The sequence below is a fragment of the Amblyomma americanum genome, chromosome 7 (genome assembly GCF_052857255.1).
Source record: "Amblyomma americanum isolate KBUSLIRL-KWMA chromosome 7, ASM5285725v1, whole genome shotgun sequence".
Lineage (NCBI taxonomy): Eukaryota > Metazoa > Arthropoda > Arachnida > Ixodida > Ixodidae > Amblyomma > Amblyomma americanum.
This window is the reverse complement of record NC_135503.1, coordinates 131,673,214-131,745,302: the sequence shown is the minus strand read 5'-3', so window position 1 is coordinate 131,745,302 and position 72,089 is coordinate 131,673,214. Positions and strand designations below refer to the sequence as shown.

Sequence of the window (72,089 nt, the reverse complement as noted above, 5' to 3'; positions counted from 1 at the left end):
TCTGTCCCTCATGCACTCTCTCTGACAAAGACTCACAAGTGCGTGCGCCGAAGAAGGCGAACCGTGACTGCCATTTCGGACGAGGTTCGTGCTAGGAAGGCCAAGCAGCACCGAGCGTAGGATGCGGCAGCGTTAAGCAGCCGCGCCTCCGAGTGAGATTTGCGACCAATAGCAGCCATCGCCGAAGCTTTCAACTAGGACGTAGCCCAGTTTAGCACATAATTTTTGCAACCGAACCATGGTGCGCAGTTTCAAGGACCAACTTGAAAGCTTCAATGCCACTGACGATGTTCTTGAAAGTGGAGACTTTTCCATCCCTAACTTTGCTGAAGAAGGCGCCAGCGAAATCCTCATATCAGCCTTATCTCCTTCTTCAAGGAATATCCTGTGCCGTGCTTTACGACGATCGTCACCGGTGCCAAGACTGTATTCGATCAAACCAGGCTTTCGTAATTCTCATTGACAGTGGTTTCACTTCAAGAAGGAAGAGGAACGGCAGGGAGGTTAACCGGAAGAATAAAGCGGTGAGCAATTGTCTTTATGAACTATGCCTTCGCCGATAAAAACGACAAGGAGTAAAAAACGTTTCTGCTCATCGATGAAGTGGGCTGCGCGTGTGGACTTCCACACGCAGTAACAGTGCAGTACATCTCAATAACACATCTAAAGAAAAAGAAAAATCAAGAATTTATGCTTTCCTGAACGTCTCTATGTGGGCGGTCAGACCGTGCTGACGACAGCTCCCTTCTGCACAAGTTGCGACCATCTTAGAAATCCGTTCTGCCATCTCGCGCCTTTTAGGGCCCACAAAATGTCAGGAAATTTTTCGAAATTTCAATATTAGATCAAATAGCGGAAAACGCTGATATCAAAAAAGAATCTAGATAAAAGTAGAGCATTCCTTCCTTCGTTGTGCTTTCCTATTTTTCAGTGGACAACAGTGAAGACGGTCCATGGAACCACTCGTACCCATCGTGTCACTGCAGGTATCATTCTCAATGTGCCTCCCTAAATTAACAAATTACCCACTAATAAGAACAGCGGTTCCTCTACTTTCCCGAGGTCGCTGTCTTTAGGGAACACGTGACCTGGGACACGCTCAGATCACATCCTGGTTCGCAATGTAGATACAAGCGGGAGATGAAAACCGACCTGAACGGGGACCATAGTTGTCATCAATCACGAAGGAAGCCTCTCGCATAGCTGCCGCTGTTCAAAATGCATGTTTATGTCCCCTTGAGCCACAGCCGAGAGTTTTCCACAACAGCTCCACAAAATCAGCTCTTCGCGGGAGTTCTTGAAAAGATCCCTGTGATACGATGGATTACTCGGGAGAGGGAGCAGACCAAACACAAGCGCTACCTTCCGGTCACATATGTGCATACGCGCATATACAGGGCCAAATACAGAGATGGTGGAGCTGCCGCTCTGGCTGTGCTTATGGTGCTCTGCTGCCGACCCAAAAGACGCGTGTTCGATCCCGGCCGCGGCGGTCGAATTCCAATGAAGGCACGTTAAGGAACCCCAGGTTGTTGAAGTTTCTCGCAGCCCATCACTACGGCGTCTCTTATATCCTGATTTGCTTTGAGACGTCAGACCTCGTAAAACCAGACCGAATGAGACGGGAGAAGCAGTCGCCCTTCCTTGGTCTTTTTATTCGCGGTATGAACGCTGAAGACGATAGCCCATCAGCCCCAACGAACGCACTGGTTCTTGTAGGCAGCAGATGGAAGGTAAAGGCATCGGAGCGCGGGCATATAGACCGTTTGTACTGGGGCCTAGTGGCGGCAAGCAAAGTTGGGTACACTTTCGCGAGCTTTATGAAAGGGAATGCCCGAGCGTGAGGCATATAGCCTCGTCCTGAACCGAAATGGCGAAGCACGAGGGCAGAGCGGTGCTGTTCCCTCTGTTTCGCACACCCCGCGCACAACGAGCGCCATTTCCGTCGGCGGCTATAAAAGTGTGCGGCGTCATGCTGCTGGCAACTGATACCACTGCTCGCTCGGCGAAATTCGGGAGCATGGCTCATAGCCCGCAAAGAGAGCGTTTTTATTCACGCTGACGGCGCACTGGGCCGGTCTGGGAGCAAGAGGGTTTCATCGCGTGGCGCCCCAACCGCCGAGCGGCATGCTTCGCAACACGTTGTTGCAACGATCGTGACCCGGCGAAGGAGTGAGTGTAACAGCTCTATCTTAACTTCCACAATTTTCTTCTTTCTTAGCTTTCCTCTGAAAAAACGGAGGTTGGCAATGCACTGACCACTTTCGCCAATAATTGTGGAAGACGTTTCTTCAGGTCAGCGTTGAGGCGCTTTTATTTATGGTACAGCGATTTTATTCCCATTTAAAATCTCATATGAATTTGTATGCAACCTGTATGAATCCATATGTGCTGTATACCTGTTGATATGTAAAAAAACAACATATATGAATATATGTCTGCTATACATACCAGATCACGTGTTACAGTATATCTTGTGTGAAATCATTCTGTATGGCACTTTGCATACAGTCCCACCTACAGGACATTGGACTTTTCACTTCCTAAGTTTAGAGCATTTCCGCGTTCTTCTTAGTTTTTTTTAATTCCACTGAAATGAGTGCGCATTTCTGTCCTTATTTTCTGGTACCCTTCTCCCCCCAAACACCTTTTAGGCTGGTTCACATACAAGCGACTAAACGAATGTGCGGCGCGTCGCAGCGAAACTTTCAAACTCGTTGGAACCTCGCCGCTCATCGCCACGATGACACAAAACAGTTTTTTCCGCCGTGGTGGCAGGATTCGCAAGCATTTTCGCTTGTATGTGAAACAGGCTGTTCCCAGCGCAGAGTAGCACATCGCCGCTGCTTCAACGGCGGAATATTTTTATGCACTTAACTAACGAGTTTTCTCTTTATTCCGTGTTGGCAGCGAAATCTTGACTTTGTTCCCTCTTTATGTAATGCCCTCGGGCGTTCGAGGGTACATGCACTTGAAAAAAAAACGAAGATTTTAATTCTAAAAGTACCATTTTTGGTATCTTCTTGCATTATTTTGTGTAAGTCTTCCTCTTCAATGTCCAACAGTACTAGGGTCAAATATAGACACGAAATTACCAGAACCTGCGATATAAACATGCCAAGTGGCCGAAAAATGAGCGGAACTGAGCTACTCGTTGAATAAATTCGAACGCATTTTCCTGCTTTTATCATTTTCATGCACCCTCAGTGCTTGTGCACGACATTCTTGCACTTATGCTTGTTACATCCCAATGAAATTTGGTGTAGATATGCTTCACTACAAGCGAAATGCAGCTCTGCTAAATTAATTGCAATTTATAGTTGCGGATAGGATTCAACTTTTAAACAATCATTGTAAAATGATTGAAATTTTTTTACGTATATGTAAAATCACTGTAAAAAGATTTTAAACAGACATTCTGAACAGTATGACGTTTTTTAATTCGGAAATTGCATGCCTGCCACACTTTTTTTCTCACAGCATAAGATGAATCATAGTCGGTATAATGGGATATATTTCAATGGTGTTGTATATTTATACCGGTGAGGAATAGACGCAACAAAGCATCGCTATATTTTATCTCTACGACCTGCAAAAATTGAACCAAGCAAAATAGGCGAGTAGGAAAACCGTATTTAGAAACAACTGACAAAGGTCTCTCTCGTGCGAAATTTTCAGCCACTTGGAACAAATATTTACAATTTTTTTTTCTGAAGCGCGTCCTCTTAAGGGAACAATAAATCAAATATATGCCAACGTTGCGTCTTGTACGAATTCGTTGCATGCTGAGTAAGAGTTCATACATGCGACAGTTGTATCGGGTATAAACTAGAATATGGCAAACATCAACTGATATGAGACACCCGAAAGCACACATCAGCTCATATGTGTTTGGTATAAAACACATATCGGCTCAAGAGTGGCTCGTATAAACTCGTGCGTGTTTCGTTCGGGCTGGAGTATGCTTCATTCATGCTTGCACAGAGCTGACTTTCTGTAAAAAAATAAAGAAAGGCTTCAAAGCTCCTGTGACTTGTAAAACACACAACGTTCTTGATACCACGTGCCCATCCACTTGAAGGCTACAGCGCGGCAAACAAACTATCGCAGGGACGGTTGCGCTGTGATCACTGCATACGAACAGCAAAAACTGCCTACATAAAGTTGGAGCTTATTTTAATTACAAATTGGAGTTTCGCTTCAGTACACAGCGGTAGTGCAGCTTGGTTGGGTTTATTAGGTTTTAACGTCCCAAAATGACTCAGGCTATGAGAGACGCCGTAGTGGAGGGCTCCGGAAATTTCGACCACCTGGGATTCTTTAACGGGAGCTCCATCGCCGCGACCGGTGTCGGGTGATACCGTGCTTCATAGCATGGATTACGAAAGATCTTAAATCGCTCTGAGAGCAAGACATATATATGCCTCAGTTCCGTGTTTTGGCAACGTTCCTGCTCGATGGCCTGAACTAATGGAGCGCGCTGTCGCGGGAACAGAAGCGCTCCACAAAACTTGCGCCCTCACATTCCCGCTGGCCCTGAAACGCGGTTGCCTGGCAATAAGGTCCACTTTAGCTCAGAATCCCTGTCTCCGGTCGGCGAAGTGACGCTGTACAGACCGCGACTCTTCTGAAAGCCGCCTACCGTGTAACTCCGTTCTTTCTCTCGGAAATAAAGCGGAGCCAGAAGTTAGGTGAAATCCGTTTTTGCCTCACAATGAACCGATGCGCGAGCTTGTGTCAAAGTGCACCCCGCACCTACGGATGAGCAACCCACAGCATCACAAGGCGACCGGCACTACGAGATATACTGTCACGTGCAGTTGACAGTGACGCCGACAGCAGGCTGACCTGACACTGAAACGAACACCTATCTGGCTGACTTGGGCCCACATAAACGGACCGTTTCCCATAGCAACAGGCGTGCTGAGCTGTCGTCGAGGGACTGAATCACGGTTGCTCTCGACTGCGCTCACTTTCAAGCTGAGGAAGAACTTTATTGATAAAGCACGTAAAACACCCAGGACAGTCTGGAGCAACTTAGACCTAGCTCCTCGTGGCTGCGATCATTTGAAATAAACCCGGTCGAATCTTCGCTCACAGTGATAAAGCCGCGCCCCTTCGGCTTTTAGCCTAAACAAACATTACAAACCTTCGCAACAACCTTCCACCCAAATTTTTAACATATCGAGCGGTAACCCCGTTACAACACGGAACCGGGTTTCGCTTACTATCGACACGACTCGTACGTACGTGCAGGGCTTCGCCACTCGGCGTAAGTAAAACCGTGCAGCCTGATGGAAGCTAGGAGACGCACCAGCCCAGTTACGTGAGGAACGTCGAGGAGCGGGCGCGTATGTGTGAGCTATGCCTTGCTCACCTATTCAGCAGCAGGCGATCCGTGGCCGGAGCTTCCTTCGCGAGGTAGTGAAGCACCACAAGTTCTGCCGGCAGACAGACGCGCAAGTTCTCGCCACTACGCCAGCGGTACTTGTAAATATCACGCATCGCTGGCTGCCAACTGAGCTAGTGGGGTTTTCGGGCTTGTCTCTTTCGCGCATTCAACAGCTCTGAAGAGCAAACCCCATCGCGGTCGCCACCGGTGAGCTGGGAGTTATTTACTGAGCGCGAAAGTACAGCTAGGTGCAACCTGAAAGGGAACACACTAGACAGCTCCAGCATAGCGCGATCTTAAGTCACTGGAACTAGAAAGGAACCGCATTCGTTTTCTCTCGCCGCCGCGCCGGCGGGCCAGTGTGCGCGCGCTCCCGATTTGTTCGCCGCGGTGACGTGGTCATTCCCCACCCTAAATGGTCCGCTCGCTTCTTTCTCGCGGCTGGCGGCACACAGCTCGTCCGGAGCATTACGTAGCACTTCCTCTTATGGGCCGAGATAGACGTGCACAGCGTTTCTAGCGGTGTAGTGACACTTGTGCAGTTCATGCCTGCGTAGAGACTGCGAGAATGCCTGGTTGCTGCGCCTTTGGGTGCAGCAATCGGCGAGAAATGTACAAAACGCTGTTTGCCATTCCCGGCGGAAAACAAAAGACTACAAGCGACGAGCTATATTACTCCGCAGCATTAGGCGGGAGAAATTTGTTCCAACGAAAAATACTCGCCTCTGTGAGGTAAGCGCTTATCTTATATTTGCAACTATTGTTTATGCGGCTATTTACGTTGCCCGATATGTGATTGCCACAGAAAGTGAACAAGTGCATAAATAGTTCCGAGTCAGCTGTTTTGTGTTTGGCATGAAACAGAAGCTTTTTGGCACACAGTAATTAGCACGCCATGAAAACTGACTGGGAGTATCATTTTTGCTCACACCGCAACAAGAACGGGACACGAGACGAAAGACTAACACAAACAAGCGCTGACTAAACTAGTTCTTTCAATCATTCATTTTCTGTATATATACGCCTTTCGCTCTTCAATAAAAAACAAGCTGATAGTCAGCGCTTGTTTGTGTTAGTCTCGTTTCGTGTCCCGTTGTAGGTGCACTGTGAGCAAAAATGATATACTTACCAACTCTCCCAAATTTCCTTCTTGCTGACTGAGAACTTCAGCTACAGACACTTTCTCACGTTCATGATTTTTCTCGTTCCTTATTGACATGCATGCTCTTTCATCCACACTTCTGCAAAGTAACATGCGCCCAGCTGTGAACTGTCTGTGAGGGCTCGTCGGGCATTTTTTCCCTATATCACGAGATGAGTGTCGCATGCAGGTTCTTAAATCTCCTCAAGGCTACTTCTGAATAAATGTTTGTGCTATTAGTTTCACGAAAAAGCTGCCCATAAGAAGTGAGTGTTTCTGGAACACTTCACCGACATATAATTCAATCTGATCGCGCCACTCCCAAATTTGGCCCACCCATCTCCGAAATATGACTTCGGCCGGTTTGGACCAAAATGAATCTCCAGCCTAATTCGACTATGGCGAAGGCGACGTTGACCTCCAAAATTTTCCCGGGCCACTCCTAAATTCGGCCTACCCACCCTCTAAATATCACTTCAGCCGATTTGCAGAGAAATTGATGTCCAATCTAATTCGACTGCGGAGAATACGATGGTGACCCATAAATTTGGCGTAGGCCGATTAAAACAATCGCGAACATTGCATAGGAAGGCACAAACGCTTTCACACTATCGCACTTAAGGAGACTTAAGTGCTCTGAAATTTTTCAGGATCACGTCTCTGCTGATGAGTTTGAAAAGGTACGAGTGGATGGAAAGAAGAAACTAAAATGGAATGCCATTCCTACTATTTTTGCTTACACTCAGCCAAAAATAAAAGCAAGAAAGGCACCGTTTCCTCACCAGTCAGTTCCTCCCGCATCTACTGCTGAATCATGTGCAAGTCCGGTAACGCCCCTGTTTGAAGACTGCGTGGGTGGGCATAATTATATTATACACGTCTTTTATGCTCTCAATGACAAAAATAACCTTTATAAAATGCATTGCCTTTTGTGGGTGCCAGTGCCGAAGCTCAAAAGTCGACTGACAACCAGAAAGATGAACACCTTATAGGCCATGAGCAACAGATGCCAAGTATCGAGACTGAAACTTAGCCACAGACTACAGCGATTTGTTCGCCAAGCAAAGATTGGTTCCGATTTCTGTCTTCATTGGTAGTGCATAGCCCAATGCAATGCTCGACATTCGCTGAGTTCTTGTCTGCCAAGTTCCAGAGGGATGTGCGTGTGAGGACAACTCTTATGACGACGAAGAAAACGCGAATGACCGCGTGAGCGATATTTTTAATTTTTGAGATGAAGCAACAAGCAACATTGATTTCAGCACAGTTGCTGTCTTCAAGCGCCGTCTTGATCTAGAGGAAAAAAGACGAAAAAAAGCGGAATCAGAGCATTACAACTTAAGAAAAGCTTTTGGTGGACTTCTGGCTCCAGATCAGCTGCGTATGATGGAAAAGGGCACAATGCGAGGATGAACTTGGTCCAAAGATACCATTCGCAATGCACTGAAAATGCGTTTGTCCTGTAGTACGTTCCTGGGGCTGAGATGCTTCAGAAATTGTATACCGGCTTCTACTCTTAGCCGGTATACAATTCCTGAAGCATCTCAGCCCCAGGAAAGTACTACAGCCCCTTCCGCGGTACTTACCTCGGGTACTTCGAGTGATGATGGTATCATCTATGATTTCGAGATGATGGAGCCTGATGCGCGTGTTCTCAAGCGCAGCGGGTCCCCCTTGTCTCATTCGTCTTCTCCACGTACCCAGCCCAAATCAAAGAAGCAACAGCTTGGCACCAAGCCCAAGGATACCATTTTGGGGCAGGCAGTTGCTGCTACTAGGACTTCACAACCATAGCGTCGTTGCGAGTTCTACAGTGGAACTGTCGCTCTATTCTTTCAGCTTCCATAGATTTACTCTGCATTTCTAGCCAGCTTAACCCGGATGTCATAATTCTGCAAGAAACCTGGCTTTCAACCGACAAACATTTACATTGTAAAAATTACCGTTAATTTCGCCTAGATCACCAGCCAAGAGGAGGTGGTTTACTAACTTTAGTCTCTTCTTAAAAACTTTGCCACATTGCGAAGGTATCTTTTTAACAAATGTCTCCTGACTGTGAGATTTTGGCATTATACTTTGTACTTCCTGGGTGCTCTCCATTTTCTATAGCGAATTGTTATTTCCACTCTGGAGTACAGGCTATTAGACCTCTGGACTTGTTGCTCACTAACTGTAAAATCCCAGTTCTTGTGGCTGGCGACTTCAATTCTCACCATGTGTCGTGGGGTTTCAGGTCTAATCTATGCGGCAAGCGCCTTTGGGATTCGGTTTCTGATCACAACCTTATGTGCTTAAATTCAGGATCGGCCACTTATCTTCGCTCACACACTCAATCTGTTTTAGATCTCACGTTCGTTAGTCCTGGAATTGGCGTAATAAATTGGTCGAATGTTGATAGCGGCACATAAAGTGACCATATACCTATTCATTTTGATATCGTATGTCGTGTAACCCGGCGTCTTCTCAGTTGGGGGACATATAAATTATGATTTCAGACGGCGTTGCGCTCTGCCCCTGCGTCAGTGTCTAACATCGCCGAGGCCCACCAGTCAGCAAGCATATGTCTGGCTATAGAGGAAAGCCGTAAAATGTCGGAGTTCCTTGTGACGCCAACAAAAGGGAATTCTTCTAACTGGGGGAATGCGGACTGTGCAATAGATTACAGGCGGAGGAAGGCAGCATGGAAAAAGCTTCTTCATAGCCAATGCCAAAATAACTGGAGTGATTATAAATTTATTGCAGCCACCTTTAAATACACAGTTTCTTGTGCGGAGGAAAAATATAACTCAGAACATTTCGATTATCTCTCGAAGTCGAGCAACCGATGCGCACTATTCGGCTTTCTGTGGTCTACAAAACTGCTCACGTCTTCTAGTAATTTACAGTCATTAGTTATGTCACCTGAAGAAGCTATCCAGGCGGTTGAATTAATTGCCACGGGCATGCAAAAGCGGTTCTCGTCTCTACTGCCTTTGTGACCAATGTTGCTTGCGTCAGTGGTGCCGAATAATAATGCCTCAGAAGTTAATCCATCGCAGCTTTCCCAAGTTGTACAGAGATTACCAGCGGCTGCTCCTTGCCCTGATGGTGTCACTACAAAGATGCTCAAGATTCTCTATGAGGAGTCTCACGACTCCTTACTGCACCTCATAACTGCTCTATCGAACACGCTTGGATACCTCCTGAGTGGAAGCCGGCCTTTACTGAAAATCAGGGTGGTTTGTACATATTACTTCTCTCCTTATCCTCTCTTCCTGTCCCCTCACCTCTTTCATTTCATTTCTACAGTCTGCCTGCTATCCTTTATTTTCGCTACCCCAGCTCAGGTGCTTCAGTATCGATGGCAGATGCCGGGGCTAGCAAAAATCTTTTCCTTCCTTTGTACTATTATTTTTAATAAAACCACTACCACCACCACCACCTGTGGTGCCCGTGGTTATGACTACTTGCGCAATGAGGGTTGGCCTATTCCTACCGGACGAACACTGAAAGCACACATCGAAGGTGTAAAAATGGACCCTAGAAAGAGAAACAGTCTCATACATTTTAAACATTAACAACAATTTTTCATACTGCAGGCATCCTTGACGAAGCCATTCTTCGGGGACTTTCCGATTCACTATCGTTTTATTCACTACCTGCATTAACTTTAGCTTGGATTTTGGTCCTAGCTTCTTTATTAACATAATCGGAATACCATCTGGTCCTGTTGATGTGCCACTAGGAAACTTCCTCTCTGCCCTTTCCCACTCTTTGCTCAAGTGAAGCTATTGCAGTAACCGGTCTGTCCTCCGTCGATAAATTATGTGCAACATTTCTTTCTTAAAATTTTTCTGTCATCCTTCTTCCTATGTGTTTTATCTCTTCATCCCCTTTTAGTCGAATACCCTGATCTGTAACAATAAACCTTTGTTCTAGCCTAGTCTTATTATTCATTGCATTCCATTGCATTGTTTTCCTCGTGGCAACGACACCTGGTGAAGCAGTTTTCTAGCTTTTAGTCAGTTCTTATATTTTGTCAGGTTTGCATAGTTTTTCTCGTTAGAACAAGAGGGGGCGCTGGGAGCAGTCGAAGTGAGCGGTCCTGTGTCGCATGGGCTCCGCGAATTTTCGAAGCCCAAACGCAGCAATTTCATCCGGCCACCGAAATTTTGGGCAGAATTGGAAGCACCAGGCGTCAGGACCACGAAAACACCGATTTCATCCAGGTAGGCCCGTTTTTTGGACTTTTATCGAGATTCGAAGTCAGGATCTCGTGGCCGGGAGCTAGGCCTAACGGTCAGGCCTAACCACTCCCGCACCCGAGCGGGTGCTCCACCGGACCGAAGGCCCTCGGAACGGAGTAAATGGCGACTCGGGCACCCGACAACCCCTCGGCATGCAACGCAGTGCCTGATCCGGCCCAGGATTAGGAAAATCTTCAAGAAATGGAGGCTGCACCCACGACCACGTGCTCCGGCACGCAGGCGGATAACGGCCCCATGAGAGCGGACGAAGAAGAGGTCATGCAACAGGACGCCGGGGACGGCGAAAGCAGCCTGACACAGGCCGAAGAACTAAATTGGGAAGTTTTTCATTCCAGACGAAGCAAGAAAGGAAAAAGGCGCGCCGGCAAGACAGCGCTGCACCAAAGCCAGGAGACCCCTTTTCCGGAACGAACAAAGACACGATGGCGCCCACCAATGAGAGCACTGGTGGGATGACGCCACCAGGCGGCAATAAAAAGAGCTTACAAAATGGGAGACAGCCGAGGCAAATGCGGCCCCTGCTCCTCAAGGACGACGCGAAGATCATCATTATGCCACGTGGCGGCCTGAAGGTGCAATATATGAGCCCTTACCAAGCCACACGTGCAATCGTGGAAGCATGCGGCGGAAAGATCAAGGAAGAGGTCTTTCTGGTCAGGCTCCGACGAGGCTCGAACAAAATATTCGCGAGCACCTCCATCATTGAGACAGCGGACGTGATACGGAAGATCAGAAGCTTCCCGTAAGAAGGCACAACCTACCAAGTACAGGCCTACGTGGCCATGCCCAGCGACGTCACGCGGGCGGTCATCCACGGCTTACCTCCGGGCCTAACGGTAAAGGAACTGGAGTTCAAGCTGAGGCTGAGAACACAGGACAACGAGATCCTGGCAGCGAGAATGCTGGGGAAATCCACGACTGCCCTTCTCACTTTCGACGGACCCAACATTCCCAAGTGGGCATATTCAGCGCCGGTGAATACAAGACATACTCCTACTGACCTACGAGACAGTGCTGCTTCGTGTGCGGCATGCAGGGACATCGCTCGGACGTATGCCCAACGCCAAACGCGAGAACCTGCAGACGCTGCGGAGCAGGAAATCCAGGACACCAATGCCAGCCCAAATGCATGGTGTGTGGCGGCGAACATCTGACCGCAACCAGGGACTGCAAGCAGCGACTCAAGACTGCTGCGCAGCTGAGGGGGCGCCAATTATATGGTGCGCCAGAGCAGCAACAGCAGCAGAGGAAGAGCCGCTGTCGCAGCCGAAGACGCTGGCCAAGATGGTTCAGCTCGGATGGCAACGGGAGCGACAGCCAGTCCCGCAGCCGGGGCAACAGCCAGGCCGGTCAAGGATCCCGGTCACGGAGCCAGAGCCGGAGCCGGAAGCGCAGCTGGGGCGGACCCAGTGACGAGTCTTTCCTACCTCTGGGAGGGCGAAACAACAAGGAAAGGCTGCCAAAACAACAGCAGCAGCAGCAAAGCAAGGACGGAATCAAGGTGAGCTTGAGAGCGGGCCCTCCAAAATCACTTTTTCCGCAATCTGAGCAAACTAGCAACGAAAAAAAAGATGAAGAAATCAAAAAGCTCAGGAAAGAACTAGAACTCAGCAGAGAGGAAAACAGACAACTAAAGGAAAAGATAAGAGTGCTCATTAGTGAGATACAGGTTCTTAGGGCAGCCAGTCCCCCACGGGCACCACCACCACCACGGAGCCCAACACCCCCACCACCAATAGTAGGCAATAGCTTCGAAGAACCGATGAAAAGTTTTATGCAGAGCATGCAGACACAAATGCAAGCCATGCAGACGCAAATTCAAGGCGTGCAGGGTATACAGGCACAGCAACAACAAGAAAATTAATACTTCCGCAGCTTTATCGAAAACCAAAACACGCATTAAATCTCCAACGAAGCCAGGGACCGGTTTTTTAATGAAAGAAGATTCGGAACCGAAAACAAAAGTAACAACAACAGCACATCAGCATGGCAGGACACAACACACTAAGCATCTGGCAGTAAAATTGCAGGGGCTGCCGGCATAAGCAGGGACTCTTGCAACAGTTTTTCCACACACAGGGAACACCACCAGACATAATAATGTTACAGGAAACCAACACAATACCAACACTAAAAGGATATCAATGTCAGGAAAGCGGACGCACAGCGACCCTAATTATCAAAACCCTAGTTACCATAGCACGTGATGAAATTGCAGACACGGGAATTGAGCACGTAATTACGGAAACCATACCAAAAGGAAAGACAAATTGAAAAGCACCTTCATAGTAAACATATATAGTCCACCCAAGCAGAAAAGTGGCAATTTTAGCAAACTTTTCGATGAAGCGGGAAACCTGGGAAAGTCAAACACACTCCTCATAACCTGGGATTTCAATGCGAGATACCCTGGCTGGGGCTACCAGAAAGGCGAGAAAAGGGGCAACTAATATGCGTTGCAGCAGAAACTACAAACTGCATCCTGCTAACGGACGAAAATCAGCCAACGCGACTAGGCAACAGCGTTAGTTCGACACCTTTTCAGACCTAACCTTTGTTGGGGGAGCGCGGCAGGCCGAGTTGGAGAACCTGCTGGAAACCTAGGAAGCGACAACTACGTGCTAAAAGTAACGCTGGAGGCAGAAAACATAGAAAGGAAGATAGCAACAGCCCACATCACGGACTGGGACGCCTTCCTAAACAATAGCAGACAACTACAGGACGAAATTACCTCAATATAGGAGTGGAGCACGCCACTCAGACAAATACAGGAGGAACATACGCAGGATTTTGACAGAACAGAAGCTACACCGGAAGTGGACCCACGGCTACTCAAGCTATAGGAGGCAAGACGCGGACTCACGAAAAGGTGGAAGCGGCAGAAACTAAACAGGAAGCTGCAAAAGAAGATCGTGCAGATTACACAAAAAGTGGAAGAGTACACGACACAGCTGGCCAGGCAAGGGTTGGAGCAATTCAGCAGCTCGCTGAACGGCACGCTCAGCACTGCCAAAACATGGCGCATACTCAAGGCCCTTATAGACCCAACCAAGACAAAAGCAGAAAGCGGCAAAGCCATACAAAGATTATTTCACCAATTCGATGGAACGGACGAAGAGATCCTCGCGGCGGTCAAAGAGAAGTGCCACGGCACTGACAAGCTACAGGGATATAAAGAAGACTTTAAGGGGAAGGAAAACCCGCACCTCGACAGATCGATAACGAAGGAAGAAGTATACGTAGCGATCAAGGCCGTGACTAAAAGCATGGCAGTCGGAGCAGACAAGATTATAAACTCCCTAATTCGCAACCTCAGCGAAGAAGCGGTAGTCCAACTCACGGACTACCTCAACTCGCAGTGGCTGGCGGGAACGGTGCCCAAAGCATGGAAACACGCGGAGGTGGTAATGGTACCCAAACCCAGCAAGAAGCTACAAATAGAGAACCTGCGGCCCATCTCACTGACGTCGTGCTTAGGCAAGCTCTACTAAAGGGTATTCACGAGTAGAATACAACAGTACCTCGAAGACGAAGATCTGTACTCATACAGCATGTTCGGCTTCAGAACAAACCTGTCGGCGCAGGATATCCTCCTACAAATCAAGGAGAAGGAAATCGACACCATCCCCAAGACAGGAGAGAACATCATAATGGCGCTAGACATCAAGGGCGCGTTTGATAACGCCAGCCACAGCGCCATCATGGAGGAACTAACCGTCACCCACCGCGGCAAAAGAGTACACGACTACGTGAGGGCATTCCTGTCGAACCGCACGGCAACGGTGGGACTGGGAGACCTGCCGAGCGATGTCTTTGAAACGCCAAGCAAAGGCACCGTGCCGGGATCCGCAATCTCACCGGTCCTATTCAACATATCCATGATCGGACCAGCCCGCGAGCTGAGCCGAATCGAGGGAATCCAGCATGCTATGTATGCGGATGATATCACGATTTGGATCAACCACGGATCGCTAGGCCAGAAAGAAGAACTAATCCAGCAAGCGGCGACATACGTCGAAGGATATGTCAGAGAGAGGGGACTCGCTTGCTCTACCAAGAAATCGGAGGTCCTGCGCGTCGGCAAAAAGCCATCCAAGGAGAAGATCGAAATACGGATAGAAGGGCAAGTTCTCTCAGAACGCAGCATGATAAGGGTCCTAGGAATGTGGATCTAATGCGGCAGAAGGTGCAGCCACACCCTAAGCCTCCTCCAACAATCAACGCAGCAAGTCAGCAGAATGATTACCAGGGTATCGCAGAGAAGGCACGGCATGAAGGAAAGCGACACGATCAAGCTGGTCAAGAGCCTTGTGGTCAGCCGCATCACATACTCGCTTCACTAACACAACATGACACAACATGAAAAAGAACAAGCAGACACACTCATAAGAAAGGCATTCAGGACGGCGCTGAACCTGCCAAGGGATGCGTCGAACGAAAAACTGGTAAAGCTGAGAATTCACAACACCTTCGAAGATCTGAAAGAAGCGCAACTCGGTGCACAGCTGTATAGGCTCGGGCAGTCGACCGCCGGTCGAGCGCTCCTCCTAAGGTTGGGATACATCAGTAACAAAACAGAGGACAGGGAAGCGAGCATCCCCGATTACAATCGCCAAACCATCAGGGTGTGCCCCCTACCTAGGAACATGTATCCAAACTTGCACGCGGCAAGGCGAGACGCAAGGGCAGAATATGTAGAAAAGCACCTCGCGAATGACAAAGGCGTCGTATATACGGATGCGCCTCTACATCCGTGCAAGAGAAACTCTAAAGAACACAGAGTTGCGACAGTGGTGGTTAACCACAAAGGAGACATGATCACCTGCGCGACACTGAGAGGCTGTAGGGTATCCGAGGGGGAAGAAGCCGCCGCAGCTCTAGCGGTAGCGGAAGGGTACCGTAGGAACGAGTCGCTCACAATTCTCACGGACTCAAAAACGGCATGCAGACACTACACCGCAGGTAAAGTCAGCAAAGGGGCGCTGCGCATTATCCTCCAAGCAGGGCCCCTGAGCACACAAATACAAGATAAGATTTTCTGGGTACCGGGACACGCCGGAGTGAAGGGGAACCAGAGGGCCGATGATCTAGCTCGCGAGCTTACTAACCGAGCGGATACATCAACGGACTCGGAACATCAACGGACTCGGATACATCAACGGACCACGACGGTGGAGCCAACGTTCGCGGAGATACTGAATTATCAGAGGCAGGAGAATAACTTATCCCCCGCCACACAAAATTTTAACACAACACGAAGCAGTCGGCTGGCGAAGACTACCGACAGGAACCTTCCACAACTTACACACACTTCACAAAATGTATCCGAACCAATACGCGGACACGTGCACGTGGTGCGGGGCAACCCCCACGTTATACCGCATCACATAGGAATGCAAGAACAACTTCGCCTTCCATAAGTTAAAACAGCCCAATGCGGAACAGTGGGAGGGCTTGCTCACCAGCAGCGAGCTGTCGGTCCAAAGAGGATTAGTGCAGCGCGCATGCGAGGTGGCACGGCTCAGTGGGGCCCTGGAACAAGGGAACCAGCCACCGGATCAACCGAGACTTCAGCCCAAGGGATGAAGACATCCGGAAGCCGCTAACACCTCTGCTTAATAGAGCAATACAAGTTTTTTCCTCCTCCTCCTCTTAGAACAAAAAAGGCTCGCAATGTGCTCACTCTAGTTATCAGTAATCACATATGAAAATTTCTTCAACCGAGCGTTCATGTGCTTTGACGTCTTGTCACTAGATGGCGCTACTGTTTACACGTGCACATGAGGGACGCTACGGCACGGCCAACTAAAAGTGTCGTGTTTGCACTATTCACAGCGTACGCAACCCAGTAAGAGATGTATACGCAAACTTACTGCGTACGCCTTAACTAAAAGTGTCTAATGCCTGGCGTGAGGCTGACCGCCTACGGAAGAATGAAGCGCGGAGAGCTAAGCGCGTACCGGAGACGCCACATGAAAAACGTCTCGCCAGGTGTCTTAACCTTCCACCAGCCGTGTCTTCTTCCAAGACTGAAAACTGAAAACTAAACATTTTGACAGATTTGCCTGTCTGGCTGGGTTTGAAGACTTATAAAAAACTGCACATCTCCAACCAAACTATTTAATTTTAACCAAACGTTTCAAAGCCGACTTGGCTCCTTCATCAGGGGTGACTCAGGGCAGTAGCTAGCGTCTTTAGGTATGGAGGGGCGGAGGAGGTCAAAGGAACGAAAGCTGTGATTCGAAAGGCGTGGGGGAGGAGGAGGAAGGGACGTTTAAGGCTGTTAGTGAGGATGTTGCACTGTGGGGAGGCGGTCAATGGCTAACGTTTTTCGTTGAGTTGAAGAGCGAAGTCCCTGGGCATATACTGGGGTGGATTTCCTTTTGTGTGGTTGATGCTGTTCGGGGTGGTTTGGATTTGCCAGGATTCCAGAAGGAGCCTTTCGTGGAAATTTGTTTCGCTTCCGAGGATGCGGGTTTCTTCGAAGTTGATTCTATGGCCTGAGTCCTCAGAATGTTCGGCTACAGGATTGCGCTCTCTTGCGAAGTTGCGGACGCAGTTTTTATGTCGCCGAATTCTTTCTTTGACATTTTAGATTTCGCCGATGTAGCTTGCGTCGCAGTCAGCGCAAAAAATTTTGTAGACATGCATTGGGCTCTTTCTCCTCGCGGCCAGTCTTTGGGACCGGCCGCGGAGAGAAAGAGAAATTCAGTGGCAGACTATGAAAGTTTCCTGGATGCAATAATTGTCTGCATAGAACCTAACGGGAACTATTATTCGAGTTGGCCTAGTTGGTTCAACTGGTCCAGTTTTATACTAATTTACTGTTGGGAATTGCAGTTGGTGCCAGTTGGAAATTTCCCAATTGGAATCGATTGTTTTGTTAACTGGATTGCTAAGTAACTCAGGAGATGAACTTCAAAACATGATCAATGAGTTAGACAGGCAGAGCAGAAAGGTGGGTCTAAAAATTAATATGCCGAAAACCAAAGTAACGTTCAACAGTCTAGCAACGAAACAGCAGTTCACAATTGGTAGCGAGGTGCTCGAAGTGGTAAGGAAGTACATCTACTTAGAGAGGGTGGTGACAACTGATCTGGATCATGACAGGGAAATAACTAAAATAAGAATGGGGTGCAGCGCATATGTCAGGTTCTCTCAGATCATGAATAGCAGGTTGCCGGTATCCCTCAAGAGAAAAGTATTCAACCGCTGCGTCTTACCGCTACTCACCTGCAATGGGGCAGAAACGTGCAGGCTAGCCAAAAGGACAACACAGCGAGCTATGGAAAGAATGATATACTAGAGGCAACGTTAAGAGTCAGGAAGTGGGCACAGTGGATCAGTGATCAAACTCTGTTTAGTGACACGCTAGTCGAAATCAATAGGAAGAAATGGACTTTGGCTGGGCATGCAAGGCAAAGGCAAGATAACTGCTGGTCCTTAAGATTAAGGGAGTGGATCCCAAGAGATGGTAAACGTAGCAGCGGCCAGGAGAAAGTTAGGTTTGCGAATTAAATTAAGAAGTTTGCATTGATACGGTGGCCGAAGCTGGCAAAGGAAAGGGTTAATTCGAGAGACATGGGAGAGGCCTTTGTCCTGCAGTGGGCGCAGTTATGCTGATGATGTCATCCACAGCTGTAGAGTTTGCGCGGCTTGCGATGAAGGCACTTTTCCACGAATACCACTTTAAAGTGGATGGTAAAATATGAGAATTGTAAGAAACAAACTTGAACGGCGAAAACTGATGCCCTCATTTTTTGTCTCTTGTTACTACAAGAATACGGAGAACAGATAGAGAGTTGCCGAATTTAATTTCTCTAATACCATCTGTTTACTGAAAGGGATACACATGCGGCAGTCTCCAAAATGACTTCTTACATATGCCGCGTTGGCAGCGATTTCAGCGCCGGTAAGTAGCGCCGACATATATTACTCTGTGTTAGGGAGGGTTTTGAATTAAAAGCCCTCAGAGAAAAGGGCAAAAAACAATTTTAAAAACACATACTTGTGTAAAAAATGACACATAAAAAGAGCATAAATTTCAATAGCTGATACGAGAAGGTTTCATAGTTTGACAGATTTTACGTTCAGTCCTCCGATTCCAAACCTTCTTGCCCTGTATCACGAGCGGCACACAAGCTTCCCTTCGGCAGCCACGATTACTATTCTAGCCGACCACCAAACTCAAGAAACTGGACACATGGGCCCCTACGCCAGGCCTTCTTGGTATTTATAGCGACACAGATCTGCATGCCTACAAGGTCGTCCACTCTTAGTGCGCACACTAGAGTGCATGGCGGCGCTCTTTACAGTCACTGTACGTGAAACAGCTGACCATCGCAGCATTGTGACGCAGAAGGATCTCAATGCGATTCTTCGCGTCATCTGCCGCTTCGCTTCGATGCACGGCCGTGCCCGACGCAGTGGCCCTCCATAGACCACGGCTATGCGCTTGCGGACTCGTGGATAACCCTATACATAGAAGTCCCTTGTGCTGGAGGGCACATATGCACAATATACAAAAAAATATTTCTTATGAAAGGCTCTTTGGGAGATTGACTGGAAACTAGTCTTCTCCAGTGAGCTCTTGCAATGCACTGAGAGAAAACACACATCCGCTGAGCTCTGCACTAAGAGGCGCTCTTCTCTAAGAGAACGAAGCATAGGTGCGACAACTTCTATTAGTCGAGTATGTTGCTCAGTGGTAGGACCAAGTTAATTGCAGAGATATGGAAGAGGTCTTTTCCCTGCAGTCGCCATAGCAAATATGATGAGATGATGATGATCGTAGTTAAGTGTCAATGCGAAGTTGGACGCAAGATAACAGTCGAAGGGAATGGAAGACATGTATTCTTTCCGCAGTCAAATGTGTCAAGGTCCCAAGATCACATGATCTGCTTCTGAGCAGCACAGCCAGGCATTTACAGCGCCTAAGAAGGTATCAAGTTTCTCAGCGTCGAGGATGTGACTTTTTTCAGCCTAGGGATTCTGATCTTCAGGAGTGTCGAAAGTTCAAAGCTAAAAGGTACAAAAACAGTTCCTGTGTCCCAGGAACTTTTCACAAAACGATTAGGCTCATAGCTGCAGTACAGCGGAAAAATGAAGCTCTGGTAACACAGCGCAAACCTTTCTTCCAAGAAGGAAGAATCCTAAAACCGGATGCTTTAGCTCGGCGCCAAAAAAGAAACAACGCAATAAGATGCGATAAATATTAAGGCACCTAGCAGTCCTGAAACGACCCTTAATCACAGAGATCATTGAGTCACTCATCTGGAAACTACAGATAAATATAAGATAAACGAAACTTGCGACACCAAATCACCGAACTTTGTACATGAATATGAATTTTTTTCACTCAGCAATTATCACAGCTCACATTTGCAAATCTCGAGTGGTAGCTGTATAGCAATATCACCTCCACATTTTTTTGTACTCTACGATAAACGCGACGCTTTGGAGGAAGTTGACTCATTCGCTTGCGAGCGTAAAAGGCACAAAAATATGAAGGCAAGGCCCCCAAGGTTTAACTATAAAAATTTCGGGCTTTGAATATGCACCCTTAAAAACTAAGCGCAAAAAACGAAAAACTGCTAACAGCATTAATTTGCGAGAAAACGCCATCAACCTAAATAAAACAGTAAAGCCTAAATAAAACAAAGGTTTTAGAAGAAAAAAATATACACAATTTGACACAACCCACCAGGACTTGGTACACAAACACCTGGAGATTTTTTTTTTCATCTCAGGGATTGCTGTACCTCACTCACATTGTGAAACTCAACCAGTGGTGACAATCTTGCCCTATTATACTTTACCATAATCACGACGCTTTGAAAGAACTTCATTTGCTTGCAAGCGCGATAAATCAACGAAAATTTGCCGTTCACTCAATGGCCTCTAGTGGGGCATCTTGCAAGCACCAAGTTTATTTGCCAGTGACAATTTTGAGGCTATTTAACCCAGTAGCAAACTCTGCAGCCCTGCTTGCAACCCACACCCTCTGAGAACTTACAAAGCACACAAACGCATCTCCCCTCATCGCCACTTGTAGATCCCCATGAGCAGCCATTCCTGAAACTGGATCAGAACGCGGCGTGTTCAGTTTTATCCTTGTGGCCACCATAGTAGTCAATGCCTAACGCACAGAACTGACTTAGAGATCAACAACCATAGCACCACATTAATCAATGCGGGTGCAGCATGCACTCTGGTGAAACTTGGCCTGCGACAAGCTGACGCTTCGAACTGTTCATGTGAGATCAGCACATAGCAGAAGTTGACAGGGTTCATGCGAGATCAGCGGAGGTCAAAGGTTGACAAGATAGCACAAATCGAGCACAATGTTTGCCTCCTATAAGGCACTGATGTGGTAAGAAAAAGAGGAATTCATTCCAGAAACTACACCCAGTGTAATGTATCTGTGCACAGCGACCTGCCACCTACCAGTCATCTGGGCTTCACAAGCGACACCAATACAGTGATCACCAGGCTGGAGCTGGTTTCTTGGTTCCTCCAAAATAGCTGACTTGGCAGTGATAGTACGACTATTACAGACCAAGACTGCATGACTAGCATAGATGCAGATATTCCACTGTACAAGCATTTTGTGTGCCATGCCGGTAGGCTATCTGCCAAAAGTAAAAAGAAAATCTTTTCTAGAAACAATATCGCGATAAATGTTCAAGATAAAAGCTCTCAGAAAAATCATGCACAGTCCGGGAGTCCAGGTTTCCGGGATTCCAGGTACAAATTGGCAATTGCTGCGTTACCACAGTGAATTGATGCGACAAGGTGAAGGCTTTGCGAGTCAGCCATTAATGCTGGCGGTTCTTGGATGGGACATTCTTGGAACCAGGAGGGCAGAACACAGTCAGAGATGCACCTAGCACCACGGCGGCATAAGAGCGCCGTCACCTCGAAAAGGGGAAGACAACGCACAAGGTTTCAAATGTTCCTTAGTTGCACAGGCTTCATGAGTTTTTCAGGCTCTTTAAAATCTTGACACGCCCAGATGCTCATGGAAGAACTTTAACAGGTGGTTCAGTAACAAAAAGTCATGAAACACTGGATGATATAACTAGGTCTTTAAGAAGAGTGTGAACGTCAGCCGTAATGAAGTGTGAGCGTGCAGCAGTGTTGCAAAATTCCTCAGCACAGCATTTGAGCATTGGTTATGCGGGGAAAAGACCGTCGTGAGTCCACGTGGAGCAACGGAGCCCATTAGTGATGCAGTCCCTCAGACACCTCGGCGACCGCTGCGCACCTTTGCAGGATCGTAGTAGTTGCCCTGGCCGGCACGCTCCACCTTGGTCCATTCGCCCAGCAGGAATGCAGCCACCGTATCTTCTTCGGCACACTCGGGAACCGCCTTTAAAGGAAGGGCCAAGCGTGCAGATTTAGGGTATTTGATACGTCAAAGCAATACCACAAACTAGTGTGAACATACTGACCACCGCTGACCAAGTTAAAGGTAGAAATTCTGAGATGTTTTGAACTGCATACAGGTCCCATCCTCACTGACAGGACCAACAGCATGTCGCCACTCGAGTGCAAGAGTATTTGACCTAATGGCTGGGAGTACAATAAACGTCGTTGCAAGCAGTGGTCGTCTTGGAACGATCAGTGAAGAAGAAATGGGCATGCTGTCTTGAAGCTTCTCAGAACGTTTGCCTTTGACTTTGCCAATGGCAGTCAATTCGTTTGCTACGAAGCTCAAAAAGAAAAACTTGACATATTCTCAACTACGCAAACTGGTTGACATGTTTTCCAACCACCCACTTTTTATTTCAATGAAATCGTAGCAAAACTACTGGCTGTGTATGCTAGTTAATAGTGTCACGACCGGATTTCATCAGCACAATGGGATGTCTCAAAGTAAGACAATGCTCTCATTACACTGTTTTGTCGTCTCATGTACCCTGTGCCATTCCGTAGCCTTTAAAAAGCATTTGATATCAAATAATTTGAATCACAGAAAACAAGCTCAGCAAGCATATACTTGGCTTATTTGCAGTAGCATTCCTCAAGTTCAAGTAAGAGAGTGCACTGCAATTAACCCACCTCCATATTAGGCAGTAATGACCCAGCACCACATCAAGCAACCCACACTAAAATTTGGGCCACAATCTGAATACGAAGGTAAACTCTTGGCAGCTGCTCGCACAAATCACAGCGGTAAACTTTTTAGTGCTCAAACTACAGGCATCAATGAATTGATCATACCCATCAATGCCAGATGCCCGAAGGCAGCAGTGGGTAATTGCGCAAAAAAAGGTGGGGGGGGGGACTTTAATGGCAAACGGGCTAGCTGTCTCAACACTGCTCAATGTCACCAAAGAGTATACGGCAAATCTAGTTCAATTAGTGACAGCACTCTGAGAAGTACGGCCGCCGTTTTGCAATGCACTCGTATCAAGCTCACCTTCTAGACAGGTAGTTAAGTGTGCTTTCAGGGAAAAAACTGGTAAAACACGAAGCTGGTATCGCTGGAAGGTTTCTAATGTAGGAATTAATCCATTGTAGGAGTAGCTTGGAACATACTAGAAGAAATACTTTTGCATCCGCACTGCAGAACTCCCATGAATAACAATTTAACTCAACTCAGCTGGATAATAAAGAGCACCCACATCCTAGTAAGCGTACACCGCATAAATGACCACATAGGCAAGGGTACACGTTGTGCAAGTTATTCAATGGAGCAAGAGTGCAGGTTGTGCAAGTTGTCTAATGGAGATTGTAAAAATACGAAGGTGAAGAAGAGAGAAACAAAGATGACTGCCTAGATAATACATCGGCTTCAACAGGAGCAACCAAAAAGATCTGAAAGAAAAGCTGCGGTATTCAGTAAAAAATCAACAGCGCAATCAGTCAGAATAATATGCATTTCTACAGCAGTTGCACCCAGTGTTTCACTAGCGCACCCATGTTTCACTTCGCGCAATAGCTACTTTTAAGTAGCGCATTTTCCGGGCTAGAGTTTGCACCTAGTCTGCAAGGAAACTTCAGCTTAAAATAAAATGTTTTTGCTTAGATAGTCTGTACCTGGTGTATAGTCCGCAGGAAGAAATTTTGGCTGAAAATAAGCTTATCATACATTTTTTCAAAAGTAGTGTACAACAGGCGCACAAACCTTTCGTTGTCAAAGAGTTAAAGTCTGCGTCTTTCATCAGACCAACTAGAAATCAGTTTTAAAACCTGTCAAAATGACTTCCTCAGGGGCTTTCAAAATAAAAACCTAAGACTGTTGGATTCTACAAATGACTCATCAAGGTCTTCATCGTCTTCAGAATCCTACATCTCTGTTACAGTCCACATCTGTACTTATATCATTGAAGTCAACTTCTTTCGCAGCTGCTCGCATTGACTTTAGTCCTTGCGCATGTTCGACTACACTGAGGTTGAATGCTGCTGTGAAGTCTCTTAAAAATTCTAGACGCCATCGTAACCGTACAAGGACTGCGCCGCCTTTGTTGTTGCTTCTAAATTTAAGAGTTCAGATCTTTATTCATTCATTTATATTAACCGAGGTTATGCGCATGTGCTCACAAATCCAAGTACTCGAAGCTAATTGTCACGTTGTGACTTAGCACGGCACAACGTTGCAGGCGCAGTCATGTGACTTTATTTTCCTATCTGACAGCCATTCTAGGCTTCTTTGGCTAAAATGATCTTAAAAAATCATCACGTATATATAGTCTGCACCCATCAATTCTCCCCATTTCGCGAAATTTCAGCTTTCAAAACATGTAAACCCCGCGGACTATAGTCTAGAAAGCATATCAAGAGCACCTAGGATATGGAAGTGGCCATTTTTGTATTTTCGTTTTTCTAAACTACAAATATGTTCATTGGATTTTATGTTCTTTCGTTCGCACTAGCCTTGCCTGAAAATGCATTCTGTACTCTGGGACAGCTTTCTGTGGCTACGCAGTGGTAGCTACGAGCCTGAGACACTTGCTTCCACAAGCCCACTGTCCGTACTCGTGTGGGCACGGCCCAAAGGCACAGGCCTGTGAACTAGTGGTGCACGCTCATAGCGTCCACTGCCACACGAAGCTGTCCCCGAGTGTAGTATGATGATATTGAAAGAAGGCATAGCGAAAAAAATTAACCTGACAAAACCACGCGAGGCCCCCTAAAGACATTGTTCACATACCCAAACCTCCGGGGCCCTCTGAGCTGGCTGGGCAGCTGCGGTCGCTGCCAGCCGGGGTGGCGGCACGTGCTTGTCATTGGATGCTGGCTCCGGCGGCACGGCCGACTGCCAGCCCGCAACTGTCGCCTCAGCTGGCGGTCCCGCTGGGGTCGAGACTCCCGACTTGGAGACGGTGTGCTCCCTCAGCTGCACAGCTGGCCATATGTGCAGGAGAAAAAAAGCTGTATTGACGAGTTCGTATGAAGGCAAGCCCGCTTCAAAGTGAGATCTGAATGATTTATTAGTAAAGCCTAACCTGAAGAAAGTCAGACACGTTCATGTTCACGACGGCTGGTTGCAACGCAGGACAGGAAAAAAATAAACCATGCAGGGCTGTGGTGGCTACTGCAAGTGGGCGCTGCCCTGTGCCCCTGCCTTACAGGACTGTTCATCACTCCGTCCATCCACCAGATAAATGATTATGGTTCACATGCGCTTCGCGGTACCTCACCTGCGCTGCTGCCATTAAGCGCAATCCGGTAAGGATGTTCTGTGCCTGCCGCGATGAATACCCTCGCTAGGTTTGTAGTGTATGGGGGGTGGCTCGATTATTATGCTGATTATTTTGAGTTAAACAGTAAATGAAAATTGTACACTGGGGAGTTGCTGATCATGCGAACAAGTCGCAAGCACCGAATGCTATTTGGGTTTTGTCCCCCACGTCTGAAACAAGGTGCTAATGCAGTATGCCACAAAGCCGATCTCAGAAATTTGTCACATTTTCACATTCCTGTACTCTGCCGCTACGGTTGTAGGCGTTGCAGGCCATATGCCCAATATTCGCGCTTTTCAAGAAACTCTCTGCCCCGTATGCCCAGTCAACTACAAGGCACCATGCTGAGTCTTTTATCCACTTTCCCAATGAAACACGAGCAAACGATATCTTCCCTGTATCTGAGCCTGGTGGCGAACTAGGCGGGTCACTTAACTTTCATGGGTCTTCAAACGGGAGGGTCATTCATCACGAATAGGTGGCGAGGGTTGAGAGAGGCAGTAAAACCGACCGAATCAAACAGTTTAGGGCCGCATCATGGGACCAAACATTGTCGGATCAATTTATCGATTTCTAAATTGCCTTACTGATTATTTATAAATTAACAGTTTTCTAGGAAAGATACATCGGCCATGAACTCGCAGTTTCTCCGAGCTTGCATTCCCACCGTGGCCGCACCGTACCACGTGACCAACCGCGTGACAAATACGTGACAGCCACGGCGCCGCGCCGCCGGCAGCTGCTCCGCACCACGTGACTAACCACGTGGTCGGTGGCGGTAGCCACTGAATCTCCCGCACACTCACTGAATAAAAAATCAAACCAGGGCCTTTGGCGTTTGAGGCGGAGGCGCTACCACTCGGCCCCGACGACTCACCTAATGATTGCACGGGATTCATATATTAACACTTACGAACAAGATACCGCCACGATTTCGCTACGTATGTCCTGGCCTAACAGAGCTAGGCCATAACCAATTTTTCTGCTGACCGATTTACAGATCCATCGACTCTTTCAGATACATAGATCGATCGAGTGATTCCTAGAGAGATTTTTCAACTGATTTATTGATTTATTAATTACGACTGTTGTACTGACTGATTCATTAACCTGTCGATCGATTCTCGCAAATGCGAAACAAGGGAATGAACGATTTTAAGTCCCTGGGCGATCACTCACCCATGATCGCACAGCTCTCAAGGGGAGCGTCACACAGAGCCCCTCCTTCGGCGCAAACTTCAGCATCCTCGAACTGCTGGGAGGCAGCCTGTGGGGAAACAGGCAACAAATAATTCCAACACAGCAGTACTACTCCTTTTGCAGCTTGGTGGTATGAGAAAATTTTTTTTGGGGTGCACAATCAAACTTTCATGTCGGAGTACACGACTGGCTGCCATTTCGCTTGTGTGGGCATATATCATAGTAGAGGCATTATCCTGTGTCCCCGGAAGCAATGACGCACCACAGCATCCTTTAGGACTACTGAACATATGTACCGACAAAACGGCAGCGAGGCTTCAGCTCGAACGGGACCTACAGGTCGCAGTACAGCTCCTCACTTCAACATGTAAGTTCCCAATATAACAATAAATAAACTGTAAGCACACAAATACAGCCACTTGGGTGAGAGAATACATCAGATTACCTCCACAAACAGTTTTCGGGGTCACCTTGTCATTTGTGTTCTAAATGAAGTTTTAGTCTCAGGCGGCCTCCACCAAGCATTGCACCTAACTTTAAGCGAAGTTTAAAAAATGGCGTAGAACGTTGAGCGTGCATCAGATCACTTGTGTATCTTCGGAAGCCGCGTTGTGTAAGTCTGCATGTTTGCATTGCACTGGGCTGAGTAAAAGACCTTGCTTAAGTCCTATAAATTACGCAAGGTCACTTAGGAGAATTAAAAATATTGAAAACCAGAACAACTCAACCAGAAACATCCTACCTATTTTGACGCAGCAAGATGACGTAAAAAGTGAACTTGTTATGCGCTGTAAAGAAAGCCGCTGCATTGCAAAGAGCCATCAATGGCAGCTCTCTCACTGTGACACATTTTGCCAGGAGTTTCAGCTCTGAGAAATCCGAGCATATGGCCCGGGGACACTTGTGGCCTTTATAAATCTGGAGAGTCCTTGACGATACTGGGAACCGAACTCGGCACCTTTCCCACACAAAGCGAATGCACAATGACCAGGCAAATATATCGCTCATGTTTTACAGCGACAGCTGTTATGTGCCCGTTCCCGGATGTCGCGTCGTAATAGATGTCGTCGTCTGGGCAACGAGTGGGTGTGTTGACATATGCACTGTGCAAGGAGGAAGGAATGTGCAGGGGGTCCGTACACATTTACCGACCGAGGAGAAGTCCATCGGCCACGCTGTGCTTCTGGAACAGCAGACTAGAGAGCAGACAAATGAAAAATGACCATGTGTGGAAACCTGTAAAAAGAGCGCCCTAGAATTACATAAGGTCGCTCTTATAATCACTACAACAAGTTATCATAAAGTACAAATACGTTAACAGCTGTCACTGAATCCGGTGTTAATCAGTGGTAATCATCATCATCATCATCATCATCATTTATTGTCCCTTAAAGGCCCCTGTCGGGGTATTACATAAGGGGGGAGCGTATACAAGGTTGATGTGGAAAAACAAAGGTCACAAAAATATAACAATGCAATATAGGAACATAAAGAGAAGCAAGGAACGCGAATAGTTAGAACGGTGCATGTAAAAAATGCCTTAGGCCACAAGCACCACACACGTCGGCGAGAGGTTAGGGAAAAAAAACATATCAACCCAGGTGATCTAACAACATCGCCTTAAACCTTGTCGCATCGTGCACATTTGTTAGTGAGTCGGGCAGAAGGTTCCATTCTTCAATTGCGGTCGGAAAGAAGGACTTGTTGAAAGCATTGGTGGAGCCATGAAGTCGTTGGACGCCATTTGAATTAAAAATGCGGCGCGATGTACGAAAGGAAGGAGATATGAGGGAACCACGGAGATAGGGGAAATTGAAGTATAACTTATGGAACAAGCAAAGGCGCGCAACTTTTCGTCTGAGAGCTAAGAAAGTGAGGTCAAGTGATGATTTAATGGAACTTACGCTGGAATGAAAGTCGTATGTTGACGATATGAAGCGTGCTGCACGGTTCTGGACGGCCTCGAGCATGTTAATTAGGTAGGACTGATGAGGACTCCAGATCGCGGATGCATACTCCAACCTACTGCGGACAAAAGTTTCATATGCCAGTTTACGTATGTTAGCGGGGGAAGAGGGAAGTGATCTTCTAATAAAACCAAGAGTACGTGAAGCGTCGGCCGTGATTTTTGTAATATGATCAACGCAAGTTAATTTGCTATTGATTGTGATGCCAAGGTAACGATAAGATTCAACTTGCAATAGGTCCTCAGAAAATAAAGAGTAAGGATAAGTTAAATTGGAGCGTTTCCGAGAAATTTGCATAAAACTGCACTTCCTAATGTTCAGTTCCATCATCCACAAAGAGCACCGATTTTCGATGAGCTTCAGATCGTTTTGGAGGGCAGCTTGATCGTCTTTAGTATTTATACGGCGGTAGATAAGGCAGTCATCTGCGAAAAGACGGATGGTGGATGAGATGTTGTGTGGGAGGTCGTTAATAAATATTAAGAAGAGAAGCGGACCCAACACAGACCCCTGTGGTACTACGGAGGAGACGGAAGTAGAATTTGAAGGAAGTCCGCCTATTACGGTGAACTGAGAGCGAGCTGTGAGAAAATTGTGAATCCAGTCGTGCTGTGACTTTCTTCATTGGTGTTTCCAATTACGCCACCCGCTATAGTACGACCCTCGGCAGATCGCGTTAAGTCTACAAGAGCAATAAAAGTCAATGGCAGTTACAAAGCAAATAATGCAGAAAGTCAGCACTGCAGGAAGAATTACTCAAGCGGCAACTTGACGAAATGAGGTAGACAGCTAGGGCGCTTCTGAACAAGCTTTGGATCCTTTTAAAAAAACTTGCAGCGCCATCAAATAAGAAGATTAGAATTTGCGTACCTAAGCGTAATCACGCAACCCAACGAGACCATACAAAAATTCTCTCTGACTTGCGCAACATGTCTCTGAACAATGTAATGTCGGCGGCATAAGTAAGCAACGCGCTACTTGCTTTTAGAAGCTTGGTTCGAACAGCTTGACATGCAAATTTTAAGACAAGTTCTGCACACCTCCGCTCGCACGAAGCTCGCGTACTGTTCTCACCAGTAAGCTAAGGCGAAAAACACTTCTAATAGGCTCCTAACAAATACGAGAAGGTATATTTGGGGGGTTCAAAATGAGCCAATTCCACATTGACATGAATGAGCGAGAATCTCGAGACATTTTGCAATAATTTATTTGGACTTTCAAAAAAGCAACGAAAATGTTACAGAGAAATGATACAGTTAAACCTCGTAATAACTAAGTTTAAGGGGTCCAGCGATCACTTCGTTATAGCCGCAGCTTCGTTATTGCCCGTGTTAACCGAGCTTCCAAGGGGAATTATCATTCGTTTGGTATATCCATTATTTGTTTATAAACCGCTTCGTTATAACAAGGTTCGACTCTATCAAAAGGGTAGTTTCGAATTAATTTCTATGACATGATTTGGCTATTATATAAAAAAGCATATCCAGCACATCGATATCTTGTTCCAAACATTTTATTTCTTGATCTCCACATCCTACACTACAAAATGAAAACTTTAGCGCAGACTAAAAAACAAGAAAGGCACCTTTCACTTCTATTGCCCATAGCGAACCTTGTTGACTAAAAGCAACCTAGCCCCAGTTTATGTAGGTTAGCAGGGCTCACTGCGAGGAACAGAAGGTAAATTTGCCTTGCACCAGATTGTTTCTTGTAGATTAAAGAAACTTGGAAAGGATGCTGTGCGCTGGCTCGATGGTTATGCCGTTCGGTTACTAAGCCGGAGGACCCAGTTCCAGTTCCGGACGCTGCGGTCGCAATTCTTTCATGAAGGCGAAGCACAAAAGGTGCTTGTGTACTCTGCGATGTTAGCGCTCAGTAATTGCCCCAGGATGCCTAAACCAATCCGAAGCCCTCCTGTATAGCGCCCCTTATAGCCCATGCGTCGCTTCAGGATGCCAAACCCCACATTGTGCAATTATTTTCCAACCTGGGCTGCACTAGGTTGGGCCGCTATCTAATAAGCACGCCAGTCTCATTATTCTCTTCTCTGTACAGGATGTTAAAAAATACTGCAGCGAAATATTGTGATTTCATGGTACCATAAAATTCTCTCGAAGGCAGCCATCCAGGGCTTGCAGCACGGAAAATCCTTTCCCATCACGAAAAAAGACACGCCCTTTAAATGATCCACATTCATCATCGCCACCACGCATTTCTTCGCACCAGCTTACTTCTGCCCCAGAGTGTGCCGCACAAGCAGAGTAGCCCGCTCAGAACTAAGTATTCATACGACAGATCCAAATCGCCAGCACAGCGGGGCGTTTTTGAAATACCTGAGATTGTAATAATGCAAGAAAGATAATATCACATTATGATTCGCTGAACATGACTGATATTTACTAGTCGGATACAACTTAAGTCTGTAGCGAGGCTCCGCCTACATTCAGGACAGACACTCAGAATTCCTCCACGACAAAAAAAAAGTAGTCCACTGGCGAAACTCTTCTTGTTACCAAAACAAGCTAATCAAAGGGAAAAAAAAAACATAAGCTCGCGAATTTTTATGTGTGGCTTGTTTAATATAGTAAAACAATAAACAGCTGTGTTGATTTACTGTTGCAAATGGCCACCGGAGTTATAAAGGACGCCGCGGGCATTGCCCAGTGTTGCCAAATGCAGCTTATAGTGCGAAACTACTATTTCACAATCCAGAAAAAGGCGTGGTTTGTCTAAACCCTTTCAGATACCTGAAGAAACAAAATATATATTGCCGCCCCTTGGTTTCGAGCCCATGGCAGTGCAAACAGATCAGCTTCACTGCCCACTGCACGAGAGCAGTACGCTATCGCCGCAACCGATCACGCCTTGTGTTAAACTGCAACACCCTCTCGCACAGTGCATTGCACGCAGTTATCTTCATCAATTTTAATCTGTGCGCAAAAGTCACAAACGGAAATTAAAGGAAACGTGCATAACTGGCTCCCCAGACACCTCAATCATGCTTTGAGCTACATGGCTGGCAGTAGTGACAGAAAGGTGTGCACTGATTGCATTGCGTTGACAGTGTTTTGGCAGAAATGTCGCTCTGAACAATAGTCAATCGGCGTTCATTGGGTTCAATGGCGTTGCAATAAAGTTTTAGGCTCTGTTGATTTTGAGGAAAGGAATAGCGCATAACTGGCTCCCTCAACATCTCAATCACGCTTTGAGATATGTGGCTGGCAGTAGTGACAAAGAGGTGTTATCCGCTTGCATTGCGTTAACAATGTTTTGTAAGAAAATTCGCGCTGAAGGAATAGGCCACCGGCGTTCATTGGGTTCAATGCCGTTGCATTAAAGACTACTCTGCAGTCGGCAGCTAACCCTCACCTAAACACATGCGCGGAGTATCGGACTCTCATGCTATCCGGAGAAGGCGCAGCTCCTCATTCTCCGCCCCACAACCAGACACTGCCCCGCAGCCCCCATAACCGTGACACTGGAAAACCGGTACATTCCAGAGATACACACTCTCCAGCTACTGGGCCGAGTTTCTGAACACCACCGGGGCATCAAGGAGCATGACCTATGTCGTCTCATTAATGCCTTCGTCCTCAGCCTCTTTTCCTTCACGCTCCTCTATCCTAAACTCCAGGGCACAGAAATCTCCACCCTAGATGCTACGATTCGAACAGCATTTAAGACAGCACAACACCTACCCCTAAATACCTCATCCAAAAAACTCCTCAAGCTAGGCCTACACAACACGATAAGTGAGTTTATCGAGGCCCACCGACATACACAATACATAAGTCTCGCGAAAATTTAACCACCACCAGCAGACACATCCTACACACCCTCGGTATCAGGATACCAGCCACGGATCCCGCACAGCTCCCGGACCCCAGCACATTAACCGCGAACTACTAATTAAACCTCTGCTTAAAAACATGCACACCTCCTACCACGAACTCTGCCGCAGAGCCCGCGCACGGGCGCTCCACAAACACTATGGCATGGAACCGGATGCCGTGTGGTTGGATGCCGCATGCACGGGCGGCGAGGACGCGGTTGTAGCCGTCACGAACCCCTCCCTACAACCGATTGCCACCCTTCCCATATCCCCCTCAGCCACTTCGGAGGAGGCTGGAGAAGCTGGTATTGCCCTAGCCGTCACGCGCACGGAGGGCCGGTATATATATATTGTCACAAAGAGGTTTCAAAATAAAAAAAAGCTAGACACAGGCCTCAAGGAATCAAGCAGTGTCCCAGCTTTAAAGAGCACGCGAGTCTCACTTTGTCCTCAAGGCGCCGCCCGGGCACACCTGGCGGCATTATTTCCCCTGCCCATCCAAAAAAGGAAGCAAAAACGTGGGCTCACTTGGAACGAACGAGGTGCCCGTTACTGCGTACAGTACGGCATCATACGCAGTACGTGCACGACCTCAGGCTGCGGTCGTCGGCGCGAACTGGGCAGAGTGCCATCGGGGAGGACTTCATACGTCACATCCGTGATGCGGCGCAGCACTGTGTAGGTTCCAAAGTAGCGGATATACCGAAGTCCATACCCACACTTTGTCGTCGGGGTGGTACTCGACGTGGCGATGTCGTTGGTTGTATCGTTCTGCATTCGTTGCCTGCTACCGGCGGATGTGCATACGTGGCAGTTAGCGGGCTTCCTCTGTGTGTCGGGTAAATTCCTCGGCGTCTGGCATGAGCGCCTGACCGTCAGGGCGGCTCGGAAGCATGGCGTCGAGCACCATTCGGACATCACGCCCGTAGACGAGCTGAAACGGCGTAAATCGAGTCATTTCCTGAATCTCCGTGTCGTAGGCAAACGTCACATATAAGAGGATCTCATCCCAAGTCTTGTGCTGTACGTCGACGTACATTGTGAGCATGTCTGCTAAGGTTTTGTTGAGGCGCTCCGTGATCCCGTGTGACTGCGGGTGGTATGCAGTAGTCTTGCGTTGGTTCGTGCGAGTCAGGTGGAACACCTTGTTCATGAGCTACGCTGGAAACGCGGTGGCCCTATCGGTGATGATGGAGGACGGGGCGCCATGTCGTAAAACGATGTGGTGTATGAAGAATCGTGCGATTTCAGAGGATGTACTGCGCGGCACCGCTTGGGTTTCCGCATAGCGCGTCAAATAATCAGTCGCAACTATAATCCACTTATTGCCAGAGACGACGAAGAAAATGGGCCCAGAAGATCAATGACGACTTGGTCAAAAGGTGTGCGAGGTGGAGCAATTGGTTAGAGCACACCTGCGTGCTTGAGTGGTGGTGACTTACGACGCTGGCACTCACGGCAACCTCTGACGTAGCGGTGGATGGTCTTTGCAAGTTTAGGCCAATAATAGCCCTGACGCACTTGAGCGAGCTGTGCCTGCAAATCCCTAGTGGCCCGAGGTCGGCTCATTATGACACGCCGAAAGAATGTCGTCGCGGAGGTCTGATGGCACGACTAGGAGGTAGGGCCGGTCACCATTGCTGGAGTTTTTTGAACAGTGCGCCATTTCGAATGCAAAAAGAGGACAAGTGGCGGGAAAAGTGTCAAGGTACGTTGGAAGCATGACTTTCCAGGTGATCCATGACAGACCGCAGGTCAGCGTCAGCACGCTGCTTTGCCACTATGTCCGAAATGCTGATCACACCTAGGAAACGATTGTCATCCTCTGCGCTGTCATCAGATTGCTCAATGGGTGCGCGTGAGAGCGTGTCGGTCGGCATCTTCGTGTTTACGTCCGGACTTATAGGCAATTGTGTAATCAAATTCCTTGAAGGCGAAAGCTCAAGCATGCTACGCGGCCTGACGGGTCCCGGAGATTAGTAAGCAGCACAAGGAATGGCAGTCTGTTACCACTTTAAAATGGCGACCAGAGATATAAGGCTGAAATTTCATCGTTCCCCAGACGACAGCTAGGCACTCCTTTTCCGAGGGGGAGTAGTTGATTTCGGTGCGCGAGAGTGTGCGACTCGCATGCGCGATCACACGTTCCTCACTTTCTTGATGTTGAACGAGGACGGCACCAAGCCCTATGTTGCTAGCGTCGGTGTGTATCTCGGTAGCAGCCTCCTCATCGATGTGAGCCAGCACAGGGGTAGTGTGCAGCCGTTGGCGTAGCTCTGTGAAACCAGCCTGCTGCTCGGCACTTCAGACGAACGGTGTATCGTCACGTGTTAAACGGGTGAGGGGTTCAGAGTTCTTGGAGAAGTCGGCGATAAAACGGCGGTAGCAGGCGCACAAAGAAAAGAAGCGCTTGGGCGTTTTCTTTGTAGTAGGACGGGTAAACTTGGCTACGGCGGCAGCTTTCTCGGGATCGGGTCGTATGCAATCAGCGCTCACAACATGGCCGAGATACTTGAGCTCTTTGTAGCCAAAGTGGCATTTATGGGGTATAAGTGTCAAATCGGCCAACCACAGGGCATCCAACCCGGTCCGCAGGCGTTCTGGGAGTTGGTCGAAGATTTCCGAGAACACCACCACGTCATCTGGGTAAACTAAACAGGTTTGCCATTTCAGGCCAGCCAGGACAGTATCCACTATGCGCTGAAACGTCGCTGGCGGAGAGCAAAGGCCCAAGGGCAACACCTTAAAATTCATATAGGGCGTCAGGTGTGATAAGGCAGTTTTTTCGCGGTCACGTTCATCAACGTCAATCTGCCAATATCAGGTCTTTGGGTGGGTCGACGAAAAATACTTGGCGAGGTGATGTCTGTCGAGCGAGTTGTCGATGCGGGGCAGCGGATAGATATCTTTTTTTCGTTATGGCGTTCAGCTTACGGTAATCCTCGCAAAAGCGCAGTGTCTCATCCTTCTCCTTAACAAGCACGACGGGCGACGACCACTGACTCTATGTCGAGGGCTGAATAATGTCGTCTGTAAGCATCTCCTTCACCTGCGTTTGGATAGCCTCGCGTTCCTTCGGGGAAATGCGGTACGGCTGCTGTTGTATGGGGCGAGCGTCATCGGAAGTGATGATCCGATGCATCGTGATCGTCGTTTGCTGCACTTTCGACGAGGATGCGAAGCGGATTTTGTACTGGAGCAGTAGGGCGCAGAGGTCGCGCTTTTGAGTTGCTGAGAGCTCGGAGCTAATATCGATGCGATCTAGGGACGTGTCCTGACGGTCCATGGCCTCGGACGCAAAGCACTCAGTAACATCGGCCATTTGGTCGGCGCACGTGACAGCAGTAGCTCGGTAAAGGTGACGAGGTTCTCTCGTAAAATTAGTAATAAGGAGTTCTGACCTACCGTTACGGAGGTGGAGAACACATCGGGCCGCGCAAATGCCATGTGCCAGCAGCAAGGAAAGGTTGTCCTCGGCGACTGCAGATCCATCACGTAGCCTATCATCGCATTCGACGCTTGCAAAAACACTGGAGCGCGGCGAGATCAAGACACTTTAGGTGGAAATAAGAAGGGCGGAGCTGCATTAATAGCACTTCTGTTGGTGCATGGTGATACAGAGGAACGATGTGCGCAAACTATTCGCAAAAATCGCGTGCGCATAAATTGTAAGAAAGTTTTGATAATCAGGTGCGCCGGCTTTTAGCAGCTGTGGCTGAGGCGCTGATTTGGAAACAAAAAATGCAGAGCGCCAAAAAAGAGGGTGTTCGAATATCAAACATAAAGGCCTGTGGTGATGCCTTACATAGATATGGTCTCCCACCAACTCAAGAGAGTGGCCAGCAGGCATGGGATCCCTCTGGCGTTTTCTGCGCCGAACAAGCTTTCTATGCTGTGTTCCCACTCGTGCGGTGATGGAAGGCATGGCTGCCAAACCAGACATGGGACAACCTTTGTCCCTTGCTCCATCGGAGTCGTGTATGCTTTCCCACTCTCGTGTGGAAAGATGTACATCGGGCAAACAGAGCGCTACATAAATTAGCGACTCAGGGAGCGTGCGCTAAATGTGAGGAACAAAAATGACAAAGGTGCACATCTTGTGTCACACATTATTAACTTCAGCAGTTGTGCACCGCGATTCGATGAGACGGCGATTCTGGGCCGGAGCAGAAACGAACACGCACGGCTGGCTCTCGAAGCATTCAATATTAAGAAAAAGGCTTAAGGATGTGTTAGGGATACTTCCTTATCAGTTTCTACCGCCGAATTGAAGTTTTTGTGCTCGCATCATTCGCAGTAATCTTGCATGACTGGAATTTTTGTTAGCTTGCGTAAGTGTGGATAAATGTATATGCGTTGGTGAGAGAAGAATAAAGTAATTGTTAGTGTGGCACCAGTACTTGTATTTCTCCCGTATATGTGGTTTGGAGCTGCGTTGCCGAACTTTGGAGGTGTTGTCGGCTTTCGCTGTCGAAAGCATAACGATTCTGTGCCGCAATTCAATAACAGCAGCATTCTCACGGAGAAAATCTACGCCCAAAATCAGGTCACGAGAACAGTCGCGGAGCACCGGCAGCTAACTATGAACGTCGAGTCGCTGATCTGGACCCTAGCCGTGCACTGTCCAAGCAGAGTAATAATATGCGCCCCCCTCCCGCCGTACGGATCTGCACGCCAGAGCAAGAAGTTGTAACTTTCTTTAGAAGCGCTGCCAATTTGCCACCGATAATTGAAAACTCTGGTCCTGTGTCCACCAACGCGCTAATGCTGTGACCATCGAGAAGCACGGGTATATCGAGAGAGAAGCGGTCCTTTAGTTCAGCTGCTGTCGTCGACGTCGTCAAAGCTCTATCATCGGATGTCTGCGCCGTCTTCATTGTCAGGGGGTCTTTACAGCGTCGATATCCAGCGACCACGCCCCCGGAGGTCGCTGTCCTCAGTTTTCCCGGCGAGGCTGGGCGAGCGGTCCGCTGTCGCTCGCGAGGAGTTCTGCGCATTCGGTGAAAACAATGGACAGCGAGGTGACGGTGATCGGGACTGACGGCGCGCCATGGACCACTGAGATTGCTGGGTCAGGTACTCTTCAATCTGACGGGGCCGTTGGCCAAATCGGGGCCTTGGCGCATCGAAGGAAAAACTCTGCAGGACAAGCTCTCGATATGGGCTCTCCGGCGGAACAGGTGACCGGGCGCCCCACAGTGGAAGCACAAACGCCGGCGGTCGGGGCCATGCCAGACGTCCGCTCTGCGCACGGATTCTCGATCACTCGGGATGCGATGCTGCCCTGACTGCACGAAGGGTAGCAGGACGTCGTGATGGTTGGGAAAAACTGCCGCTGGATTTGGGGCAGGGCGTAGAAGCGCGTCAGCGTAGGTCGGGCGGCAGTAGTCTGTCTGGTTTGGCGGTGGAAATGCCGGTGTATTTGGGGCAGGGCGCCGCAGAGCTTCAGCGTATGTCGGGCGGCAGTAGTGTCTGCGTAGGCTGTCGTTCGGCGTGTAGCAACGGAGGCCTGATAGCATGCTACACCTATTCGCGCATAACGCTCATAAGGGAGCTGGCCGCTGGCTACGACGTACCACAAATCTTCTCTAGCTCCTCACGGACAACAGCGCGGATGATGTCGCGGAGAAATTCGGTATTGCTGTCGAAAACCGGGAGGGACCCCGTAACAGAAGCAGCAAGGACTGGCCGGCCGTACGCTGTGGAACGCTGCCGGTGGACCTCCTCCATCGTGACTGCCTCCGCTAGATACTCGGAAAATGTGCTGGGGGTTGCTGAGCATGAGGCCGACGAAAAGCTGTTCTTAAACACCGCGTATTAGGTGGCGCAACTTTTTGGCCTCCGACATGGCTCGGTCAGCCCGTCGGAAGAGCCGCGTCATGTCTTCGACGTACATGGTAACTGTTTCGTTGGGCATTTGCATACGGGACTCCAAGGCTCGTTCAGCTCGCTCCCAACGATCAGCGCTGACATACGCGGCGAGCAGTTGACGTCGGAACTCAGGCCATGATGAAAGAGTGTCCTCGCGGTTTTCGTAACATGCACGAGCACCGTCCTCCAAGCTGAAGAAAATGTTCCTCAGCTTGGCGGCGTCATCCCATTGGTTAAATGCGGCGACACGTTCACACTAGGAGCCAATCTTCCACGTCCTCCAGTTGAGTCCCGTGAAAGGACTTTGGTAGCCGTGGGTTCTGGAGGGTGTAGTACGCGGCGCCTTGGATGATTGTTGAGGGGTAGGCGCCGAGGTAGAGTCGCATGGCCTGAGCACAGGAGGCAGTCGCCCAGGCAGCGAGGTTGTCGTCTCCAATACCCTATGCTTAGGGGGCAGTCCAAGATTTCGGCTGCTGACCCTGCGCACTGGCGTGTCGACAGGAAGAGGGCTAGGGTCCTCGGTGTTCGGAGGGGTGTGCAACATATTCCAGAGCGATTTACCCAGCACCTCCACCACAAAATGTCACAAATGGGTCGGAGAATCAAAAAGGCTAGACACAGGCCGCAAGGAATCAAGCAGTGTCCCAGGTGCAAAGAGCACGCGAGAGTCACTTCTTTATTCTCAAGGCGCCGCCCGAGGACACCTGGCGGCAATATACTATCAGTCTCTAACTCTAAAACTGCCATACTAAATTTCGCCCGTGGGGGAGTTCACGTCCCTGCATTTCACATACTGAACTCCCTCGTCCCACACCCGTCCCGCCACAGGGAGCTCTTATGGGTGCATGCCCACTAAGGGAATCCCAGAAACGAGGCTGCCAACGCTTTAAACCAAGGTTCTCTCGACAGCGCACCAGCGGCCTCCGATCTTGGGTTCTCACGGAAGCGCTTGCATTCCTTCAGTGAACTGACGCAGGCCTGCAAAGCCGAGCGTCAGTATACCCCCACACCCTTGCTCTATCGACAATTATCACCAGACACTGTAGGCGGCTCCAAACACGCACCTTACCCTCCCCTTATATACGCTCGCGCTATCATCAAGTCTACATAAACCTCTGCTGTACCATCTGCCACCACCCCGAAGCCACTCTCGATCATATTCTTTTCTTCTGCTCGGCGAATCCTCCCCTGCGGGGCCTGGAGCACCTTACCACTTTGGAGGGTTGGGAGACCCTACTGCGCTCCGAGGACCCGGCCAAGCAAGCCATCGTCACAGTCCGGGCTGCCAGCGTCATGAGCCTCCGGGACCTGAATGTTCGTTTCAGTGCAGTGAGGCCGTGCGGGGGCCAAATGACCTGCACGTAATAAACTTCCATGCGTCTAATAAAGTTTGCACCACCACCACCACCACCACCTTGGGTGTCCATTTTTTAATCCCTCAGAAGGAGGAATTTGCATTAAATCACCACTACCGGATAAGTCTCTGGTAGCTGCTCTAAACGATCTTTTAATTCATGTATTGTTACTGTGCGATAAGGGTCAAGATATATATAGAACACATGGTTATTGTTTTGTGTGTAAGCACAGTGGCTGCAAGAGCTCGAAATTTAGTCTTTAGTATCAGCTCACGAGCTGGGATGTCATGGCAACGCAACCTGAGAGCCGGCTTGCGTTTTCTAAGTGGCGGTGAAATACTATATGGTTCTTGAGTACATTTATGTTATGGGGACTTAAGTTTGATTCTTGAATACATAAGGTCACAGGTGAGAACGTGGCTATCACGTCTTTCATATCACTTATTTTATTAATAATCCCATGCAATTCCTTTGTATTAGCAATGTCATTATGATTATTTGGGGATTCATTTCTAAAACTTAGGACCCTGTTTTTTAGGGACACTTATTGGGACTTTTCCCTTTCTTCGCCCAAGAGAGCTCCTCTGCCGGTGCAGCAGAGGTGAGCTCGGTGTTTTTGGAGTGCCGCGGAGAACCAACGGGTGTACTGTTGGTAGGCATCTCCCGAATGGGGGCACCCTTGCGGGCGGCTGACCCAGAGACCGGCAGGCATTTTTTAGAGGTTGGTAGGGCAGCCTTCGCTGCGCCTACCAAGGGCGCGGATGGCCCTGCCTCAGTTCACTGTATGTGTGTCCTGGCCACATGCTGAAACCTGGTGTGGTGCTGTGAGGTGCACAAAAGGTCCTCGGAGGATTTTTGAACGCGGTGCATCGACAGTGGTGCGTCGGACAGCGGAGCGCTGCGCCTGCCAGCCCAGCGTTGTTCGTGTGCGCGTGCGAAGGGTGTGTGCGAGGCGACGGCGACAAAGAGCGTGGCGAGCACAAGGAGCGGCAAGCTGACATGTCAGAAAACCGAGGTGTAAAGGAGGACAGCGGGGCGGAGATCGGGTCATTCAAGTGTGGAGGTGGCAACTGTCGGACTTTGGGCCCGTGCCGCCGTGGACCTCCCTGGGATCACCGACGCAAGCGTCATGATTTCCATGCAAGCGTGGAGGTGGCAGCCGATGGAATGAGGGTCCGTGCTGCCTAAGGCACCCATGGATAGCCTGCTTTAAGCCTCTGGCGTTTCGGGCCGCCGTCGACGGGTCTTGTCTGTTCTTTCTGCTGCTGCCAAGTTCTTCGGGCTGTTGACTGAAGGCCACCGGCGCCTTCCAGCAATTTTCCCCGCTCCTAATACCACCTGGCTCTTTTTCGCCGCTTCCGGCGACGCAACGCAAGCGACACGTCGCAACTCATCAACCAGTGTTCCATACTGTCTATAAGGCATCCCCGCTTCGCTTGGCAAGCTCAATACTAGGTGAACTCTCTCCTTTGTTTTGTAGAGTTGTACGCGTGTTGAGTGTGTTTTTCTTGTTTTCGTTTCCGTTTCTTATTGGCCCCCTTTCCTTTAAATTATAGATACGGCTTCGTTTTGTTTTGTGTGATTTTTGTTCTCTTGTTTGAGCACACCTACAAGAATCGGCAATAGTGTCACTGCCGACACAAGCCCAGATCTTACTTTTGGTCGCAACCTTCTCACACCGGTGTGGACAAACACAAATGAGGCCCTGGGCAGCGATCACTATATCATAACTATACAGCTTGATTTCGCCAAAAAGCTAAAAACTACCGTGTCCGAATAACCAGCTGGGATAATCTTCGGAAGCACAGAGAGGCCAAAACATTAGAATCCCCATTTAACTCCACACATGGATGAGAGAGCTTAAACACGATGTCCAGGTATTCACGCAAACATTAGACGCCACCCCCGAGACTCCCGTTGCAGACAGTCGCTTAGCGCACCTACTCCAAGCTCAGAACAGTATCCTTACACGCTGGAAAACCCAGAAGCAAAATCGGAAACTTAAGCTAAAATTAGCGCAACTACAGAAACAAATAGAAGAGCACAGTGCCGCACTCGGTAAATCTGACTGGCACCAATTATGTGACGGATTACGCGGTAATCTCTCCTCCACCAGGGCCTGGCATCTTCTACGGCATATGATAGACGCCACTGAATCTAAAAAGCAAACACGGCTTACACTCAAAAGACTTACCCATAAAAATCGTCAAAATCATCAAGCACTGTTACGCCAACTACAATCAACTTATACCACTGTGGGCCAAGCTGTATCATATCCCGACTATGTAGGCCCCGATCAACCCTCCCTCGACGCCCCCATTATGGAGGTTGAAGTCAGAGCAGCCCTTATCAAGCTCCGAAACTCAACCCCTGGGGAAGACCAATTCACAAATATCATGCTCAGAAATCTAGATGACCGTTCAATTTCCCTTCTCACCGACTACTTCAATGAGTGCTGGGAAATGGGGGCGCTACGCGCTGAATGGAAGCACGGGAAAATAATTTTCATTCCTAAACCACATAAGCCCATTAACGCCCAAAACCTCCGTCCCATTTCGCTGACTTCGTGCTAGGGCAAACTATTTGAGCATGTCATCCTCACCCGTCGCACGCAACACATGGAATCCCATGGACTATATCCCCATACTATGGTAGGATTTCGAGCCCACCTCTCGGCACAGGACGCCCTACTGCAGATTTCACACGCTATCCTCAATGACATGTTACATCACACCAGAGCAATCGTGGCAGTCGATCTCACGAAAGCATTCGACAAAGTTACGCACAGCGCCATCCTGCAGGGCATCCAAGAGCTGCAGTTGGGGCCTAAGACCTACAACTATATTCGGGCCTTCTTAAACGGTCGCACAGCCTCACTGCATATAGGTGATATAGAGACCCCCCCCCCCCTTCACACTTGGTAATGTTGGTACCCCGCAAGGAGCGGTGTTATCTCTCTTCCTGTTCAACCTCACCCTCATCCCCCTGGCCAAGGCTCTCAGCCGCATTCCGCACTTAGGACACACACTTTACGCGGATGATATAACGGTTTGGACCACATACGGCTCGGATGGCGACATAGAATCGACCCTTCAGGAAGCCGCCACAACTATAGCTACTCACGCGGCAAACATTGGGCTTGAATGCTCCCCCACAAAGTCAGCACTCCTCATAATCCGCCCGCGGCGCGTCCCTACCTTCCCCATCACGATCTACCTGCATGACACTCCCATACCGCAAACACCTACCCTCCGAATTCTTGGCCTGCATTTACAGGACACGGGGGAAAACAACGTTACCCTGAAAGCACTAAAACAGTCCACTTACTCCGTCATCCATCTTCTTAGAAGGGTTTCGCATTCACGAGCCGGTTTAGACGAAGCAGACAGTCTCAAGGTGCTGCATGCCTTTGTGCTTAGCCGCATTCTTTACGCGACTCCTTACCTGAACCTCTCCTGTGCGGATAAAGACAAGATCAATGCTCTAATCCGCATGGCTACCAAAGCAGCGCTAAACCTACCAAATAGCACTAGCACGGACACGCTCTTCAAATTAGGAATGCACAACACTATACAAGAACTTATAGATGCACATCGCTACACACAGTACCTTCGTCTGGCTGGCACGGAAACCGGACGATATACACTGGATTCTCTGGGAATTCGCATACCGGCACACACGACAGACTTCATCTCTCTCCGTCGCGCCATACACACCGCGCTTATCCTGAAACCCCTTCCTAAGAATGTCCACCCTGAATACCATCAATCCCGCCGCGTCGCGCGAGCCAAAGCTCTCCATAAAGAATATGGCACTTCAGAGGATGTGCGCTGGGTGGACGCCGCGTGTGGTCCAGACCGTTCATTAGCTGGCGCTTACCATCAAGCAGCCCCCCCCCCCTTTACCCGTTTCATAGACCCCCCTTGTACCCCGGAAGAAGCAGAGGAAGCAGCTATAGCAATAGCCATTGCCCAAACCAATGCGGCTTATATACATAGAGATTCCAAAACAGCCGTTCTTAACTTCGCCCGCGGACGCGTCCATCCCCCCGCGTGGCAGATATTGAAAATGTGCACCCTAAATCCCGATAGGCGTATTGAGCTCGTGTGGGTGCCAGCTCACTCTGGCAATCCTGGAAATGAGGCCGCCGATAACATAGCCCGAGGACTTAATTGCCGGGCAAATCGCGACCCCAGTCGGGATTTCTCGAGGGAGCGGGCACACACGTTTTCAGAACTAACTCAACAAGCACGCCTTGCCCATCGACTCTATCCCCCTCCCCACCCCCGCCTATCCCACTCCCAACAAATCCTCTGGAGGCGACTCCAGACCCGAACTCTTCCTACCCCTCAGCGTCTCTCCTACTTCCGCCATGTTTCCCCAGAGTGCACTCTTTGCGGAGCTCCGCACGCCACCCTGGACCACATCCTCTTCAGCTGCCCTGCCGATCCTCCCCCGCAGGGACAGCCCGCCATCGGTACATGGGAGGAATGGGAGGCCCTCCTTGCGTCGCAGGACCCGGACACGCAACTTCGCTGTGTGAACCGGGGTGCCAGTGCCATGGCCGTACGTGGCTTGGACACATACGCGTAACGTGAGGGCTGTGCGGTGGCCCTTAGACCTTGCACGCTCCAAACTCGCTTGCTTAATAAAGTTTTCCATCCATCCATTGTTTGAACCTGCACGCGATAGCGTTCCCCTTCGGAAAGTCGGGAACGCGCTACTATTTCGCGACATGTGGCCCGCCCCGTCGCTCCACATCGGCGAATTTCGTTCTTGCTATGAACAATAATATTCTCTGTATTTCTGCAAATTGTTTCCACGCTTCCTGGAATCTTATGTTTCGTTTAGTTTTAATAGTTAATTATATAACTTTGTTTTGTTTTTCCAGAACGGGTAAGAAAATTATGTAATTAACTATTAAATCCAAAGTAAACGACATTCCTGGAAGCGTGGAAACAATTTGCACAAATCCAGGGAACATATTTGTTGTTCTTTTCTTTCCTCCAGGATGGGCAAGAACTGCAATACGCGTCGCAGCGGGGGCGTAGTGGTTGAGCATCCGCCTCGCATGCGGGAGGTTCGGGGTTCGATGCCCAGTGCTGCAGAGTCCACACCGGTGATACAATGGGTACAAGCTTTCCTCCGCCTGGGGCTCGGCTTCTTTAGGGAGAAATGCTTGGGAAATGGGTCTTTGACCCCACCTTCAGTAGAAGAAACAAGCTTGTGTCATGGCGCTCTTTAGCCACATACGCCCTTGAGCCATAAAAATTCATCATCATTCATTCATTCACCTACAATACGCGGAGCGGACCTGTTCACAGTTATCGCACTTTGGCGCTGCATTGCAGACATCGGATTCGTGTTCATTAGGTCACATTTGCACATCTTTGGCGGCAATGACAACTGTGACACGCTGGCCAGGATTGAGGACCTTTACAAAAAAACCCATAGGCAATAATAGCCTATAAGATTATTGACAGTTATTTTTGTTTCAGTGTACTGGTCTTTTAGGCTTGCTGGAATATTGGTATTATTGGCCAAATAGTGCATTGGCCCATAAGACCCAACAGGCCCATAAGACCTGTACGCTCACAGACCCATAGCTGTCACTAATCTGATAGGTTATTGGTTTCCTAATTGTTTTGTACGTTTCATGGTGTATGACTCTCATTCTGTCTACTGGTTCAGATTTCTGTAGGGAACCGCAGCCTGTTTTTCAGCTGTATATGCCTTTGTCGGGCTTTATAATGCAGTTGCAGTCGCGTGCTGGTGCACTGCGAATATCTCAGCGTCGCATATCTGACGCCCGTTGCAAATTAAGTTCGCAAGCGTTAGCTCGATCGTGTACCATGTTTCCGCTATAGTTATACATTACGCGTTTTTTATGTGTGTGGCAGCGAACCACTCAGATATATATGGCCTAACCTAAATGCAAATGCGTGCGCACCGTTTTGTACGCGAGCATGGGTAGTGCTGTCACGGGTGGCAGGATAATTTTCGCATACCGCGACGTGCGTTTGGGACCCATTTATGTTTGGGTTAAGGTGGTTTAACGTCCCAAAGCGACTCAGGCTATGAGAGACGCCTTAGTGAAGGGCTCCGGGAATTTCGACTACTTGAGGTTCTTTAACGTGCACTGACATCGCACAGTACACGGGCCTCAAGAATTTCGCCTCCATTGAAATTCGACCACCGCAGCCGAGATCGAACCCTCGTATGCAAGGTTTTATACCATGCACCGAATTTTTATTGTACGTTTTCACTTTCTAATGGTGCGCAAGACGAGCAAACGAATCCTACGGGGCGACTATAATTGCTGCACGTATAATTAGGTGGCCAAGAGGTATTCGCCTGCGCCTGTTAAAAATTTCTTCTCATGTGCTGTTTCCGTTGCAGGTCTCGCGACATCACCTCATAATAATTATTACTGCGGCTTTTGGGGCATGACCTGAGTAAGCGAATACCATGTGGCGACTTATGCATGCTCATGCTTAACTGGCCGCGTGACATTCGCCTGCATCATGAAGTAATTTCTTCTGACGTGCTGCTAGTTCTGTTGCGGGTCTCGCGGCATTATCTCCTCATAGTTATTATCATTGCGGCTTGAGGGGCCGGCTGTAAAAGTCGGAATGATTTAAAGCATGAAAGACTCTGGGTCTCAATTCGTTTGTTTGTTTTTTCTTCACACGACCTAAAGTACTAGGAGACATCACATATGAGAATAGTTCGGCTGTCGGAACCTAAATAGCTCGGAAAAAGACATTTATATTTAACGCGCGTCTGCGGACTCCACGTGGTGATACATGCACCGTATGTACTCGCATTGTGGCCGGCACGTGGTATATAGGTTGCTTCTGCTGCTTTCTCCAGTAGCTGATGTACTTTTTCTTTGATATCAAAATATCGTGCTGTCGCTTATTTTTTTTTACGCCTCCGCGCCTGAAATGACTGTTCGCTTTCATGTTACAAGTCGAGAATGACACATCCACATTCGGAACGCGACTGAGAGTGCTGTGTGACGTGAGAGAAGTTTCGTTTTACATGCTTCAAAGTGTGACGCCGACTCAGTGGGCTTATCAACCTCATCTTAGAATCTTTCTCCCGGCACTTTTGAATAAAGTGTACATGGAACATTAATTTGTGCAGTAGCGGGGGCAGAAACCGTCGTTTTCTCTGCAGGGAGACTGCGCTTTGCTGTGAATCGTTGCTGTCGTTCTCTTTGCCCGAGTTTGTAAATTGGTTTCCGCGATGGCGCCTTGACTGTAATTGGTCGATTCCCTTTAGTCTTATGGGGTGCAATTGTAAAACAGGTAAACCAAAAATTAGAGGCGAGTAATTAGACTTGTGCGGAAGAAATGCGGTAGCATTTTGTCTTTCACTCGCTTACCTATTCCAATTTTATTTCAGTCCTGATTACGTTATCTCACACATAGGTGTACTGCAAATATATTATTCTGTTTTAATCCGATTATTTTCAAATTTTACTCAATTTTTATTCCATTTCCATTCGCAATGGCGTTTATTAATTTTGCTGAATCATTCGATCTTAGTCCTCTCGCCTACGAACAATATAATGGCCAAGAAAAATAAAATAAAGTTTCCCAGCTCCTTCTCTCCTACTAGTGGAAAGGCAGATTTTTTTCTCCACTTGTAGTTAGGTATAGATAGCTGGACTTCCTTGTTGCCTTTGGGTTTTTAAATGAATGCACGCCAACAGAGGGCTGTCACTGCGTGGTAAACTTCTTTTTTGCTCATTTTTGGGATTCCCTGATTTTTAATTATTCACGTTTTCTTTTTCAGGAATGCCTGGGCCCCCGTGCAACAGTGACTACAGGTATAACTTGATGGAAAAGTATTTGAAATCCAAGCTTCGTTGCATGCTTAGGCTGCTTAAACATGAAAGCCAGGAGTGGTCTCATGAGGTTACAGAGAATGCATTATGTAAGGCACAAATGCACAATACAAGGATTTTTTACACTGATTCTCCACAACCATCTAGCAATGAACGGGCTTACATAGCACCAGACCTCTCTGTAATTGTGGTGACGTATCCGTTCTGCCTGGACCAAGTAGTTTGTTTCGAAGTGCTGCTGGCAGTTGTGAACGTAGGCGTTTCTGAACAACTCCAGTTGATTCATCCTGATCCACCATCAATAGACAAGAGATGCCGGCATGCGTAGTTCGTCACTTTGTAAGCACGACTGCTGATGACTCCTTGCTTGATATCTGGAAACTTCCCAAATAGTCATCAGGCACTGCTTCAAACTCTAAGCATAGTTCCAGCGGTGTCAATGTCCAATGGAGGGTATGTGCAGATTGGTCTTGACCATGGCCGGCTTGGCTCGAGTACTAGATTTGTGGAGTTCTGTTGAGAGTTGTAAAATGGCTCTTTGTATATCCTTGAATATTGATGGGCTTCCTTTGTTCAAAAGCAGCTCGCAACAGTTATGGCCTTTGCTAGCTCAGGTCCGCCATCCAATGAGTAAGGACTTAGACAAAGTGTTCCCTATTGGAATATTTTGTGGGACATCAAAGCAATTGTCTCTCTTTGATTATCTTGAACCATTACTTCAAGATCTGAATCCCATTTATAAAGATGGATTTGTTCACAATGGTAGAAAGTATAGTGTTCATATTGAAGCTGTACTTTGTGATGCACCTGCCAAAGCATATGTCAAGGCATCTAAGTATTTTTCTGACTATTACGGCCGTGATAAGCGTTGTGCCAAAGGAACATACCTGGGAGGGATGACTTATAAGACAACAACCAGTCCACTTCAAACTGATAATTCATTTCAATGCCAGAGTCAGCCTGAACATCACAAAGGTGTGTCGCCTTTTGACAGGTTAGGGTAACCTATCGTCACTTGTTTCCGTAGAATATATGCATGTTGTCTGCCTTGGAGTTGTTCGGAAACTGGTTGCCTATTGGGTGAAAGCACCTCTCACAGTAAGGCATGTGACAGGCAGATATCAAGAGAGCATCACAGTGCCTTGTAGATTTTGCAAAGGATGTGCCTAAAGATTTTCGTCGAAAATGCAGGTCTCTTGATCAATTTGAAAAATGGAAAGCAACAGAGTTTCGCTACTTCTTGCTATATGGTGGACAAGTTGCTCTCAAGGGTGTTCTTTCGTCTGCCATGTATGAGCACTACACTAGCTTGCATGTTGCAATCGCAATTCTTTCCTGTCCACAAACTTGGGGCGTTTGGACTATGCAGAGCAGCTGCTTAGATCTTGTGTGCAGAGATTCATAATTGTGTATGGTAAGGAGCCTCTGGTGTCTAATGTCCACTGCCTCATTTACCTGGCTGAGGACTGTCGGAAGTTTGGTTGTTTAGACAACTTCACCTGATTCCCCTTTGAGAACTATCTGAAGAATTGAAAGCACTGGGTAAAATCTGAGAACAAGCCTCTTGCAGAGTTCTACAATAGGATCAATAAAGAACCATCTTGCTCCATTTTATCCTCAAAGGGAAGTCAGGTGTGCGGTGAAATTCCTTCTACTCGCCATACTGACAGCCCAGTTTTGTCCTTGCACACTAAAAGCAGTCTCGAAAATCACTGTGGAACAACACCCTCTTGGCTTCAAGGAGACCGGACAACTGTGTGTTGCTAACAAACAACCGAGTAATTCTTATATTCAACTTTCTAGAGTGCGAACCTGAAATCCGAAATGTTGGGAAACAGTGCAAGATCATTAGTGATCTTTATGTCAAACCTTGCCGGTCATTTCTCCTTTCAATATTTGTTGTCTCGACTAGTGGAAGTTTCCTTGATGTTTTTCATTTCACTAGCATTCTTTAGAAGGGACAGCTGCTGCCATGCAAGTCTAGGCATTTATTCTTGCCACTTTTCCATCTTCTCTAATTGGCAGGACTTGATCTGTTTTTTTTCGGCCAGCAGCTGCAGGCTATTTGCGTTACACATATCCTTCATATTACTTTCTCACTGCTTTAAAAAAGTGAATCTCATGTTGTGATAAAGAAAAAATGACGTGTACAGTCAATACTCACTTTTTGTGAATTTGTATTCCCAGTTTGAGGCTGTCTGCATATTTGAACTAAATGAGCTACAGATTGCGTCCACAAATGCATTGCTTGTCAGCTTGGCTTCAGTCATCTAACAGATAACAAGGAACGTTCTGTGCTGCAAATATACTTGCTGCAGCCTATCATTTCTTGAATGCTTAATCTTGTAACTTTATAGAGAATCATTCAGTAAATTGGCTCTGTTATTGGAAAATTAGTCTATATGCCTTCTTTTTAGGTATCATGTCGTGGAATTTCTTCACGAGAAAACCACATATGTTGTCCCAGACAGCTGGGTTACAACAGAAGGAGAGCCGACATGGTGCTTCTGGCCCCTGTGTGTTGACAAAATGGAGCTAACAAAAATGCTGCAAAAGAGAGTGCCTGTAGAGAAAACATGGAACACATTTGAAGCCAGAATACTCAGCACCAAAAGTGAATAGATTTTTTCTTTTGCAAGCAGGAAGTTCTGTTTTTAGCAATTACATTTTGGGCAGGCGAAGGCACGTGGTACATCAAGGGCTTCTGTGTTGCAGTGTGTGGTCCATTGCTTTCACCACAGGGTCACGTTTATTATATGCAACATAGACATTGAAGTTAATTTTTTGCATTTCAGATAAAAGATAGGTTTCATAGGAACTTATTTATTGTGTGAGCATAGTGCGTGACCCTCGTCTTCATCTGTGAATATTCATCATCATCTCGTATCTTCTTCTTTTGAGGAGTGGCCGCCATATTTGCCAGCGGGAATAAAGAGCTTGCTTGGTCCGCAGTCTCACAAGTGGTGGAGGCTGCTCTATATCCCGCATCCTCTCCGTCGCCACACTGCAGCTCCGTTCCGGTCGTCACCTGGTCGGACCATCTCCGAAGATGGAAACCGTCGACCAACAACGCCGTGACGCTTCCGCAGGCCCTGCCGGTGCCTCAGCAGGTGTGCTACCCCTACCTGCTGATCCCTCCGCCCGCAACCGACTCCAACGCCCCCGCTGCTCCTATGTCAACTGGACACCCGACATGGACCGTCACGACCCTTCAGCGCGAGCCTCCTACATTTGCTCCGTTGTGATGACGTCGAGGACTGGCTCGATCAGTACAATCAGGTCAGTGCCTACAATCGCTGGGACTCTGCCATGAAGCTTCTCCACGTGCCATTCTATTTAACCGCCGTGGCTAATGACTTGGTTCGTCAACCATAAAGATACCATCCCGGACTGGACCCACTTTACATCGCAGCTTCGGCAAATTTTTGGCATTGTTGGTGCCAGCCCGGCCATCTACAAACAAAAGTTAGATGCGCGTGCCCAGCTGCCCGGCGAATCTTACACGTCTTACATTGAAGATGTCTTGAGCCTGTGTCGACGTGTCAAAAGTGCCATGTCCGAGTACGATCGGGTCCGTCACATTCTTAAAGGCATCGGCTCCTTTGCTTTTACCACGCTGGCTGGCCAAAACCCTACCTCAGTCAACGATATCCGCACCACATGTCACCGTATTGACGGCCTCCAATCCCTCCGCTTGTAAGACTCCTGGGACCCCCGCCTTTCAACTGATGGGGACTTGCGCTCTCTCATCCGCGAGGAGCTGCACGGCTCCACCTTATCGCCGCTGGATTCCCATCAGCACCGGCCTCAGACCTCGCCATTGCGTGATCTAATCAAGGACTAGCTCGCTTCCATCACTCATCCCGCGGCGTCCGAACCATCTGTACCTCTTTGTGCGCCCACGTATGCCCAGGTCGCTGCGTCTCCTGCTCCTCCCGTCTATGCCTCACATTCGCCGCCCGTACAGCCGACTGTCGCCTCCTTATCCCAGCGGCCCGCAATGTACCAGTGGTTTGGCGGCCGCCTTCGCCTCGCCCTATCTGCTACTAATTCGGAATTCGTGGACATGTTGCCCGCGTTTGTTGTCGGCGTCAGCGCGACGAGCGTAACCAGTTTGGTACCGTTCGCAACGACGAAAGCTACTCATCGTGTGGTTACCGCCCTACATTTGCCTCCAATACTCCTCATCACGACACACACTTATCGTTTCCTTACCGGCCAACGTTTCACCCTAACGATCCTCCCCACTTTTCTCCACCGACCTCTCCCGACCGCTCGCCGATTGTCCGCTCGTCGCGCCGCCGCTCCCCGTCACCATTACGGCGCTCTTCATCGCCTCTACGTCCAGCCTCTCAGGCACCTGGTCGTAATACGGAAAACTAAATTATGCAGTTTCCGGAGGCAAAGCTGCACCACTCGCCCACCCTTCAATTCCTCGTACGCTGCCGTCATACTTGTTAGCTGTTAATGTTGAAGGCAGTATTGTAGACGCATTGATTGACACCGGCGCCGCTGTTTCCGTCATCAGTTCTGCTTTGTGTTCCCATCTTCGTAATGTGCGCACTCCTTACTGCGGCCCTTCTGTCCGTGCTGCTAATGAAGAATCCATGCATCCTTCCGGTCTGTGTAGAGCACGCGTCCTTATCAACGGCATCCTGCAGCACATCGAGTTCGCTGTACTTCCATCCTGTGCTCACCCTCTCATCCTCGGCTGGGATTTCCTCCACTCCGCGCAAGCTGTCATTACATGTTGCCCTCCTACTCTGGAAGTTGCTGACTTCGACCCTTCTGACGCTCCTGCAATTCCATCTCATCACTTGATCAACACCGCGGACCATGTGCTTTATCCCGGCTCCAAAGATGTCATCTTAGTTGCTTCTGCTTACATACATGCTGGGGACGTTTTCGCCACAGCCGTGCCCCGTCTTCTCTCCAGGGGCATTCTCCTCGTCGCATCCCTTCTTCGCTTCGTCAATGGGACTGCCCTTCTGACTGCGCTCAATACTGCGTCGGAGCCCATTCTTCTGCGCGCTGGTACTAAAGTGGCTTCTGTGTCTGCCATTCAACCTGTCACCGTTCTTTCCTCGCCACCATCCAGCTTCGCCATTTCGTCCCATCCTTCTTCTCCGGCAGCTATTTCCGCTACTATCAGCGACGATCTCACGCCTGCTCAAAAAGCAGAATTGCTTGCCCTCTTGAACAAACATGCCGCTTCTTTCGACGCCCAGTCAAAAATATTGAGCCAAACATCGGCGGCTACGCATCGCATCCACACTGACGGTTCGCGCAAATTCGCCGCCGCCCGTATCGTGTGTCTTCTAGTGAACGAAAAATTATTCAAGATAATGTCACCGACATGCTCAAGCACCGCATCATACGACCTTCTTCAAGTCCTTGGTCCTCACCAGTCGTGCTGGTACAAAAGAAGGATGGTTCCGTACGCTTTTGTGTCGACTATCGCGCCCTCAATAAGATCACTCGAAAACATGTTTATCCACTTCCTCGGATTGACGACGCCCTCGACTGTCTCCAAGGTGCTCAATTTTTCTCTAGTCTTGACCTCCGATCCGGCTACTGGCAAATCCCCATGCATGAAGAGGACAAAGAGAAGACAGCTTTCGCCACGCCAGATGGCTTATATGAATTTAACGTTATGCCGTTCGGCTCGTGCAATGCTCCGGCCACGTTCGAACGCATGATTGACACCGTACTCCGCGGGCTGAAATGGAAAACTTGCCTCTGCTACCTGGACGACATCGTAAGTTTCTCCTCGACTTTTTCTGAGCACCTCGCCCGCCTCGATGAAGTTCTAAGTGCTCTTTCCGCGGCCGGACTTCAGTTAAACACAAAGAAGTGTTGCTTTGCTTCCACTTCTATCAAAGTTGTCGGACACGTCTTTAGTCGCAGAGGCATAAAACCAGATCCTGATAAAGTTGCTGCAGTGCTGAATTTTCCCCGCCCCAGACGGATTAAAGACCTGCGCAGTTTTCTAGGACTCGCCTCATACTTTTGTCGTTTCATCCGAGGTGTCGCATCCATCGCCGCACCTTTGCATCCGCTTCTTGGAGTCAGCACGCCCTTCGTTTGGTCTGAGGCCTGCGAGGCCGCCTTTACTTCTCTAAAGCAGGCTCTCATATCTGATCCGATACTGGCTCATTTTGATGACAGCGCTACAAAGATTTTGCACACTGACGCCAGTGGACACGGCATTGGTGCCGTTCTTCTGCAGCGCCCGCAATCTTCGACTGAGCGCGTGATTGCTTACGCAAGTCGTACCCTGACTGCAGCGGAGCAGAACTACACGATCTCTGAAAAAGAGTGTCTTGCAGTTGTCTGGGCCGTTCAGAAATTTCGCCCCTATTTGTACGGTCGCCAGTTCACATTGTAACTGACCATCATGCGCTGTGCTGGTTGTCGTCACAGAAGAATTTGTCTGGGCGCCTCGGCCGCTGGATTCTGCGCCTCCAGGAGTATGATTTCACAGTCACCTACAAATCGGGAAAAAAACACAAAGACGCCGATGCGCTCTCTCGTTGCCCCCTCGCCTCCGCAGAACCTCTGTGCTCTCCTCCTGTTGCTTCATCGCTCCCAACTACTAATTCCATCACTACCCACGCCTCGACGGCCGCAGCCATTAATCTGGTGCCGACTCCCGCTCTCGGCGATCTCGCTTCACCACAGCGGGCCGGCCCTTACTGCCGGACTCTCATTGAACGCCTGAGTGGTGCTAAGCGGCCTCCAGATGCCCGCCTCCGACGCCAACTCAACTGTTTCAAGCTGGTTGACGGCATCCTTTTTTGACACAATCATAGCCCCCTGGGTCACGCCTGGGTGCTTGTCATTCCCCATTCTTTTCACCGTGAGGTTTTGCAGACGCTTCATGACGACCCCGTGGCCGGCCACTTAGGATTTCAGAAAACATATGACCGTATAAAGCGCCGTTTCTTTTGGCCTGGTCTCTCCACCTCTGTCGCCAAATATATTGCATCTTGCATCCCTTTCCAACGCCGCAAACGCTCCACGTCTCCTCCTGCTGGCCTTCTACAACCTCTTCCCTGTCCTTTCTCACCCTTCGAAGTCGTTGGTATCGACCTGTACGGTCCCTTGCCACTAACCTTATCGGGCAACCGCTGGATCGTCACAGCCGTCGACCACTTTACATGGTACGCTGAAACAGCCCCCGTTCCGTCTGGCTATGCCTCTGAAATCGCCCATTTCTTGCTCAACGCCATTCTTCTGCGCCATGAAGCCCCACGTGTCCTTATCAGTGACCGCGGCAAGTCATTCCTCTCCAGCATCCTTGCCGAAGTTCTTCATGCTTCCCGGACCGCCCATAAAACAACTTCAGCCTATCATCCCCAGACCAATGAGCTCACCGAACGGTTTCACCGCACCCTGTCAGATATGCTGTCTATGTACATTCACCCCGCCCACACCAACTGGGACGCTATGCTCCCCTTTGTAACCTTTGCCTACAATACTGCCGTGCAACGAACAACCCGTTTTTTCCCCTTTTTTTCTTGAGTTCGGTCGCCCCCCTACCTTCACTCTCGAAGCATCTTCTCTGCCCCCACAACCTCTTCCGGCCTTTCCTATGACGAATTTACTTCCCGTCTTGCCTATTGTCGCACCATTGCCCGCCTGAACACTGACGCCTGCCAAGCCTCCCGGAAAACAACCTATGACTTCAAACACCGTGGAGTGCGTTGCTCCTGTCCATCCTGCCCATGACCGGCGTTGTCGCGGTGAAGATATTGTTCATGTGTCGCGCTTAAAGCCCTTCACCCGTGGCCCTACTTCCCTCTAACGTGCGCCCGGGACGCTCGCTTTCGCCCATAGGGGGAGAAAGTGTAAGCACAGTGCGTGACCCTCGTCTTCATCTGTTAATAGTCATCATCTCGCATCTTCTTTTGAGGAGTGGCCGAAATATTTGCCAGCGGGAATAAAGAGCTCGCTTGGTCACAGTCTCACAATTGTTATAATTTACTGTTGTCTTCAGTGCACCTGTGGAAATATCTGGTGTCCTGGTGACTAGGCCACAATTTCGCCATTGGGTGCCCACCGCAGGCTCACTGACAAGGGCACAGGAAGTGCTGTTTGTTGCAGAAATGACATCAGACCTCGAGACTGAAGACTCTGGTGTTTAAAGGCGTAACCGTCACAAGCGCTGAAAAAGCGGCCGTCACATCCGATGAGGAAGGTGAATTTGGGGAAATTAAGATAATGTGTGTTATTCCACCAAATGCTTTACTGTTGGTGTATACATGTTGATGCCTTAGAGAAGCAGATGACAACGTGTTTTCTGCTGTATATATTGGAAGTGTACCCAAAAAAATTTTTTGCATGGTAGTAGCTTGTGAGAAGCCAGTGTACCAACTTTGTTGAAAACCAGAAGCAATACATTCGTTAAGGTATTCACATCCCAGTTTGGAAATATTTAGTGCATTGAGCTGGTTTTGCCTTGTGAATATATCTTAATCATTACTTTTTCCATGTACACCAATGCAGGTAATTTAATTTGCGTGTGCATCATAATCAGACATCTTTTTTTCATTTTTGAGTAGTCTTAACCTCTTTGGCACTGGTGTAGCAGAGCATTTGCTACAAATGACAATGAAATCACGGGATGGCAAGGAAGCTTCTAATTTTTTGTGTGTCAATTTATGCATCTTGTTATATCTTTTGCAGTACCCACTGTGATGCGACAGATGTTTCATTGCCACAAGAACCATGCCTTGCAAAGCTGTAAGTTGCAACTTTTGCTTTATTTGCACTATGTAGACAAACAAATTTTTGGTGCAGCTTCTTCAACTGCAAAACCACATCCAAGGTCTAGATTGCAGCCTAGTCAAACTACACAATGTGGTTAGTTATCTGTTTGCCACATAGATAGTGGTCCCTAGTGTGTGTGTGTGCGTGCGTGCGTGCGTGCGTGCGTGTGTGTGTGTGTGTGCGTGCGCGCGTGTGTGTGCGTGTGTGCGTGCGCACGCGCGCGGGCGGCCGGGCGGGCGGGCGGGGGGTTGGTGCAGCAGTAACACCTGCCCTGCCTTTGCATCACGGGGAAGACCATTATAGCAGCCATACTCAGCAGGACAGTAAGTCTCATATAGCGTTAGCTTTCTGCATTTCTTGGATTACAATAATGCTTTTTTACACCATGCCATGCCTGCTGGTAGGTGCTAAGCTTTCCTGAATAAGTGACCATGTAAGTCATTCGCTCGTGTAGTGTATGTGGCCTCAGCAAAGGTTAGCCACACATAGCTGGCAAAAAGACTGCAGAAGTATAATTCAAGTCAGTGGCCTCAACAGAGCTTAGTCATAGATTGCTGCAAAAAAACTAGTAGTACTACACTTATAAACTGTCTTTACGTCATGCGCTTAGCAGGTCCTTCCTTGGGGTGAGGAGGCGCATCACTGGCTCAAATGCAGGGAGATCATCTGATTTGTTAAACCCATTGTTGTGCTTCTGAGATGAATGAAATTGCCAAATGCATTTGGAGTGCTTGTGCTCTCTTTTAGTTCAAGTGCACAGTTCTTAATATTCCTGCCATTAATATCCAGAGTCGGTGTCATAGCCAGCACAGCCCATCCAACGGACAGTCAGTAGGAACAGTTATGCTTCACCAAGCTCCACTGGATTTCAGATTTCTCCAGGTAGGACTTTAGATGATGTGGTTGCTAACACAACTGTGAAAACTTCAGTGAATTTCAGTTTCCCTTGTTCTTGCAAGAATATGATTGCATGTAGATGTCTAAAATTCATTGGAACATGTAGCTCTTAAAACAGAGGTCAGTGCATAAACATTTCTTGCTTCAACTTGCAGACAACAGTGCAGAACTGCTGCAGCAGCTTACCACTCCTTCTGCACAGCTTTCATGTATTAACCCTCATGTATATATTTTGATAGCCTGCAGTGACGGCAGCCTAATCTGATAAAATTACAGTTCAATATAAATTATAAATTGTTCAGCAGGCACGTTCAAACTCCATGCGGCGACTCATGTTTGCCATCAACAAATTATCTTCATTTTTCCTGCAACGCTACGACTTCCGAATGAAAATGTAAACAAAGGTTTTGTTCCTAACTTAAGTGTACCTGACAGAGCATTTCTCATGTGCAGCCGCTGCCAGCCTGTCTGCTTATTCTGCTGCCACCTCTAGCATTTTGCAGAAATGGTTTGTTTTGTGAAATTATGTTTCAGAAGCAAACTGCATGTGAAATTTGGTTCTAGTCCTAATATACTATATAGAAGTGGGAGGCCAGTTTCTCTGCAAGAGAACAAGGTTTGCCTAGGCTATTTAACTATTTTATTTGTTAAGAATGCCCTTAAGGTTCCACTGACAAGTATGTTAACACTGGAGGAGAGAAGAACAAAAATAGCATGAAATACTTGGAAGCAAAATGGGATATTCAGATAATTATTTTTCGTTGAGTAAAAGCATGGAGCAGTCCAAAACAAAGATATTTCAGAATGCAGTGAAGGTACATATATCTCAAGTATAGGTCAAGGGAAAACGCAATAGTGCTTGGGGTAAAACGAGCAAATAACAGCACCGGAAAGAGATACACATCACTTTTCGAGATCCTTGGAAACTATTAAAGAAGTACGGCAGGTGATGTGTTTGGCTTGAAAAGATGGCCATGTCATAAGAAAAATGCAATAGAGGGCTAGAAGTCAGAGCAACAAATGATACGTATATTTTGTGAAAGATAAGCGCGCGAGTTTGCGATATCTGTGTCTTCGGTTGGTTAGATTTACTTGCGTGCAAAATGCATTGCTTTAGACTACCCGCATTCACATTGTACGCAGCGTGGTTTCACAAGCTTCGTGCAACGTCGGCGGTCGCAACCCTATAGAATAATGTATTTCAACGTGGTTCTGCAGGGAGATGAATTACCGCACTTCTTTTTATCGCACAACTAACGCAGGTTTTTTATTTTCAACCATTTCTGCGCCAATAATGTCCGTACTGTGAGCTATCGCTGTCATTCCGCGATCTTTCTGTCATGTTGTATGATATTTTTCGGCTAATCAGATTATACTTCGGCGTTTTTTTTCAACGAGGTATCATGGGCTTAGCATCGATCCCTGAGCACTGAGACAGTAAAAGGGAAAAAGGATGCCCGCAATCCAGCGCCGTTTGTAAGCTTTCAAAAAAAGCGAACTGCTCTACAACGCCAGTCCCGTCATGATCCCAGCGCCTGTGCGCTCGAGGAGCTGCTTTCCCGCACAGCTTGGAACAAAATGGTGGACCTTTGCGTAACTCTGCTCTCTGTGGGAGCATATACAGGAACACTAGATAGAACTAAAGTCACTGGAACAGGAAAAGTACCGCAGCCATCACCGGAGCCGCCACATTTGGTTCAGCGCCGCTGAAGAGACGGCCGCGCGCAGTCTCTACGCAGGCATGAACTGCACAAGCTTCACTACGCGACTGAAAATGTTGTGCACTGTTATCTCGGCCCATAAGTGCTACTTAATGCTCCGGACGATCTGTGTGCCGGCGGCCACGAGGAAGAAGCGAGCGGACCTTTTATTGCGGGGAATGGCCACGTCACCGCCGAGAACAGAATGGGGAGCGCGCGCGCACTCCGGGTTCGTTCTCGGCGGTAGCGTAATCATTCCCCGCCATAAATGGTCCGCGCGCGCTGTCCCGCCGGCGCGGCGGCGAGAGAAAACCAATGCGGTACTTTTCCCGTTCCAGTGACTTTAGATGGATGGATGGATGGATGGATGGATGGATACGGCTGAACCCTTTACATCGGGCGGTGGCTCAAGCCACCTAGCCATGTCTTGTGAAATTTTACTCCTGTCTTGCTTTTAGCCACCAATCAGATAACCTTCGCTTGGTTACTTCTAACCTCTTAAAATCCACTCTCCCTTCACTATCCCTAAACCCCAATGCCTTGGGTAAGTCAGCCCCGCTGCCTTCCACTGTAGGGTGAAGCCCTTTACAGAAAAGTATCAAGTGTTCAGCTGTTTCCTCCTCCTCTCCGCACGCAATGCACAAAGTGTCTATCTCCTGGTACCTGACTCTATACGTCTTAGTCCGCAAAACTCCAGTCCTGGCCTCAAACAACAAAGAACTTCCCCTACAATTATCATAGATATTTTCTTTGACAATTTCCTGTTTAAAGGTCCGGTATGTTTCTAGTGCCGATTTCGTCAGCATCCCTGTTTTCCACAAAGCTCTCTCTGATCCTTTAACCTTTTTCTTAACCGATAATTGCTGATTTGCCCCCTTACTGCTGTCCAGATATTTGCTTGTCTATTTTCTAGTTCGCTTTCTCCATTTCGTGTCAACATTCTTTATATACAGGTATCTGAAAACTTTCCTAGCCCACCGCTTTGCCTCCATCCTTCTCAATCGTTCCTCAAATGCTATCTTACTGCTAGCCTCTCTGCTCTCGAAAGACGCCCATCCCATATCACCCTGTACCCCCTGATTTGGTGTATTGTCATGTGCTCCCAAAGCTAACCTCCCTACTCCCCGTTGCCTAATTTCCAGCCTTGATTGAACACCTGGCCTCATACACAGGACCGCATTCCCGAAGGTCAGGTCCCGAAGGTCCCTCTTACCACCTCATACCTATTGTAATTCCACAGTGCCCTATTTTTCATGACAGCTGCATTCCTACTAGCTTTATTCATTACATATTTTTCATGCTCTGTCAGATACTCAACACTGTTATTTATCCACACCCCAAGATACTTGTACTCATTCACTACTTTTAGCACGAACTCCTGTATTCTATGCTCGCCGCCCTCTTTATTAAATGTCATGACTGCAGATTTTTCCTTACTATACTTGAAGCCTAATCTATCTCCCTCTGTACTGCATATGTCTAACAACTTCTGCAGGTCTTCCTTGTTGTCAGCCATTATTACTATATCGTCCGCATATATTAGTCCCTGTAATGTCTGTTTAATCAATTCCCCTTGCTTGAAAAAAGATAGGTTGAAACCTAGTCCGCTCCCCTCTAGCTTGGCCTCCAAACCTTGCAGGTACAACATGAACAACAAAGGGGACAGAGGACATCCTTGTCTAAGCCCCCGCTGTATCTCTACAGGCCCTGATACATTTTTTTCCCATTTTATGAGCACTCTGTTACCTCTATATATATCTTTTAAAAGATTAATTACTCCATTTTCCACATCCAATGTGCCCAATATGTCCCACAAATGCTCCTGAGTAAAGTTGTCATAGGCTCCCCTAATATCCAGAAATGCTAGCAATAAGGGCCTATGTTCCTTTTCCGCAATTTCTATACACTGTGTCAATGAAAATAGATCGTCCTCCAACCTCCTTTGTTTCCAGAACCCATTCTGTAGTTCCCCTAACACCCCCTCGTTCTCCACCCAAGCCTGCAGTCTATCCTTTATAATTTGCTTCACCACCCTGTAAACCACAGATGTCACTGTTATGGGGCGATAGTTACTTACGTCTGCTTTGTCCCCCTTTCCCTTATATATCATGTTCATTCAACTTAATCGCCATTCATCGGGGACGTTCTCATCCACTATCATTTTGTTCACTACCTGTATTAATGTTTGCTTGGATTTTGGTCCTAACTTCTTTATCAACATAATCGGGATACCATCTGGTCCTGTTGATGTGCCACTAGGAACCTTCTTCTCTGCCCTTTCCCACTCTCCTTGCTCAAGTGAAGCTATTGCTGTAACCGGTCTATCCTCCTTCGATAAATTATGTACCACGTGCTTTGCTGAAAATTTTTCCGTCATCCTTGTTCCTATGTGTTTTATTGCTTCATCCCCTTCTAGTCGAATACCCTCATCTGCAACAATAAACCTTTGTTCTAGCCTAGTTTTATTACTCATTGCATTTAGATGTTTCCAGAATTTTTGGCTGCTTTTCTATCCTTTTTATTTACTTTTGACATCCATTGGGCACCCTTTCTTCTAATTTTCTCATTAATCAAATAGGATGCGTCCCTTCTACACTTTATGAAGGTATCCCATTTTCTGTCTACTTCGGGTTTTGGTTCCCCCCTCTTCTTGGAATATCTGTGTTCCCTGGATGCTTCCTTGCGCTTTTCTATTGCCCTCTTGACCTCCTCATCCCACCAACTCTTGGGTTTGTATCTTTTCCCTTTTAGCTTTACTTGCACCTTAGCTAGCTCTAGCTCCAGTAATCGAGTTAATTTGGTATAAGTCCATTCTGTTTCACTATCCTCAAAAAGTACTTTCTCGATTTGTTTGGCTGCTACTTCCAATTGCTTTTCTGAGTAAAAATTTTACCCTGATTGTTTATCTTGATTCAGTCCTACATTGCTTTTTCTTCTGAAGCTCAACTTAATACGCTTGTGGTCACTACCTAGACTTCTGGAACCATCTTCATCTATGCTCATTACCCCTAATCTGTTATACATCCTCTGTGACATTAGTGCATAATCTATCGTCGAGTGCAGACTCCCCGCCTCCCATGTTATGAGCCCTTCACACTTCTCGGTGCTGTTGCATACAACTAAATCATGCCTGTCACACATGTCCTGCAGCATGCTTCCTGTCGAATCCGTGTACCCATCCAGGTCTCCTATGTGTGCATTCATGTCGCCTAATATAATTACCTCGCCCTGTCCTCCTAGCTCATCAATGTCGCTTGCAATACATTCTAACATTTTCCTGTTTTCCTCTTTGGCATTAACCCCTGTCCACAGGTATACAAAGCCAAGGAGTGTTTGCTTGCCTGCCACTGTTCCTTTTAGCCATAAATGTTCCCTGCATCCCAGTCTAACCCTTTGAAAATTCATACTTTTATGAATGAATGCCCCAATTCCACCTCCCTTTCTGCTGCCCTCTGTTCTATTGCAATATTCCCATGCGTAGTCTGGGTTACAGGGTGGTTGCTCCATGTCTCTAAGATGTGTTTCCGCTAAACCATATACCATTAATTCCTCCTGTCTTAACTGTTCTTCTATTTCCTCCCATTTCAGTCTATTCCTTCCACCTTGAATGTTAATGAAACCTATATCTGAATTAACTTGGCCCTGGCGCTTGCGTCTCTTTCTTCCCCTATGGTTCCATTGTCCGTTTGATCCTAATTCTTCCTTCTCTACACTGGTTCCTTCAGAGCTCTGGGCCCCCCCAAAAAAGCTGTTGCCTGGCGACCTATCCTACTACCCACCTTCTTGCCAGTGGCACCACCGTAGTGGATGCCATCCTGTGCAAAAGGGTGGGGCCTAACCTCGTACACTTCCCTGTTGACCTCCATCACCTCGTATCTTAGTCGTCGACTCAATAGCCTAATTACCCGATTAGTCTCCACGACCCTCCTTTCCGTTTCGCGAGCCTGCCTCTGGACCTCTGGGATTGTGCATATGGTCACATGCACACTCTCAGAGGCCTCTCTAAGCCTACGCATCCCCACCTCCAACTGCGTCTCAAGATTCTGGCTCCTCCCCTGCAGTACATCATTGAGACCAGCAAGGATGACCAGAAGGTGTTCGCCATCCATGCTGCCCACCACCACCTCCCGGGCTCTGGCCATTGCATCCACCATGCACTTTCCCGACTGAGCCTCCACCTGCACCCGCCTGTCTGCCTTCACTGCCGTCAGAACGCCTCCTTCAACCCTCGCTACATTCGAGTCCCCGACCACCAGAACTCTCCTGCGCCCCAAACGTTCGCTTCCTAATTCCATCTGTTGGCCTCCGGATCGCTCTAGCTGACTCTCCTGCCGCTGTAAGCTATTGTCGCGAGTTTCCATGCCCGCTTTAACCTTTTTCATTTCATTCTCATTTTTCTCACTCAATGCTCGCTGCACTACAGCACTGTACGATCGACGAGCCTCGTCCCCCACCTGACACTTCTCCGAACTGGGGTGCCCAGCCGGCCGCGACCTGAGCACTTCAACCTGTTTTTCTAGCTGGGTCCGCTTTTCCCGCTCTTCTTTAATCTCGCCCACCATTCGCTTCAACAGGGCGGCATTATTCTCCTCTTTTTTAATCAAATCGGCGACCTGAGCTTCCAGCTTAATCCGTGCCTCTCGTTCGACCTGCCGGTCCGCATTAAGTGCATTAAACCCAGCTTCCCATTCCCCTTTTAACGCATGAACGGCGTCCCCAAACCGCTTGCAGATCTTACACACGAAGCTAGCCTCATCCGCCTCGGCTAAGCTCCCGAACCCTGTCTCATCTAAGTAACACCAACGGTCGCACTCCTGGCACTGTACTAACTCCTCGTCCTTGTCCTCCTTAACTTTCCTAGCTTGCCGACCCATCGTCCGGCCGACTGCGCCTTGTGAAAGCCCGCCAAAATTCATATGCGTAAAAACCCGCCAAGAATATTACACAAAACTTCAGCACTACGCAACGTAAAAGCCCGCCAAAATTCCTAGAGAAGAAACCTTCGGCACCAGTCAACGTAAGAGCCCGCTAAAACTCCTGCAGAAAAACCTTCGGCACTGCGCAACGTAAAAGCCCGCCAAAATTCCTACACACAAAACCTTCGGCACTACACAACGTAAAAGCCCACCAAAATTCCTACACAAAAACCTTCGGCACTACGCAACGTAAACGCCCGCCAAAAATCCTACACCAAAAACTTTCAGCAATACACAAGGTAAAAGCCTTCCAAAATTTCTACGCAAAAACCTTCGGCGCACACACTTCCGCTAGCCTTTCTAGCCTTAACTCGGTTTAAAACTACTGCCCGAAAGCATGTACAAGCGCAAACACCAAAAGGCACTTAGCTTCAGACGTAGTCGCTGGAGCTCCGAAAAAAAGCGTCCGCCTCCGACGGTGTCACGAGCGACTGTCACGAGCGACGGTGTCACGAGAGGACTGCTTGTCAGCGCCGCCTAGCAGAACAGACGAAAGCTCGAAATCGCCACGCGCATGTGCAGGCGCTCTTCCGGCGCGACCCTCTCAATGCTCCGCTTGCCTCGCATTCGTCCGGCGTCTGTGTCGTGGTGATGATGATCGTGATCGGATGGTTGCGCTTTCTTTAGCTAGCGAACATTTCAGAATACAAACAGCGCGGTCTTGATAAGGCAAATTGCGCGGTGACGGCTCTACCATTAAGCCGCTTCGTTTGAGACAGCTGTAGCGCGTTTGCGCCGCAAACAACTCGCATGTTTCGAACTTTTGCTGCCGCTGGGACTCTGCTGCGTCTCACTCGCAAGCAAACGCGCTCAAAACACTTGGCGTACTGCCGCAGTTTTGTGTTAATTTTCTACAGTTATCACTGATGATTCGCCTTGTCCCTACCAGGCGCCGACGCAGCACTAGTGCATGCACCCTGCCTGTCTCCCCCGAAGCAAACTGCCCCTATACTGGATCCTGCTCTTATCGCCACCGAGACAGTGCGCTGCGTATCGCGCTGTCAAGTGTGGAGCAGAGCTCATGGTAATCACTTTGCATGCACCTTCGGATCTTAGGATGTCTGCAAGCACTCACCCACACGAATGCCGCGGCAGCAGTGCGTCACTGTTGTGTGCCCCGCGTGCGAGAGTCGGCATTTATATTTACTCGTGATGGCCCAGCAATCAGAATATGAGCCACGACAGAACCCGGCAAGCGATCCAAACTCTTCTGTCCGAGCTGTATTATTTCACTGCTACGAGTTCCATATAGGCATTGGTCTGTTTGAGAATATAGGCATGGCAACCCAAAAGCAGCATCCAGCACATTTGGAAGAAGTCACTATCTTTGAGACGCTGGATCGCGCTGCAAAAAGTGCCAAGAGCGGCGGTTTCATCTCATTTTAAACTGACCTCCTAGGTGAGGCTCCAATGCAGAAGCACTGTGGTGCAGTACAGACACACAGGGCGCATGCTTTGCCGCTCCGTCGGTTCCTCGTAGCAGTACGCCGAAAATGAACGGTAACTGTATTAAAAGAACCCGAAACTGCGGTGGTGGATCGAGTGTTTTGAGTTCATTTGGTCTATAGCGAGACAGAAATGAATCCCAGAGGCAACTAAAGTTGGAAGGACGCCTGCTATTTGCGATGGAAACGCGCCTACAGCTGTCTCCGATCAAACGGCATAATGATAGCGTCGCCCGCGCGGGATTTGTGGCATCAAGGCAGCGGTCTGTGCGTTCCGAAATACCCGCTCGCTATAAAAGGCGCAACCATCCGACCACGATCATCATCAGCGTGACCCTGACGCCGGCCGAATGCGAGGCGTGCGGAGCATTCAGAGGGTTGCGCCGGTAGGGGGCCTGGATATGCGCGTAGCGATTTTGCGCTTACGTGTGGTTAGGCTAGGCGGCGCTGACAAGCAGTTCATTCTTGTGCGTCGCGCTCCGTTTACTTCTGTCCGCTCCTGTACTTTACTATGCCATTTTATGTTTCCTAATGTCTTTCAATATGATTTTCTTGCAAACGAAATTGTCTCAGGTGCCGAATTTCAGGACAAATTGATTTCTGGTTTATGGGGAACAGAAAATAGTGCAGTATCGGTCTCAAATATTTGCGGACACCTGAACTGGGCCTTAAGGAAAGGAATAAAGGAGGGACATTCACAATAATTATAGGTCCCGAAGGTGATGGCAACTTTTTTTTTGTCCGGCATAAAGGTGCCTTTTTTTTTCAAAAGCTGGTGTCAAAAGCAGGCTTGTGTTTCACAAGCCTGGTGTCTTCTTAGCGTAGTGCAGTAATGATGTATGCAGAACATCGGCACAGTTTTCCATTTAACTTGCACTTGTATTTGTGTGGCAGGCTTTGCACGACACAGCTACTCGGATGCAATATTGGCTACGATCGGAGCAGTGGTGAAACGGTGGCTCACGGGGCCCCAATACTGGGAGGGTGGTCGTAGCAAAAGAAGGCAGCGCCAGGACCAGCAGCAGTGATGAAACATGCAGCCAAGTGGTGGTCCCAAAATGCTCTCAAGCCTTCGAAGCCCAAATATATTTGCACCTTTTGTGCTCAGAACTTCTTTTTAACCAAAGTGAAAGATGCTCAATGAATATATTTTAAACAAATTGCTTATTTAACTATGTTAAAGAACCCAACATTGGAAAGCATAGAAGAATAGCTTTCCTAGCTTCTTTGCTTTCATATCATTGTTTCTTGATGTGCATTGAAAGAGGCCTTTAAAGCCACTGGGGTGTTTGTGAAAGAACACTTCATTTAACATTTAGCATGTTTACATTAGAAAATATCCAGCTGGGGAGAAATACTTTAGGATTTAAACACCCAGTGCTCCCATAATGCTTTGCTGCGGTTGCTAGCGTCTGTACTCTAGTCGCTGAATAGCCCCTGTGTTGGGTTGTTATTGCCACTTAGTTGTAAACCTTGTGCTTTAGCCACCTGTTTCCACATTTGGTGCTCCTTTTGCAGCTGGTGTGCATACGTTCTGTGATTCGGTGCTCGCAGTGTTGTGTTCAGTTCAGCAGTGTATAACATGTAAGCATTACTTCTTTCTGGTGAATATGTGCATTTATTACTTCCCTTTTATCCTAAATATGTCTTTTCAACTTTGGCTATTTAGTTAGACATTGATCTATATTTGCACTAGCTAGGACTGGCAAAGTATGAAGTGCTACCTCTACTGCACCTAGTGTGTGTGCATTCCATTCATTCAATACTCAGTAATTAGTAATTGATGCCAATATCGCTTAATTGTATTTGAAAACAGTTGATGGTTACAACTATAAAGCCCTTGTCTAGTGATCTAGAACCTTCAACTCTTGCATATGTATATGTGACTGTTGTAGTTCTGCTCATTGGAAGTGCATGTGGTTTCGTTTTGAAAGCTTTGCAGCTATTTAATAGTCTTATGACGCATATGTTCGGGCCTGTTCATACATTTGGAAATAAAATTTTCAACTCAAAAGATTATTCTGAGTGGAATTACTCGGGTGGCACTGAATTACTAGGTCAACATTGTCCTGTGTAGTTTCCCTTTTTTCCTTCGTCTTTTTTTTGGCTGGTAAAAATTACTCTCCGACATGTCTTACCAACTGGCCCACCATTCAATCTTGTTATTGTATAATGTACGGCCAATTTTTTTCATATTGCATGAATGAAACTACAGAACACAAAGTATTCACAAAAATAAAAATAAATCATTTCTAACTTAATCAAAATATACAGTACTGAATGTCAGAATAAAGCACGCGACAGGGGCGGGCCGTGTTTGCCCCGCCACTGAGCCGTAGACTGCCCAGGCACGGCCACGACGCTGGCCTGATGCCCCTTGCCAGGTGGCTGCCGATCATCGGCAAATGAAAAACCACAATCAAAAACTAAGCACGGCCCGAAATAGGAAAGCAAGGTCGAGCCAGTCATTTATTTCTTGATAGCCAATGCTGGGCCGGTCGTCTCCCAAGCTCGATTTTTTGCTTGGGTACAAGGCAAGGTATCTTAACCCCCCTCCCAGCTTCGTTCAAACGAGGACTCTCTCCATTCTGTGCACAAAATGATGCCCTCGTGAAGAACTTCGCAGCGAACAAAACAGCCTACCTAAGTGTTGTACCTGCTTGCCTCCGCGTAGAAGTTCTACAGGCTTCACTCGACGAGCTGACAGCTGGACATCTCGGGTTTTCTCGCACCCTCCGCCGTATTCATGACAAGTATCACTGGGCCGAACTGTCTGCCGATGTCGGACATTATGTGCAAACCTGCCGAAATTGTCAGCGATGAGAGACTCCTCCCACGCGACCAGCAGGATTTCTGAACCCCATTGAGTCCCCATCAAGGCCCTTTCAGCAGATTGGCGTGGACTTGCTTATCCCCTTCACAAAGTCAACGTCTGGAAATAATTGGATCATCATAGCGACTGACTACCGCTATGCTGAGGCAAAAGCCCTACCGAACGGAACAGTAGCAGAAGTCGCCAAATTCTTCGCGGACTGCATTTTTCTGCGACACGGTACCCCCGATATGCTCATCACGGACAGAGGAACAGCATTCACGGCATATCTGACGCAAGCCATCCTGCGTTACAGCCAAACCAGTCACCAGAGGACAACTGCATACCACCCGCACACCAACGGGCTGACCGAGCGCCTGAACAAAACCAACGACAATATGCTCGCTATATATATCGATGCCGAACACAAGACCTGGGACGTCATCCTGCCTTATATCGTCTTCGCCTACAACACCGCAGTGCAGGCGACCACTCAGATGACACATGTTAGGCTCGTTCATGGCAGGAAGGCCACAAGCACACTAGATGCCATGCTTCCCAATGTTACCGAAGATGATAATGTCGATGTCGCCGCCTACCTTCAAAGCGAAGAAGCCCGAAGACATGACCGATCACAGATCAAAGACCAGCAGTAGACCGACGCCAGACTTTACAACTTACGAAGACGACACGTGGAATACAAGCCCAGGAGACCGAGGCTGGGTTTGGACGCCCATTCACTGGCGCGGATTGAGTGAAGTGCTTTTGCACAGCTATTTCGGCAAGTACAAGGTTCTGTGTCGGCTAGGCAAACTGCACTATGTCGTCGTCCCTGATGAATTCACTGTACCCCAGCGACGCCGCGTACAACCAGAAGTTGTCCACGTCGTCCGTCTAAAGCCCTATCACATGCGCTAAACGACACAGCGTTGCCACAGTCAGTGTTTATTTTTGCACAATTCATTTTATTTGTTTTTAGCTGCCTGACATGTTTTAAAGCATCAGGTCAATGCTTCTTTGACAAGAGAGTAATGCCGCAAAGCTTTGCAGTGTTTGTTCTTTCTTCAAAGCTGCCAGCACACCGCTTTCTCGCTTTGTTCGCGATGCAAGAAGCGACCAGATTTATCTCGATTGTTCGCACCTAGACGGAGCCGATTCTAGGTTGTTCCAGGATACTGTAGTAGCATTTCATGCCGTATCCCAAAAGTTCGCTTCCAGCTTCAATTTCAGCATGGCCGAGAGCGGCGGGCATTCTGTTCGAAGGCTGCCGAGCACGCTGGTTGCTACGCCGCCGCCGAGTGATTTAATCTATTGTTGGAGCAAGTCAGCCCAAATAAAGAGTTCTGTTTAGACACCATTTTGTTCTCGATTGTTCGCACCCAGACGCAGCCGATTCTATTTTGTTCCAGGATAAAGTAGTAGATTTGCATGCCGTATCCCAAAAGTTTGCTGCCAGCTTTAATTTGAGCATGGCCGAGAGCGGCAGGCATTCTGTTCGACGGCTGCCGAGCACGCTGGTTGCTACGCAGCCGCCAGGCGATTGAGTCATTGTGGGTGCAACTCAGGCCAAATTAAGAGTTCTGTTTAGAAAAAATTTTCGCTGGCATTCTGATTCTCGGATTGCAGTCACCACTTCGTGACTATATAACCAACTTCTATGGTATCATAGATTTGGTTGGAGGTGAAAGTAAGAACAAAGTGCTTTGTTGGAATTTCCTTGTCATCTTTTCTAAGAGTTGTACATCAGTGACATCTTTGTCCTTGAGACCATCCAGCATTTTTTCTTCAGTCAGAGAGAGAAAATGTTGTTCTGAAATCACACCATTGACATTGTTCAGGAATCTATGTGCAATATGAAAGCAGGTTATTCTCCAATGGTTGCTATATTTGAGAGCTTGGAATACTGTGCTTTGTCTTTGACATGGAGAATTAGATCACCATTGGCCATGTTCATTACCTTGTAGACAAGGCCCAATGATTCTGGGAGAGATTTAGAAAAGACAAAAGGAGAGATCATTCTTGCTTGTTTTCCAGCTAACTCACCATGCACAACGTAGTATCTGAGGAAGATTTCTTTTTTTGCAGGAAGTGCACAGTGACATTGGTCTGCCCTCATTTGTTAGGGGCTATCATTTGTAGGATGAAAGGAATTCATTAAAAAATGCTGTTATTCGGCTGCCGCAGCAGCCGCCCAATATGGAAACCAACACGGAGGCAGGGCAGGAAGTTGCAACCAATTCCTGCCCACGCCAGCTGTACACCGCAACTATAGCCGATAATGGCATTAACCCAGGTTTGTTCACCACACATGGTTAACCCTCGCTGCCCATGAAAAAGTAAATATGGAGAAACGAGGTGACACGACAGTAGTGAGAAAGAAGATAGGAAAGTGAAAGATGGATGTGGAGCATAGGAAAGGGCGACTGCCAATTTCCCTCGGTCGGGTGAGGCTCGAGGTGCCATCTACGGGAAGCTGGGGCCAAAGTGGTGTCTTGCCTCTACCGAGGACCCTTAAAGGTCCAAATGCTCGGCATCGGCTCAATCACCAGGATCCCCTTTTCCCCAGACATGGCGATGCCATGCAGAGCTAAACGCGGGAGCTCGGGTCCGTGGTGACACACTGCTCAGCATCATACCCTTGCGGGGATCTCCCTGCGGATGCTAAGGCCGTCGTGATGTCGCAACTCACCAACATCTGCATGCAGATGCCCCTGCAGGGGTGGATTTCATATTTTATATATTGAATTAAGGATATATCGAACTATTCCTCAACCCTCTGAGTAAAATAATCCGGGTTCGAGTGTAGCCTGAAAAATTCGCATAGTTCTGGTTTAAGAAGTTTGCTAACTTTGTAAAAATCAAACCAAACACTTGGTATGGGTCTTCCAGTCAGTGTTACCCGTGGACTGGCAAACAACGTAGAGAGGTGCACGGAGCTGTGTCTTCTGCACAGAGCGATCAGTTTACAACACGTCTGGTGCGTCTTCTTGTCCCTGGTATACTGTGTTCTGGCATAGAAGAACGCTAATTGGGCTGGCAGTGTATGTCGCAGTACACATTCACCAAGGAGCTTCATAGAGTGGCAGCACCATCAACGATAGCGACAAATAAGGTTTATTCCTTTCATTTACTATTCCTTACATTCTTATCACTCCATTACATACAGTTCAGGGCATCGGCAACCTTTGCTAGGATTGGAGACATCATTTTGTTTTTGCAGGATTACGACTTATACTCCTCGCATGGACACCGAATCGAAATAACTTCTGCTTAAAGTTAGACTTGTACGTTTGACCACTGTATTGGAATATCTCGTGGCCCAGGACGCCGTAAATGAGACCTTAATGAATAAATACTGCGGCGCCGCAAGTCTGAGCCAGAAAAACAAAATAACAGAGCCACCATCACGTTAAGTAATGAAGCTGAACATCGGGGCGACCCAGTTTGTCTGTCCCTCACTCATTTCGCGGGAGGTGCCACTATCACGGACAGTGTCTATGGGCGCCTCGAATGGACACCATTTGCACTAACCTGTTCCTCGGGTGCAAGCTGCTCTTCGAGTGGGGCCATCCCGTTGTGCTCGGAAGGTGGCGGAGCATTCGGGATCCAGAAGAGCGGCGCTTGGTCGCTGGTGGCGTGCGGCTGTACGTACGCCATGTCCGCACTTGGCCGCCTCCAATTCGGGCCGGCCGCCGCAGGGAGGTAATGGATCTGCTCGCAATCGGGGCCTTGCGGAAATGCACCGGGGGCTGGAGCACCGTGACAGAGTGCGCAATGACCATCGCTCACTAGATTCTGCAGTGTCGCAGTCTAAATGACCGCTAAAGCGCTAATCTGCACCCAGTTAGCTGGTCATCACCCGAGGCCTCTAGACTAGCGTAATATCACACTGGTCACACGATATACCTATCCTGCCCCTGCAGAGCGTCTCCATGTC

The 72,089-nt window shown here is 48.2% G+C and overlaps 1 protein-coding gene across 1 annotated transcript; it reads right to left on the bottom strand.

Annotated features, from left to right (window-relative positions):
- Nucleotides 1-20,407: 20,407 nt before the first annotated feature.
- LOC144097464 (uncharacterized) lies at nucleotides 20,408-71,862 on the bottom strand. Its single transcript, XM_077630188.1, has 4 exons — nucleotides 71,684-71,862; nucleotides 26,650-26,737; nucleotides 24,939-25,132; nucleotides 20,408-22,151 (listed from the first exon to the last, which is right to left on the bottom strand). Exons 1-4 carry the CDS (start codon nucleotides 71,807-71,809, stop codon nucleotides 22,020-22,022), a joined length of 540 nt encoding a protein of 179 aa, XP_077486314.1. The 5' UTR covers nucleotides 71,810-71,862; the 3' UTR covers nucleotides 20,408-22,019.
- Between the last annotated feature and the right edge of the window lie 227 nt (nucleotides 71,863-72,089).

Bases quoted from the DNA above. Each gene is read 5' to 3' on its own strand.
- LOC144097464 (XM_077630188.1), bottom strand. From the start codon at position 71,809: ATGGCGTACGTACAGCCGCACGCCACCAGCGACCAAGCGCCGCTCTTC. The intron at 25,133-26,649 runs GTGAGTGATCGC...ACATATGGCCAG, and splicing joins TGAGAGCTGTGCGATCATGG to CTGTGCAGCTGAGGGAGCAC. The intron at 22,152-24,938 runs GTATGTGAACAA...CTTCCTTTAAAG, and splicing joins AGAGGGCCCCGGAGGTTTGG to GCGGTTCCCGAGTGTGCCGA.